General features: G+C 37.0%; 8 protein-coding genes and 1 pseudogene across 8 annotated transcripts in view; 5 read left to right on the top strand and 4 right to left on the bottom strand.

Annotated features, from left to right (window-relative positions):
• Window positions 1–19878: 19878 nt before the first annotated feature.
• Window positions 19879–22501, bottom strand: LOC125187930 (dnaJ protein homolog 2). Its single transcript, XM_048084605.2, has 6 exons — window positions 22223–22501; window positions 21321–21486; window positions 21101–21242; window positions 20721–20997; window positions 20432–20630; window positions 19879–20336 (listed from the first exon to the last, which is right to left on the bottom strand). Exons 1-6 carry the CDS (start codon window positions 22373–22375, stop codon window positions 20011–20013), a joined length of 1263 nt encoding a protein of 420 aa, XP_047940562.1. The 5' UTR covers window positions 22376–22501; the 3' UTR covers window positions 19879–20010.
• A 973-nt stretch (window positions 22502–23474) lies between these two features.
• On the top strand, window positions 23475–26736 carry LOC125190905 (uncharacterized). Its single transcript, XM_048088326.2, has 8 exons — window positions 23475–23663; window positions 24108–24198; window positions 24381–24929; window positions 25036–25119; window positions 25203–25430; window positions 25506–25637; window positions 25727–26237; window positions 26320–26736. Exons 2-8 carry the CDS (start codon window positions 24118–24120, stop codon window positions 26448–26450), a joined length of 1716 nt encoding a protein of 571 aa, XP_047944283.1. The 5' UTR covers window positions 23475–23663; window positions 24108–24117; the 3' UTR covers window positions 26451–26736.
• A 281-nt stretch (window positions 26737–27017) lies between these two features.
• Window positions 27018–29279, top strand: LOC125190202 (Core-2/I-branching beta-1,6-N-acetylglucosaminyltransferase family protein). The gene is made up of 2 exons (XM_048087427.2): window positions 27018–28332; window positions 28940–29279. The coding sequence occupies exon 1, from the start codon at window positions 27245–27247 to the stop codon at window positions 28316–28318; it is 1074 nt and encodes a 357-aa protein (XP_047943384.1). The 5' UTR covers window positions 27018–27244; the 3' UTR covers window positions 28319–28332; window positions 28940–29279.
• Window positions 29280–31172: 1893 nt separating this feature from the next.
• LOC125187699 (Protein kinase superfamily protein) lies at window positions 31173–33430 on the bottom strand. The gene is made up of 6 exons (XM_048084328.2): window positions 33180–33430; window positions 32220–32475; window positions 32019–32071; window positions 31885–31952; window positions 31653–31797; window positions 31173–31589 (listed from the first exon to the last, which is right to left on the bottom strand). Exons 1-6 carry the CDS (start codon window positions 33250–33252, stop codon window positions 31309–31311), a joined length of 876 nt encoding a protein of 291 aa, XP_047940285.1. The 5' UTR covers window positions 33253–33430; the 3' UTR covers window positions 31173–31308.
• Window positions 33431–33826: 396 nt separating this feature from the next.
• Window positions 33827–35835, bottom strand: LOC125186200 (uncharacterized). The gene is made up of 3 exons (XM_048082546.2): window positions 35685–35835; window positions 34710–34860; window positions 33827–34576 (listed from the first exon to the last, which is right to left on the bottom strand). The coding sequence occupies exons 1-3, from the start codon at window positions 35760–35762 to the stop codon at window positions 34050–34052; spliced, it is 756 nt and encodes a 251-aa protein (XP_047938503.1). The 5' UTR covers window positions 35763–35835; the 3' UTR covers window positions 33827–34049.
• Window positions 35836–38964: 3129 nt separating this feature from the next.
• On the top strand, window positions 38965–46211 carry LOC125188276 (serine/threonine-protein phosphatase BSL3-like). The gene is made up of 21 exons (XM_048085050.2): window positions 38965–39625; window positions 40122–40182; window positions 40277–40355; window positions 40445–40524; window positions 40649–40743; window positions 40823–40922; window positions 41543–41612; window positions 41744–41845; window positions 41955–42036; window positions 42132–42311; window positions 42595–42859; window positions 42945–43179; window positions 43256–43426; window positions 43553–43791; window positions 43868–43952; window positions 44088–44186; window positions 44266–44465; window positions 44715–44790; window positions 45083–45218; window positions 45311–45450; window positions 45549–46211. The coding sequence occupies exons 1-21, from the start codon at window positions 39226–39228 to the stop codon at window positions 45636–45638; spliced, it is 2985 nt and encodes a 994-aa protein (XP_047941007.1). The 5' UTR covers window positions 38965–39225; the 3' UTR covers window positions 45639–46211.
• On the top strand, window positions 45774–47274 carry LOC148924201 (zinc-finger homeodomain protein 6 pseudogene; annotated as a pseudogene).
• Window positions 47275–49511: 2237 nt separating this feature from the next.
• Window positions 49512–51130, bottom strand: LOC125186711 (FAF-like protein (DUF3049)). Its single transcript, XM_048083140.2, has one exon. The coding sequence runs from the start codon at window positions 51090–51092 to the stop codon at window positions 49719–49721; it is 1374 nt and encodes a 457-aa protein (XP_047939097.1). The 5' UTR covers window positions 51093–51130; the 3' UTR covers window positions 49512–49718.
• Window positions 51131–66713: 15583 nt separating this feature from the next.
• LOC125190993 (ubiquitin carboxyl-terminal hydrolase) overlaps window positions 66714–66860 on the top strand; it is a 3009-nt gene continuing 2862 nt past the window's right edge. Inside the window, exon 1 of the mRNA XM_048088440.2 lies at window positions 66714–66860. This exon is cut by the window's right edge and continues 254 nt beyond it. The gene's annotated coding sequence lies outside the window, so the exon portion shown is untranslated.

Below are 66860 nucleotides of genomic sequence, written 5' to 3'. Positions count from 1 at the left end.
CACATTTCTTCTCAGCCACTTTACTCTCTTACTTTATTCTCTCTACATCTCTCTACCTTGTTCATTTCCTACTTTATTCTTCATTTACTTAACTCACCTAACACAACTTTTTCTTAATCTCCGTGCCGAAAAGAAATGCCTCCACTACTTTGGAACGGAGGGAGTAATAAGGTCTCACTTTCCACTAAATCATTTCACTCACATTTCATTTAAAATTAATATATAGAAGTGAGATCTCTATTACACTAACTTTTTTCCATCCACTTTTCTTAACATTTCTTAAAATTCGCACCGTCCATAAATGGGACTTCTAATAGCGGACGGAGAGAGTACAAAGTAGTAGTATTAAATTTACCACTCTTAATTAATGACTATCCTCAACCGTGTGCTATCAAAAACTAAAGACTCAGAGAAATTTAGGAAAATGTTGCAACTTTGAGTCAAGTTCGCACGAATTTATTTTTGGATCACTCCCTAAAAGGCCTCAAACTGATTGAGGTTGTACAGGAATTATATACACTTTCCAACTTCTCACGTACTCTCGACATGGGATAGGAGTTTCTATATACGTGTTAACTTTTCACACTTGGTTATGAAGTGAATAAATTACAAAAAAATATTTAGAGAGATTTTTCAAAATAAAATAATGACTAAACTAATTTAAGTCTGTTAGATGTCACTAGCGGAGTAAAAATAGGATAAAGATTGTATCGTGCACGTGGAATAGAGATAACAAGGGGTACTTATTAGATTTGAGGATTAGATCGATCTTATCTACCAAAAAGGGTAAAAAATTAGGCATATGATATGACCATTGCGTTGTCTACGCGCATTCTTTTAAATATATTAGGTTTTATATCTTGTGCTATATTTGTGAACTTGTATATTTTAAGGAGTGGACCATTTAGAATTTATGGATAGTGATACGGATGCAATGTCCCAACAGTCGTCGGACGCGCCGGTGTTGACGGAGGAGACAGTGGAGGCCAGCAACGACGAGGAAGGCAGTATAAGGGAGGAACCCAGACGCTCCGTGAGACAAGCTCAGAAGCCGGTGTGGTTCAAAGATTATGTTTCTAGTTAATTATTGTTATGTTAGCCTTTTAATTATTTTGGATTATTGTTGCTTAATTTAATTTTGAGAACTATTGGGTCGAGCATATTATAAGCTCCTTTTCGGGTTTTCTTGTTGGTTCTTTCCCGGAATGATCGAGTTGAACCAAACCTAAGGTCCATAGTACAAAAATAGGGATATTGTGCATTGAAATCTCAAGAAATCAAAACACAAGAATTTTCCTAATTTCAGTTTTATTTTTCTGCAAGTTTTCTCTCGTCCAAACCTTACTTGGACGAAAAAACCTAGGTTGCTCGACGGGAAGATCCCGCGAACGAATCTATCTATCCTCCGGCGACCTCTCGTTGCTGGAATCAGTGCGGCAACTCCGTACCATCTGGTGCTTTCCCGAGTTCTCTTCCTCCCGAGTTCCTTCATCTGTCATGGCAAACAACACATCCAGCGCCGCCAAAACTGAGAGCAGCGGCACTTCTTTACCGCCGCCATCATCGACTGTGGCATCGGCATCGCCGATCGACGTTTTGTCGTCACAGTTGTTGCAACTCACTACGGTCATTAGCGAATTGACTGCAAGAATGGATGGCTACGATTTTCGCCGAGGCGATACGTCATTCGTGGGTCGGCCGCCTCCAGCGCCGCCTTTCTCCCTGCCCACTGCCTCGATCGGTATTCCGTCCATGGGGTCTACCAGACCGCCGTTTTCTTCAGGGATACCCCATACCCTGGGCCTCTCTCAACCGACCTCTTTTCCGAGTCATGTGTTTTCGGATGCTGGGAGTGCAGTCCCAACGTCTACACGGTGCCAACCTTGGCAGTTCAGCATGCCCGAGCAGAGACCGCTGGACAGAGTGCCACTATCTCGCCCTCCAACGGTGAGCGCCTCCTCCTGTTGGGGCCCGCCACGACCTCTCAGCCAAGGGGGAATAGGTCTCGGTGATCAAACACCGCATAGGATCAAGATGGAGTCCCCCAGGTTTGACGGAACAGAGGTTACTAATTGGATTCCCCTTCGGGGAATCCAGTTCTACTTCGATCATGTGGGCACCCCACAGGCGCATCGATTGCACTATGTGATAATGCTTTTTGAGCCGGCTGTCGCGGATTGGATTTGGAATTACTGCGGTAGCAACGAGTTTGTGACATGGCCCGAATTTCTGGATGATGTTCGTCGCCGCTTCGACCCCCAGTGTTATGTAAGCCACGTGGGGCTTCTCAAGCAACTGCAGCAAATAGGTACTGTTCTGATTATCAGTTAGCCCTTTGAAAAATTACAAACCAAGGCTGTGGGTGTTCTTGACCGTATTTTGCTTGATTTGTATGTCGTCAGGCTGAAACAACCCATCCAAGACGAGGTCCTCCTTCACCGGCCCACCACCCTGGCCGCTGCCTTTGCTCTGGCTGTCCAGATTGCGGCTTGCAGGCCTGATCTCTCCCCGCACCCGACCTCTTTCTCTCGGCGACAATGGCAGCCGCGGGACAACCGCCTGTCCTCTACATCGACGGCACCAGCCAGCCAGGCATCGCCGGCACTGGTGGGAAAACCAGTAGCGACCGCCCAGCCCTCCACCACTCCAGTTATTCGGCTCTCCGCTGCGGAGAAGGCTGAGAAGCGGCGCTTGAATCTCTGCTTCTACTGCCCAGAGAAATGGGTGACCGGCCATGTTTGTAAACATCGAATTTTGGCCTATATGGGTGTTAATGAGGACGAGGATGATCCGGTGGATTTTCAGGGGGATCCCTCTCCAGAAGAGGTGATAACTGCTGACCTGTCTCACTTGATGGCGATGGATGGCCGCCGTCGCTCTAAATCCCTCACACTTTCGGGTGTCATTGAGTCTGAGCCCGTAGCGGTCTTGGTGGATACCGGGAGTTCTCATGATTTTCTCCACCCGCGGATCGCGGAGAAACTCCACCTGCCACTCACTGCGGTACGACCATTCCTAGTCTATGTCGGCAATGGCGAGTCTTTGGTATGCTCCCACATGTGCAAAGCGACCAATCTGACGATGCAAGGGACGCCGTTTTCCATCGACCGACATGTTTTACCCGTTCACGGTCCCGATGTAATCTTGGGAATGGAATGGCTTGAGTCTCTGAGTCGGGTAACTACCGATTTTATTGCAAAGTCTATGGAGTTCGTTCGTGGTGATGAGTTGATCGTTCTCTCCAGTGTTGCGCCCTCACCCACCCAGCTTTCATTATCTTCCTTCGGCTCCCTGGTTGCACATGCCTCACTGTTCGAGTTATATGAGTTGGTCGAAGCACCGCCTCTCGCGGCGCAGGATCAGCCTGATTTGGAACCTGAATTCCCCGCGGATCTGCCAGCCGCTATCATCGCCGTGCTCACTAAACACACGGCTGCCTTCAAGCTGCCAAGCGGGCTGCCGCCAGTGCGCCAATTCGATCATCGGATTCATCTCCTCCCCAACTCCAAACCGGTGAATGTACGTCCTTACAGGTATCCTTATTTTCAGAAGAACGAAATTGAGAAGCAGGTTAAGGATATGTTGAGCCAGGGCATCATACAACACAGTCAGAGCTCTTTCTCTTCCCCGGTTCTCTTGGTACGGAAGAAGGATGGCACATTTTGGTTTTGCATCGATTACCGCACATTGAACAAGGCCACAGTTCCTGATCATTTCCCCATCCCGACGGCGGACGAGCTTTTTGATGAATTAGGAGCGGCTCGTTTTTTCACCAAGTTGGATCTCTGTTCGGGGTATCATCAGATTCGGATGCACGAGTCTGACACTTACAAGACCACGTTCCGTAAGCATGATGGTCACTTTGAGTTTTTGGTTATGCCTTTTGGCTTGACCAACGCCCCGTCGACTTTTCAGTCCGCTATGAACTGCATCTTCCAGCCCCTTTTGCGGAAGTCGGTCATTGTATTCTTCGACGACATATTGGTGTACAGCCCAACGATGGAGTCGCACAGTGTTCACATAGATCGGGTTTTATCGATTTTGGAGGCTCATCGTTTCTTTGTGAAGCTTTCCAAGTGCACGTTCTGTAGCACCACTGTGGATTATTTGGGGCACATTATTACCGAAGGCGTCCTCAAGGCCGACCCCGCCAAAATTGAAGCGATGGTCGCCTGGCCTACCCCGGCAACAGTTAAACAACTCAGAGGATTTTGGGGGCTAACCTGATACTGCCGCCGCTTTATTGCCCATTATGCGGTCATCCACTCACGGATTTGCTCAAGAAGGATTCCTTCTCTTGGACATCGTCGGCAACAGAGAGTTTTGAGGCGCTGAAACGCGCTATTACGGCTGCTCTGGTTCTCCACCTACCGGATTTTACTCGGACTTTCTTCTTGGAGACAGACGCTTCGGACTTTGGCATTGGAGTTGTTCTTATGCAAAATGGGCATCATATTGCCTTCTTCAGCAAGAAATTGGGGCCCCGTCGCAGAAGCGCCTCCACTTATCATAAAGAACTATATGCTATTGTTGAGGCCGTACAGAAGTGGCGTCAGTATCTCTTGGGTAGGGAGTTTATTATAAGAAGCGATCAGCAGAGTCTTCGGGAACTCCTGCAGCAGGTCATACAGACACTGGAACAACACTTCTATGTCCGTAAATTGATGGGTTATAAATTCTCAATCGAGTATAAATCTGGAGCGGCCAATAAGGTGGCAGATGCGCTCTCGTGCAGAGATGAGGAGGTGGATGCCGATGCAGCGCTTTTCACGCGCTAGCCCATCCCGTTCCAGATTTGGTGCAGCTACTCCGAGAGGAAACGGCGGTGGCGACTGATCTGTGTGAGTTGCGGCATCAAATTGAGGAGGAACAGCCGATCCCAAGTTCTCTGTGGTGGATGGCTCGATCTATTGCGGGCGCCGGATTATGGTGCGGTGGGATTCCCCTTTGCGTGAGGCATTGTTAATTGAGCATCACAGTACACCGCAGGCAGGTCACCCGGGATTTGATAAAACACTCCGTCGCGTGAACGCATTTTTCATTTGGCCAAATATGCGCCGTGATGTGAAAGCCTTTGTTGCGTCGTGCGTCGTTTGCCAGACCACAAAATATTCCACGCAAAAGCCAGCGGGATTGCTGCAACCTCTCTCGATCCCAACGCAGGTATGGGAGGATGTCTCGATGGATTTTATTGTGGGCTTACCGCTTTCCAAGGGTTATACGTCGATTATGGTGGTGGTAGATCGATTATCGAAATATGCTCATTTTGCCCCACTTCCAGCCTAATTCGATGCTTTGCGGGTTGCACGTTTATTCATCGAGACAGTAGTGAAACACCACGGATTTCCTAAGACATTGGTGTCTGACCGCGATCCAATTTTCTTGGGTGACGTCTGGCAGGACATGTTGCCCCTCAGCGGAACTAAGCTCCATTTTTCTACAGCGTACCACCCCCAATCCAACGGTTAAACGGAGGTCCGCAATCGTGGCTTGGAACAATATTTGCGTTCCTTTGCGGTGGATCGCCCAACTAAGTGGGCTAATTTTATTCCTTGGGCGGAGTTGGACCTTAATTGCTTTCACAACGACAGCATTGGTACATCGCCCTTCCGTCTGGTTGCGGTTCAGCCTTAGCGGGCAGGATTCGCCACAGGCCGGCGGTCGCGGAGCTGATTGAGCAGCGTGCAGCGCTGTTGGTGGATTTGAGGAAAAATTTAGAACGTGCTCAGCAACGTATGCGTGCTAGCGTGAACAAGCATCGTCGGGACGTGCAGTATCAGGTTGGTGACAGAGTCCTTCTTAAGTTGCAGCAGTATAGACAGCACTCGGTGGCTAGGCCGTTGTCTGTTAAATTAGCACATCGCTACTATGGACCGTTCACGATTACGGAAAAGATTGGCCAGGTGGCTTACCGTCTGGAGCTGCCGCAGGTTTCTCAGATCCACAATGTTTTTCATGTGAGTTTACTTCGTCCCTATATTGATGGTGCTTCGTCGGGGGCGACGGTCGATCTCCCTAAGGAGTTTGTGGGGGGCCGTTCGGTGGTGTATCCATTTAAGATTCTGGATCGTCGTGTTGCGTTGCGGGATGGGCAGGCTGTGGAACAGGTTCTCATTCAGTGGTCAGGGGAGGAGGAATCTGGAGCAACATGGGAGCCTCTCGCGGTCATCAACCATCATTTCCGGCGCTCCTTGAGGGCAAGGAGGTTCTTATCGGGGAGGGGGTTGATACGGATGCAATGTCCCAACCGTCGTCGGACGCGCCGGTGACGGAGGAGACAGCGGAGACCAGCAGCGACGAGGAAGGCAGTATAAGGGAGGAACCCAGACGCTCTGTGAGACAAGCTCAGAAGCCGGCGTGGTTCAAAGATTATGTTTCTAGTTAATTATTGTTATTTTAGCCTTTTAATTATTTTGGATTATTGTTGCTTAATTTAATTTTGAGAACTATTGGGTCGAGCATATTATAAGCTCCTTTTCGGGTTTTCTTGTTGGTTCTTTCTCGGAATGATCGAGTCGAACCAAACCTATGGTCCATAGTATAAATAGGGATATTGTGCACTGAAATCTCAAGAAATCAATTCACAAGAATTTTCCTAATTTCAGTTTTATTTTTCTGCAAGTTTTCTCTCGTCCAAACCCTACTTGGACGAAAAAACCTAGGCTGCTCGACGGGAAGATCCCGCGAACGAACCTATCTATCCTCCGGCAACCTCTCGTTGCTGGAATCGGTGCAGCAACTCCGTACCAGATAGCATGGGCTGATCTAGCATATTGCCTCCATCCAATTGCCCCACATATATATATAAATAATTTATAGAAAAGGGGTATGAGCATCCACATCGGTAAGGTTGTCCGTCCTTGCCGCTGAGTAGGCTTACGTGGCGGGCTGCGATTGGCCAACGGCATAGATTTTGTTTTTTTGTTTTTTTTTAAAAAAAATTCAAAATTAATTTAAAAAATCGGTTTTAAATAAAAAAAAGTATTTTTCCACTTTCCAATAAATTATATCCGTTTTCTACACACTTTTAATTTATTTATCAATTTTCTCAATTATACGGGGTCTCCGAAGAACATTGGGGATAGAGGACTAGTCTTCCACGGGGGTATTTTTTAGTCTTTAATTATGTAATTTTTAATTTGTAAGATTTTAATTATGTATTTTTTTATTTTCTAGGATTTTAATTATGTATTTTTATTTTTAAGGATTTTAATTATGTAATTTTTATTTTTTATAATTATGTAATTTTTATTTTTTAGGATTTAATTATGTAATTTTTATTTTTTAGGATTTAATTATGTAATTTTTATATTTTAATGTATTTTTATATTGTAGAAATGTTTTTAGTAATTGAAGAATTTAAATTGAATAATAGAATGGTGGGACCCTTGAGCTTGTCCTTGCGGAAGAGCATGGATGTGGATGTTGTGCTCTTGCCTAAGGACAATTAGTAAAAATGGGTCCGGACTCACCTCCATGCTCTTAAATAAGAGCACGGATGGAGATGCTCTAAGTCTATACTTGTTCAGCCTCTCAACAAAAATAACAATAAAGTACTACTCCCTCCGTCCCGGCTAAGATGACACATTGCTTAGCCGGCACGAGATTTTAGGAGTTATTGGTTAAAGTGTTTAATTGGAGAGAGAGAAAGTGGATGTAAGTATTAAAGTACAGAGATAAAGAAAGATGGATATTTTAATAAGAGTGGGAAAAAGTGGTTGAGTGTATTAATTGGAGAGAGAAACTTACCAAAAAAGGAAATGTGCCATCTTAGTTGGGACAAACTAAAAAGAAAAACGTGTCATCTTAAACGGGACGGAGGGAGTACTATAAAACATTAGTATATGTATTAGCCAACCCATTCGGCTACGATTTAATTTCTAACACATGTGGGTAGTGTTAAAAGAATAATCAAATTTTAATATATAATTAAATAAACAAACATAGAGATCATATTTAAATACCAATTAGGTAATTTTTTGATCTATTTAGTTAGTAGTAATACGTAAGGGCATCCACAATGAGGCGGAGGATGCGAAGCCCTAAGTCCCCCGCCTCTTTCACCTGCAATGGGGCGGCCTATAGCCCCCCTAAGCATTTTATTTATTTTTTGAATATTTAAATACTACAAAAAATGGGGGAAAAAAATCATTTCATTAAAAATTGAAATTACATTACGAAATAAAATAAAAAAACTATAAATTCTCAATGGCCATTACGCTTCCAAACTTCTTCAATCATGTCATTCATGAGCTGAGCATTGTCTTGTTGGCTGCGCATTGAGGTCTGTCACTCTAGAACCTCACTGAAGCCCATCGGTAATCCTCGAGCGACAGGCGGGATCGCCGTGCTGGAGCTAGATCCACCTTCATCATCGACCCAATCGGTGACATGTCCAACTTTTTGTTCGACTATCATGTTATGCAAGATGATGCATGCATACATGACATCAGCGGTGACTTCCTTGAACCACAAACGCGTCGGACCTTTCACTATTGCCCAACGCGATTGGAGGACACCAAAAGCCAGCTCCACATCCTTTCGCGCACCCTCCTGCTTTGCCGCAAACAACACTCTCATGTCACCAGCTGATCATCTTCACAAAAACAGACCACCTTGGGTATATGCCATCAGCCAAGTAGTACCCCATATGATATTGCGTCCGTTGGCAGTGAACCCGATGGCCGGGCCGCGACCCCTGCATTGATCGGCGAAGAGGGTGGACGAGTTGAGGACATTGATGTCTTTGTTTGACCCGGCTACACCAAAGTATGCATGCCAGATCCAGAGCCGGTAGTCAGCGACGGCTTCGAGGATCATCGTCGGGTGGCTGCCCTTGTAGCCACTAGTAAATTGGCCTCTCCACGCCGTCGAGCAATTCTTCCACTGCCAGTGCATACAATCGATGCTCCCTAGCATTCCAGGGAAGCCGTGCACCGCCTCGTGCATCCTCATCAGGCTCTGGCAATCCTCAGCAGTCGGTCGTCGCAAATATGTGACCCCAAAAGCCTCCACAACTCCCCTACAAAAATTCTTCAGACAATCGCAGCTAGTTGTCTCCCCGACGTCAAGGTACTCACATATCCGTTGTGGGGCCGTTGGCCAACTGCCGGATCACAACCGTGCACTTCTGCAACGGCGTAAGTCCGGGTCTGTCGATGGCGTCTTCCCAATACTGGAAGTATCCATCACGTTCCTCCAACGTCCGGACAATGCGGAGAAAAAGATCTCGCCGCATTCTAAAACGGCGGTGAAAAACCCTCGGGCCCCACCGTGGTTGCTCAGCAAAATAGTCTGCGAATAGACGTTGGTGAGCTACGCCGTGCTCGCGGGGGACAAATGTCCGACGTCGAATCGGCCGACGGATCCGCGCCGCCGCTGCACGCTCGCGCTCCATTTGTGTCAAGCATTCCGTCGTGGCATCATTAACGCTATCGAACAAGACCCGAGTCAAGGCCCGTGTAATGCCTTCTGATGTACTCCATTTGTTACCGTCGGGATTCATTTTTGTAGTGAGGGATGAGAGAGATGAGAGAGAAAAATTGGGAGATGGGAAATGGTATGGGAATTGGGGTGTTTAAATAAAAAAAAATTGAAAAAAAAAACGAAAATGTGTTCTATCATCCGTCGCATCGTCCGAGTCGCCCACAGTGGCGGACGATGCGACGGACAAAGGGAAGGAGGACGCGTAGATCTGGCATCGTCCGCGATGCCACAGTGGCGGACGATGCGACGGATGATCTATATTAGGTCATCCATATGGGGCGGACGATGTAAGCAAAAGTTTGAGGTCCAAACGTCAACTTTTTGATTATTTATTGATCACTATCTTTTTATTATTATTATTTATTCTAGAACTGATATTTTCCCTTAAGCATTCGTGTGGCCCAGCAATGCTTACGCCCGAATGAGCATAAGTTTGAGGTCCAAATAGCAAATTGTCATTTTGTACTGCTAAGCCCAAATAAAATTTGGAGCTAATTAAGTATGGTGATCTTATTCTACTATATTTAAGTTACTAGATATTTTAGTAAGCCTGAGCTAAACACGTGATAAATCTCAATCCATTTCTAAGTATAATGGTGCACTAATAATCACTAGTGTCTGTGAGACTGTGACACGCCAATCAGTTTTAGGCCCGAGAAATCTAATAAATAACGATTTTTTGTAGTGTAAGTTATTAATCATATGGTACTATATAATAACACTATCACTAAATAAAACATATAATTTTCGATGTATCGATATCTTATTTTTGGAAATGGAGGTATATTTTTATGACAAGTAATTTGTTAGTACCGGGCATGGAGCTAGACCCAAAATTGGTCTCTGCCGAACCCTTGGTCCACAACCCCGAAACCAACGTTGGTGCTCCCGTCATTGAGAGAGATGAAGACAGACACGCGCGTGCACGTAGAAGAAAGAGATACATAGAGAGAGCGGGAGAGTTTTCCCATATATGCATGAAAACTCCTTATATAGTCCACCTAAGAATTCCTACACCAAATTCTATACTGCCGGGTTTAAATCAAACCTTTTTCAGAACTAATTAGGAGTTTCTAAAGTGAAAATTGTGAGTTGGCACATATATATGTGTAGTATTTTACAAGTATTGGAGCACCTTAATTTCTCTATTTACATGATCATATAAAGTAGCAAGCTTTGATTATAAGTGTAAGAAGATTAGTCATAGCATAACATAACACAACACACACGTATGTATATATCTGTATGTGGTCAATTAATATAACAAATTAATAGTACTATACAATATAAATAATTATTTAATCAATTAATTCTTACTCGTGGTTGATTTTGGGAAGTAGTAGAGTAGTTGTTGAGGAGGTGGTATACTGGTATTCCTCCATGATCCAATCACTATCATGAACTCCATCCACACAAAAAACAAGATAATTCTTGATGCCAACTTCATCTCCTTTGCTAGTGAAGATAGGTTCACTCAATCCCCTCCTTCCAAAACCCTTTTTCCGTAGCTCGTTGTTTCAACCCACTAAAGAAATACCACCCATTTTTACTCCAAAAAGCCTTCCCTAAAATCAAGTCCAAATTCCAAACAAATAAGGTAAAAAAAAGAGAGAGAGAACATATATAAATAAAAGAGAAAAGAGTATGATTTTACCATGAAGCCCCCAAGGGTGAGCTGAGTAGATATCAAGATCAGGGATGATATTAGGGTAGCATGGTAAATTCCCAGCCCTTCGATATAGGAAGCTAACGATCAACTCTTCATCGGTTGGATCGAACTGAAACCCCGGTGGTAGAACTATTTTCTCTTCCCCAATAACACTCCAAACCAATTAATCACACAATTTTTTTCTTTTTTTCCACAAATTAAAAAAAGTTCAAGAAGAAGAAATAGAAGTGTTTGTTTTATGCGTGAAAAAAAAGAGGGAAAGAGAGGGAGTGGGATACTTATAATTAAGGAGAAATAAAGGGATGAATAAAGGAGGGATAAGCATGATTGAAATAGGGCAACATAGGTTATAATCTGAGAATTCAAAAAATACTGCTATAAAGAAAGATTGCCTTCAACTATTGTGCTTTTTTGGTTATATTTGGGATTAGTGGACATGTTCGGGGAGTGTTATATTGCTAACTCAACACTTAATTGCTAACTATAACTAAATAATAGGAGTAGCTATTAGATGTTCAAATTAAGGGTCTAGATCAGCAACCCCGAAATGTCAATACGATCAACAAAAAGCGTCAATAAGGTCATAGGATTAATTCCAAAAAATATCAATAGGGGTATTAATGTCAATTAACTACAAAATTAGTTATAACTAACTTTTAAAAGAAATTCCAAAACTTAAATTCATATAACATATATCAATTAAAGTTAATTTTATAAGGATTCCAACGATATCCTACATGCATATATTCTGACATGAAAATTTGAAAAAAAATTCGAAAATTTTTAATTTTTTCGTATAGCAGAAAATGTCAACATACTATATAAAATATGTCAATATAATACATGTAGAATGTCAATATAAGCCATGAGTTAACATTCTTAAAGCATTATGTTGACATTCTCAAAACATTGTGTTGATATTTTCGAAACATTATATTGACATTTTCATCCAAAACCCTAATTTGGAGTTTTTCTTTTATCTTTTTTGATTTAATTAATAAAAACGAAAATTACACGTGGTAAATTGTAGACCACACGTTTTCTAAAATCCTATGCCCTTAAATTAGTTGTAGTTAATAATTAAATGATTAGTTAGCAATTGATCACTCCCCATGTTTTATCTCCAAAGCGACATCTCTAACATACACCTATTGCAAGAAAAAGTAAAAACAAATATGATAATTAAACAACTTATCTGAATTAGAACAGTAAAATTGATAATGCATAGAGTTTAAATTAGATGGATAGAAGCTGAATTATAGGTGAAGGGATTTGATGGTGAAGTAAATGAAGTAACAGGTGAAAAGCGAAATTGCTTAAATGGTTATATTTTTTTGATTGAGACTTAATTTTATCACAGGTCAATACCATCTTCCACACATCATTCCTTCATCCCTAGGCCTGATCTCAAGCCTCATGGGCGTCGACGGAAACTTTGAATTAGGCCTGATGCGAAGAAAAAGGTTTCTTCGATCGATGACGAGAAGACATGTTTCCTAGATAATTAATGGATTCTTACATCTCATGATTTGATTTATGTAAACTAGAGTTGAATGACACTTATATATTCATTATATTTAATATTATTGTTAATAATATTGATCCAGAAATTACTCCCTCCGTTCCAAGGAAGATGACCCCTTTCTTGGGCGGCACGAGATTTTATGCGACTTTATTTTGTGTGTTGAGAAGAGAGAGTAAAGTAAGAAAGATGGAAAGTAGAGATAAAAGTATTTCCATTTTAAATAATGGGTCATCTTGGTTGGGACAAACTAAAAAGGAAAGTCGGTCATATTCAATGGGACAGGGAGTATTTAGCAAGATTGGATGGAACTGAAAATTGTGACATACAGTACGTGATTTGGAATCAACTAAATTTATTTAGGTGTTTGGTGACACTGAGACATTTTCTTATACGATATTTGCTTTAATCTCAACCCGTTACACAATTCTCTACATGCTAATCTTTTCTTATAAGACGTGGGTTACTCCTTCTGTCCCAGATAATTCATTCCAATTTTCCATTTCGGTCCGTTCCACATAATTTGTCTCAATTAACTTTTATTATTTTTGGTAGTGGACCTCATATTCCACTAACTCATTCCTACTCACATTTTATTATAAAACTAATATATAAAGATAGGACCCACGTTTCACTAACTTTTTCAATCCACTTTTTACTATAATTCTTAAAATTCGTGTCCGGTCAAAGTGACCCGAATTATCCGGGACGGAGAGAGTAATTAGTTAATGAGTACTTGTATATATGCTCTGCTTTTAAAATTTACAGAATGATTTAAATACATAATACTTACTTTTTTTAACTTTTTGTATGCTCTGCTTTTAATTTACGGAACAATTTAAATACATATAGTACTTTTTAAAGATGTTTATCAAAAAACGTAGATAGGGAGGAGTAGTATATTTACTAGTAGTAGCTAGTTGCAACATTTTTTTTCCATTTCAGTACACGTTGCATAGGAAAGGGTAGAGAGGCACAATGAAATTTATTGCAGATCAATTTTCAAATATAAAAACAGTAAAAACCACTGCCACAAGCAAAGTTTCCCTATCAAACACAAAAAGGCTAACCTTTTCCATGAGTTTATGGTCAATAGATTCCTGCAAAGAGATCTTTTTAGAGCAACTTGGCATTTAAATTAATTTATTGTTTTGGTACGAAAGTTCTATTGAATTCTTTTCATGACTAGTACTCCCTCCATTTCATAATAATAGAGTTACTTTATAATTTTGGTACATTCTATAGTAATAAAGCTATTTCTCTTTTTAGTAAAAGTCAACGCATTTTTTCACACCTATTTTACTCTCTTTTAATTCTTTCTCTCTTTATCTCTCTATCTTTTTCATTTTCCACTTTATTCTCCATTTACTTAACCCACATAACACAATTTTTCTTAATCTCCGTGTCAAAAAGAAACGCATCCATTACTGTGGAACGGAGGAAGTATAATATTTTTAGTTATACTTTATTCTATGAATTTCAATTTGTCACACATAATTCAATTTTAAGCTAAACAATGTAGTATCAATTAACTAAAACAATTCAAAACTAATTCTAAAATTGTGTATTTTATTTTATATTTAAGTTTTTATTACTACTCCTGTAATTTAGAAAAACTGAAATTGAGAGTCAATTTATATACTAAAGCAATTAATTACTCCGTTCGTCCTTCATTAAGAGTCACACTTCATTTTTTACCATAAATAGTGAGTAGATTCGGCCTCACATTCCACTAACTCAATTCACTCTCATTTTATTATAAAACCAATATAAAAAATGAGTCTCACATTCCACTAACTTTTCCAATCAATTTTTCTTTACATTTTTTAAAACTCGTGCCCGGTCAAAGTGTGACTCATAATCGGGGACGGAGGCATATTGCTGCCCGTCTTTTTTGGGGTTTTTTTTTTGCCACGTGTCAGCTTATTATTCGTCCACGTGTACAAATGATTGGCTAGGAATGGTGGTATGGTGTTATTTTAAGGGGTGGTGGCACCCTAACATGCCCCTATATATATATATATATATATATATATATATATATATATATATATATATATATAGGTTTGTGTTAAAATGACAACCCCTCTTAAAATGACAACGTAACAACGCTTATACAGCAATATTATAAACGTTACACAGCAATATCCAACACGTTAGACAGCAATCTAGATTGTTGTCTAACGTGTTGGATATTGCTGTTCAAGAAAAATTGCTGTTTAAGGCCAGCATATTGCTGCCCGTCTTTTTTGGGGGTTTTTTTTTTTTTTTGCCACGTGTCAGCTTATTATTCGTCCACGTGTACAAATGATTGGCTATGAATGGTGGTATGGTGTTATTCTAAGGGGTGGTGGCATGCCCATATATATATATATATATATATATATATATATATATATATATATATATATATATTTGATATTGCCATTTTCTGCATGCATTTCTCTCTGAGCTCTATTCACTTGCAGTTCCATTTTCATACAACATATTTCCTTTCTCTGTATGCATTTCTGTTTATGCTTTGAGCATTCATTTATGATGTACAGTATGTGTTTATACACACAACTTGAGCATTTCCATATCCTTATTTCCTTCCTCACCGTCGCTACCCTTCCTCTTCCTCTCTCTTCACCGTTTTCTCCTTTCTCCCTCTCCCTCTCTCTTCACCGTTTTCTCCTTCCCAAAACATGGCCGGCGACAACGAAGAACAGGCCCTCCTGTTAACCCCCGTCTGGGCCGTTGCCACAACCTGTCTGATCTTCATCTTCTTCGGCACCTCGGCGAAACAACTGATTCAACGCGTGAGCAGGGTAAGTTAAGTTTTCACACTTGCACTTTAATTTCTTGACAAAGATAGATTTCAATCTTAACACATACTACTACTTTGGAATATTAGCTTCTCAAGGAGCACAACAAAAACGCTCTCTACGACGCTATGGAAGAGCTCAAGACTGGTAAATCATCTGTCTCTTTCTCTATATAAATAAGAATATAGAGTTGGATTTTGGTGATGTATTAATTTAGGGGTTAAAATGTGAGTCTAGCTGTATTAATTTAGGGGTTAACATTGCGACAGATGTATCAATTAACTAGCTGTATTAATTGAGTTAGACTTTTGTAGTAATATGATGTTTGATGCCATAGAAAAGCCAAGAAAAGGGCTTTTTTCAAGTTTTTTTTTTTTTTCCTTTGTTTGATAACATAGAAATATTTCTTGAGGCCCTGAAGAAAGTGGATGACCGCTTTCTAGAATTGTTGCCCTCCTTGTTCTTCAATTTTTTTTTTTTATTTACTTTTTTGAGACTTGTTCTTAGGTTTTAAATTAAGGCACTGATGAAAAAAAATATTTAGATGTGGGCATCTCGTTGGTTTTTATAGGTCGAATTTTGTTCTTGTTAAAATGTCATTCAATCCTCTATGTTCTTGATAATATGCATGGATATATTTCCTAAATCCCCAATCCTCTGTTCAAACTTTCCACTCATGTTTTTTGGATAATCTTTAATTAATTAGATAATAATTAGTAGTTGCAAATATATTAGTAGTAATTTTGATAATTTAAAGTAGTGCTAAACTATAAAACAAAAGTAGTGCTAAACTATAAAACAAACATCTAGTGAGGGATAAAAGTGAAAGTTTACTATCTATCATGGTGCAAAATTGAGCTTATCAAACGCAGAGAAAAGAAAAGCTTTTCCGAAGAATTAAGAATATATTCTAAAATCTTTTCTTGAGAAACAGTTTCCAGAGAAAATATCAAACATGTCTATTGGTCAATTTCGTAATTAGTTTCCTGCAAAGGGTATACTAGACTACTAGTATTTGGGAAGAATGTTCTTTTTACACATTTGGCAGGGCAATTAGCATGAACTACTTCTTTAAATTCATTTATTGTTATGGTAATAAATTCTAATGAATTATTTTCATGATTAGTAGTATAATATTTTTAGTTATATTTTATTTTATGAATTTCAATTTATCACACGTAATTCAGTTTTAAGCTATATGGAAAACATATCTGGAAAACAACATTTGTCCATAAGGGGAGTAGTATTCTTTATAAGAAAAAGGCAAAAAATGCAAACATGAGAACAGAAACTCAATAACTAAGGAACTGAACTAACTTGCCTTCACCCATCTTGCTGTGAATCATATCTGAAAACAACATTCGTCTATAACACATCATGCTATGTTGATAAACTATCCAAAATATGCCTCTGATATTCAAATTTGGTGCAGTGCTGATGGAGTTAGGATTTATGTCACTGGTATTATCAGTGGCACAAAATCCTATATCCAAAATATGCATAACCAATGCAGCTGCACATGGTATGCATACATGCACAGCCACTGAAGAACTACCACCTTCATCTGATTATTGCAGTTCAAAGGTTTAATTATTAATTCCTTAAAGTCATTGTTTTCTTGAATTTTTTTTTGAGTAATGGCTAAATGTGGTACCAAATATATGACGTTTTTATGATTTTGGTGTTGAGGATTATGTTTTGAATTATTCCGTCCCACACACCGTCCAAAATGGACTGACTCCGGTCCATTTTCAAATGTGTGGGACGAAATAATTCAAAACGTAATGTTCATGATCAAAATCGTAAAAATGTCATATGTTTAGGATCACATTTGGCCCTTTACTCTTTTTTTTTTTTCCTAATAGTTATATTTTTGATGGAATAATAGGGGAAGACTTCCTTTATATCTGTGGAGGCTATGCATGAGCTGCATATATTCATATTTGTGCTAGCTGTCATGCAAATTGTCCTTAGTCTGACCCACATGGGCTTAGGAATGCTTAAGGTAACTAATTTAACCTAGCTTTTTTAATTACTTAATTAAACATTAAATAACTTATTTTTTGCCTAACATGTAAAGATGAAGAGATGGGCTAGTTGGGAAAGGGAAGCTCGGAATGTAGATCCAGAGAGACTTACGAGCAGATATGCTACGGAGAATACTTTCCTATGGATTGTAAGTATATTCAAGATTTTGAATTTCAATCTATGTAGAGTTTTAATTAATTATGATCCACATTTTCTTTTGTTGTGGCAGAGATGTTTTTTCCGTCAATTCTTCCCTTCTATGACAAGAGATCACTACCTCGCTCTGCGCCAGGTTAGTTTTTTACATATTTGCTCCTTTTCATGATTATATAACAATCAATAAATGCATATAGTTTACTTAAATATGATTGTGGCAGGCAACAGATGACTCGGCTAATTATCGAAAGCATGTTCAACAAGCACTTGAAAATGATTTCAAAGCTCTCATCGGTATAAAGTAAGTCTAAGTAAATCTAATTACTCACCATTAAAAAATACATAATCAATTTTCAATTGAATTTTTCACTAATAATATTTTATTCATTCGTAAACAGCCCAATCATGTATATGCTGGTGGTCATGTTCATGTTTGGTAATCTACTTGGTAAGTTTAATGATGATTTATGACTTAATTGAGTAGTACTATATCATTAGCTAATCTAGTTACTAATTGTTATAGGAGGGCGTTTCTTCATATGGCCGAGTTTCCCATTTCTACCTCTAATTGTGAGTATCTTATTAATTTTCTCAAAAACAATTTTCTATTTTAGGAATAGAAATGATGACAAGTACTAATATTAGTATTATGTTTATAATAATGTAGGGAATGCTGATCGTGGGAGCAAAAGTAGAAACCATAGTGGCAAAAATGGCTCCAGGCCATCTTGACTCTTCTACAATCAACCATCTCTTCTGGTTCAATCGTCCCCAGCTCAGTGCTGAGATTTCTCCATTTAATCCTGTTTACGGTAAATATAGCTTCAAGTTTCTTAATTAATACATAATTATTAGAGGTTGATTAACACTTAATTGAATTAGTTATCTATAATTAACTTTAATTTCTTGTTTCCATGACAGAACACCTTTAATATATCCTTCTCTGTATGGGTCCTAGTAAGTAATCTTCTCATAATTAATTATATTTTTTAATTTTCTCACAGCAAATTATTTAATTGAAATAATAACATTTCATATTTTTGTAGTGGCAATATGGAATCCATAACTGTGCTCTTGTACCGTATGACACTTGTTTATAATCAGGCTTGTAGTAGCGTAAGTGTACACTGGTTATTAGAATTTACCCATTATCCAAAATATTATTAACACTCTTCCCTGCTATGAATTTAAATAACATGTTCAATGAATTTGATGCAGGGTGATAGTACAAGTCCTAGGCAGTTACAACACTCTGCCCTTGTTACTCAGGTTTTGTGATCACCTTTCTTTTTGTAACTAATGCTACTACTGCATATCTTTAACTAATGGGGTTGTTAATTAATCTGCAGGTGGGATCAAAATACAAGACAACAGTGGGATCAAAATACAAGACAACAATGCCTGAAGAGCCTCCAGTGGACATCCCCACGGCCATGGCAGAGAGGTCAACGGGCGCCTCCACGTCCCAAGGGTCACCCACACCGCCCACTTGTACCGAGGTTGTACATAGTGATGAGATAGTTGAAATACGGTGTGAGGGGCCTGCGGATGCCTCCACGTCCCATCAGTCGGTCTCTATGCCTCCACATCTCATCAGTGACACGCCACCAGAGGATGTGGAGGTAGAGATTACGATTGAAGAAGATGTGGAGGTAGAGATCACACTTGAAGAGGAAGATGTGGAGGTGCCGCCGGTTCTAGAAGAGACCGGCGAAGATGCTAACTCAGGGACGAAGCCGGACGCCCAAAGCGTCAGTCCAGGAGACCAGCCGGACGCTATGCCTCCACATCTCATCAGTGACACGCCACCAGAGGATGCGGAGGTAGAGATCGCTGTTGAAGAAGAAGATGTGGAGGTGCCGCCGGTTCCAGAAGAGACCGGCGAAGATGCTAGCTCAAGGACGAGGCCGGACGCCCAAAGCGTCAGTCCAGGAGACCAGCCGAACGCCCAAAGCGTCGATCCAGTGGACTCGGCATTGAGCGAAGTTTAGTTTTGTTGCTTGAGCGTGTCTAGTTTTGTTGTTAGATTCTGCACATTTGATGGATTTGATTTGTCGTTGTGACTTTTGGTTTGATGGATTCTGCACATTTGATGAATATATATGATGGATTCTGCACATTTGATGAATATATATCTAAAAATAGAATATCTGACAACTTAACAGATTAATAGAGTAGAAGAAAACGGTTTAAACAAACAATAGATGAAATACAAACAAAACTAGCAGCAAAGTCTTCATTGAAGGAATAATTTGTTGCATTATGACAGAAAGTATGGTTCAACAAAAAAAAGGCAGTAACTTTCACAACCCAAACAACTTCTCATGTTTCAGGCCCTCCCATCACTGCTGGGCGCATTGAACCCTCTGGCCCCCACCGTGCATGTCCTCATCATCCTCATCATACGCCTCCTGGTGCTGGGCTGCAGCCCTCCTCCGGGCTTCCTCCTCAATGTTGACATCGTGGAGAGTTGTCTCCTCGCACTCATCAATCTCCATGTCAGTCAGCTGGGACTGCGGCCTTGCAGGGAGGATCTTCTCCAAGGCAGCTACCTGGTCTGGCGCGAGGGATTCTGGGAAATCGACGTTGAAATGGATGTAGAGCTTGCCCTTCATGAAGGGCCTCTGGTACATTGGCATTCCTTCGTCGTTGATCGCCTTGTATGAATCTGTAACAAGTCAGTGTATTAGTAAATCCTGACACGTTGGATATAATCATCGCGAAACTAAACTATAAACCGAGAAAACGGATGTAAACACTTACTAGGCTTCACAACTTCTCCTGGGTGGGACTTGATGAGGAGCTGTCTGCCATCTAGGTGAGACAGGATAAACTGAAACCCACAGAGGGCCTCAGTAAGGGATAGTGAGTGCTCGGTGAAGAGGTCATCACTCTTTCTCTTGAACTTGGGATGCTCCTTCTGTTGGAGCACGAAGACTATATCTCCGGTCACAGTATCAGGCTGCATAAGTAAACACATCATATCATGTCAGGAACGTCTCAATGCCAACACAACACGAGATCACAATCAAGATATAACCATCATACATACCGCCTCATCAGCTTCTCCTGGGAAAGTGATCTTCTGTCCGTTCTGCATTCCCTTCTCAACATGGACTTCCAAGACTTTCTTCTCCTGGACAACCTTCTCACCCTTGCACTGGCTGCACCGATCTTTATCACTGATGGTTTCTCCCGTACCTTTGCAGTCGTTGCACGGGTGCTGCATCTGCTGAATCATGCCAGGGCCAAGTTGCCTGATGGAGACCTTCATACCACTTCCTTGACAGCCTGAGCATTTCATGGAAGCTCCTGATTTCGATCCCTTACTGTCATACAAGGTCCCATCAAACCATGTTAGCCACAATATTCATGTATAAAGCAAAGCAGGTCACCCTGAAATTAACACCATCAAAGCACGCAAAAACATACCCACTACACTTGGAACAAATAACATTGCGTGACAGAGAGAGCTTCTTCGTTGTCCCGAGATAGAGCTCCTCAAGAGACACCTTCAATGGATGCACTACATCTTCTCCCCTTCTTTGCCTTCTTCCTCTACTGCTACCACCACCTGGTTAAAGAGACATAACAAATCAGTCAAGAATACAATAGGAAGCTTGAAAACAAGCACTCGGCCCACATTGCTCACCTCCAAATGGGCTCCCGCCAAAGAATGAGGAGAATATATCAAATGGATCGTGCATGCCGCCTCCTCCACCCATTCCTTCTTTGAGTGCATCCTCACCGTACTGGTCATAGATTTCACGTTTCTCGGGATCACTTAACACCTCATAAGCATGAGCAAGCTCCTTGAACTGCATCACATACCATAATTTCAGTCCTCCAATCAAACTAAGCATCAACAAGGCTAGAAAACTTCCCATTCTTAAAATTTATCATCCTATTAATGCAGCAATTTCATACTCACAACAATTAACAATTAACATACACATCAATGAACGGGTAATTAGAGCAATTAATGATGTTATCTCATACATGATCACTCAAGCAATGCACACAATTCAGCAAATAGCTTGTTTCACTACATTTAGCTATCAATAAGTCGATCAAACTTCTAAAAACCGAATATTTGTCATCAAAATACCTAATTCACGTTCAACATTTTAGTCAAAGAAGGAGAAACTTCTGAATGATTTCATAAAATCCAGAAACCATTGCAACAAAAGGCCAAAACATCAGCCTTCAATTCAATTCACCAGAAAAATCCAACAACATATTCAATTATCCATCGATTATAATCCAAAAACCCTAAATTGATGCCCAACAACATAAAAACCAATTAATAAACCAATTAACGAAAGAATTAACCACAGATCGAGCTAAAAAAACCACTCGGTGAACTCACCGCCCACTCCAAAACACACAAAATAAATCAACAATACTTTCTCATGATCACCAATAAACCATATCAATCAATAATTGCCAATAACATAAATCACTCAGACAAAGGAATCAGCACAGATCGAGCTAAACAACACTGGGTGTAAATCCTCGCACACTCCAAAAACACAAACAATCAATCAACAATACCTTCTCAGGATCACCGCCCTTATCAGGATGGTTCTTAATCGCAGCTTTCTTATACGCCTTCTTCAAATCCTCCGGCGACACCGTCTTAGGCACCCCGAGAACCTCATAATACCTCGAATTGTCGCTCTTTTTCGGCGCGCCTCTCCCAAACATATTCAATTACTCGGAATTAACTCCTCAATCGAGAGTCGATCACTAATTTACAAACTTTCACAAGCGATCGAGAGCTTTGAGAGAGAGAGGAAGCGAGAGAAACAGCAGTCTTGCGATTGTGGGGGAAACAATGGCCGAATTTAATAGGGAATTCACTGACGGTGGCGATGGAGCGATCGAGCGATCCTGGCCGTTGGACTAGGCAAAGTTAGTTTCCTTCGATGGGTGAAGAATCTCGAATTCTCTACCTTGTTCTTTTCTTTTTTCAATTTTTGTTGGATTAATTATTGGCCGTTGATTATGGAAGGAGGGTCCAGATTTCTCTTCTAGATTGTTCTCTGCATATTGATGAAAACGCGCTTTTTATATTAACTTCTAACAATAAAAACGTGTTCGTGTAATATAAAATTCGAAACATATGTAAAGATTTAAAAGATGACTATCTTTCGATGATATATACTATATGACGGTATTTTAATTTTTGATTTGTGAATATTAATTCAATTGATGTATCTTAGACGCCGTCGTTTAGATTAGTCGAATTTTAAATATATAAAACTCAAAAAAAATTTTAAAAAAAAAATATTGTCTAATATTTGTTTTAGCTCCTCCTTCATCGGTTTCGACTTCTATGTATTGTAAGAGAGTTTCAACCACGAATCCTCATCCTCAAATGAGTTTTTTCGTTAGTGGAAAGGTCCTCCACGTCCAAATCAAAAAACGTCTTGAACTTCTAGAATAATCGTCTTCACCCTTTACCTCATCGTTGTCAATACTTAGTAAACCTTTGCAGTACAAACAGGTGGAGTCCGTAGATAGCATAATCTGTTATGGTGGTTAAAGTTCATGATCTTTATTGTTTAGTTCATGTTTTTTTTTTATTTACACATTTAACTATTAAAAACAGTTTTTATATCTTAATAACATAAAATAGATGAACTAAAAAAGAAACCAAGCCTCAATTTTTAAGTAATTTAATGCAATAAATCTGAATTAATATATTGAAAATACAAGGCAATTTTCAACCTAATTTAAATTGGTGGTATTTATAAAGTACAAACACCTACACATGCTCTTGACCACATTTTTATATTGGATTTTTTTACTGCTGAATTATGCTTTTACACTCTTCATATCGCAGACGCATGCAATCTTTCCCCTTTTTCACATTGTTTCTGGGAAATTAACGTGTGCGTTTGTCATCAAATTCATAAAATTTTCAATATCTCCAGAAATTCTTCTGACGAAGTTGATGTTGCATGGATTAAATCACGTATTTTCACTGCAGGTAATTTTATTATTTAATCGTGTAATATTTCATTGTTTTTACGCGTATGAAGGAAATTTAAAAATAAAATATGTCATCAGTAATTTCAATTTGAACTTGAGCTGAAATCCACACTCGAATCGCCAGTAATTTTTGTTATTGGTTGCGGAATTGCATGCTGCATTGGTAAAAATAGGTATTTAATGTAGTGTGTTCATAACTATTGCATAAATCGTCTCGTTGATCGAGTATTTGAGCTGAAATTCACTGCGACGATCACATTATGCGGTTGAATTCTGCGAATTTGATGGTGATTATGCACGAATAAACCTTCATTTCGTGTTGAGGCATATGCTTAATCGATAGAATGCTTTCAATTTAATCTGCTACAATGATATGTGAAGAGGAATTGTTGAAATATTGTGCCAAATTATGATTTATTTTTTTCTAATTTTTCTGCTGCAGCTCTGGCAAGATGGGTGCTCCGAGGAGATGGATCAATAAATTGCTTGGTTTGAAGAAATCAGAGAAAATAGCATCTTCCGAGGAGGAAAATGTTGGTGACATTTTCTGATTTCTAATCTCCTTGTGTTGTATCGTGTATTGTGTATTGCAATTCTTATTTTTCTTTGGAAGTTTGATACTCAGATCAGGTTTCCTTATGAACTGTCTTCGATTTGTTGTTGATCCAAATATAGATGAAGATCACAGATCTTATAATCATTTCAATGTGTGTAGATTTCTGGAAATGCTAGCAAGATCAACAAACGCAAGCCCTCTGTTGAGCCTGAGAAAGGCAGATTTGGGAGTGAGTTGAAAGAGAATGTGGAAACAGATTTTGAAGATGCAAACTGGCAGTGGGAGATGGAGCATTCCGGTCGGCCTTCCACTTCACATCAGGAGAAAAATGCAGCTCGACTCTCAGAGGATCGGCGCGTGCAGCAAGATGCAGCTCAGCAGCAACCTCGGGAGGATTGGAGAGAGGAATGGATGGGTGCATATGCCAAGGAAGGAAACTTCACATCAGCTCCGGATTCACCAAACTCACCCGAGGACCAAACTGCAGCTGATCAGCTTGAAGATGATGGAACAGAAGGATGGGCAACACCGGATGTGAGAGACATGTTCGAGCCAGATACTGATCCAGTTAGTCCACATTCCAGCTCATCAGAAGTGGAAGATGCAAACTTCATGTCAGATCTCGATGCATCTAATTTCGAGGAGGACCAGAATATGCAGGAGGACTGGGCAAACATATGTTTCCAAAACGCCGTTAGAGGTTATGTGGTATATAGTTTTCATTGAATTTGTTAAACTGTTTTGTACATTGCAGCATAAGGCCTTTGGAGAGATATCCTTAGTTATACATGTTCTGCTTTCTTCTTCGTTTCAGGGGCAAAACGAAACTAAAACTCGACTGCGTATGAAAGAAGAATGGGCTGCCGTATGCATCCAAGCTGTTTATAGAGGATTCAGGGTATACAACTGATGCATTTTCTGATGTTTGTTTACTAAGAATGGGCAAAATAAACTATGCTTTCATGCCATGTCATACATCAGACTAGGCGAGCCTTTCGTGCTGTAAAAGGACTGACGAGGCTTCAAGCTCTAGTGAATGGTCATACTCTGAAAAGGCAAACTTCCATTGCCCTACGCTGTATTCAAGCTTTAGTAAAGGTTCAGGCCCATTCCCGAGCAAAGCATGCCGGCTCTACATTAGAGAATCAATCAGTACAAAAGAAGCTAATGCAACAGCTTGAAGTCGAGGCTCCAGCTAAAAAACCTGGAGTAAGCCTTACTACTTCGTTGTTGTATCTTCTGAGTTACACAATATCTTACATGATGTGCTTTCGCCTGCTCTAGTCTTTACCGTGCACCCAGAATGGGTGGTGTGACAAGGCTGGCTCTCCTGCTGAAATCCGAGCAAGGTGGCGGAAAAGGCAGGAGGCTGCTGCTAAGCGCGAAAAAGCAAGAGCATATGCTTTGGCTCGTCAGGTAAACGCCTATTTACCTCGAATGAGAAACAGCTTAACAATTTTGTGATGATGAATATGTTTCACATGGAAAAAATCTTTATTGTGCAGTGGCAGGCCGGGATAAGGCAGCAGCCGCAGCCGCAGCAACAGCAACAACAGCAGCACAAGGAGGAGCAAGAGGCAACACCTACTGGTGTCCCCACAGTGAAAACTGAGTGGGTCTGGAAATGGTTGGAGAGGTGGATGTCTGTTCGCCCATGGGAAACAAACTTCTTAGATGACACTAGTCTTAGAAATGGAATGAAGAGTCCTACAAGCGAACGGTTTGCTCTAGTGGATGCACCAACATCTCCATTGACAGAGAGAAAGCCATTGTCAAGTACTGGCAACGGAAAATCCATGCCTCGTTTCAACATCACCATTGCGAAAAGTCCTTCAGCGAGGAGGTTAGCTGCTGGGCTGGACACTCCCATCTCACTTGTTTCAAGTAGGAGTCCCAGAACACCTGTAAAAAACTCAGCTCCCTCGAGACCAGGTCTTGGTTCTAGATCTTTCAGTACTCCTAGAGAGCGTTCCAGCCTTTCGGATTTTCAAGACAAGAAGCGATTGTCTCTGCCTGGTAAAGGTCTTCTTCATATTGGTTTCCCAATTTGAGATAGGAACTTGTCACACACTTGCTTATCCACAATCTACTGAAACAGGGCCAGTGCATGGAGCTAGGCTTCTCGCGCAAACTGCTGTCAACAGCCCCCGGATTCAAAGTCCTCGTACTCCTCAGAAACCCGGGGGCTCCAGAAGCAACGATGTCAAGTCCTCAAAGCTCAGCCACTAGCCCGTGTCGACTAACCAGCCTAACTCCTACATCCACTTTCATCAGGCACAAAAACACACATTATTGGAACGCAAGCCGCCACGAAAAAGGTTCGTTCGTAGCTAAACTGCTAAAGCCTCCAATGGTTGAAGTTGCGAGGGCTAAGAATGAAATGCCTGAACTCAACACCTATTTTGTACAGTACATGATTTGTAACCAATGCTTCATTTCAACACTATTTGTATTGTACAATATATAAAGTGATTTTACTTGATCCTAAATTATTAATATAAAGTGATTTTATGCATGTCACTTGTATTGAATATTGTTCGATAAAAAAATATGTTTAGGTAAATAAATGTAAATATGTATATAAATTGTTGAGATGCAACAATGGAATGTTGACACTTGAAAGTTGTGAAAAAAAACAAAAGATTATTCAATCTACACCACTACATTTCTGAATCCACTTCAATTAGTCAAATATAAACAAAGGAATAAATTAAGTGAAAGTGATCGATAAAGAAAAAGAAAATCGTAAAAGAAAAAGCGATATCTACATAACGGCGTTAACTCTCTCCGTCATATCCGACTTCCGCAGCCCTTCACACTCTCTCTCTTTCTCTCTCTCTCTAAAACTTTGAGTTCGCTTCACAAATCTCAAAACCACCCAAAACCACCGCATCGGAACCCTAGCGCGCCACCTCCATCGCCATGAAATCTCACTTATCTCTCCGATAAACCTCATAAATCTCAAATCAAACCTCCAAAACACACACTCAAACTGAAGAGGAGAGGAAATTCATCGGCAGCAAATGGCGATTTCCACAACTTCATCGCCGCTGGTCCCCGCCCTAATCCTCCTCCTCTCTCTACCAGTCCTCTTCTTCTTCCTCGCTCCTCGAATCCTGCCGCCGCGCCAAATCTCCATCTCCGCCCCGGACGAGCTCGACGACCTCTCCCTCTTCCACAAGGCCATCGCCATGGACTCCGCCAATTTCTCCCGCCGCCTCCCCGCCGCCAGATCGCACCTCTCCGCCGGCCTCCGCCGCCCTAAAATCGCCTTCCTCTTCCTCACCAACTCCGACCTCCATTTCGCCCTACTCTGGGAGCGATTCTTCTCCAATGCCACTCGCAAGCACTACAACATCTACATCCACGCCGACCCCTTGGTCAAAATCGCCCCCTTCGAAGGCGTATTCAAGGACAGGCTCATCCCCTCCAAGCGAACCCAGCGATCCTCGCCGACTCTCATCTCCGCCGCGCGCCGCCTCCTCGCCACGGCGATGCTCGACGATCCGTCCAACGCCTACTTCGCCCTGATCTCGCAGCACTGCGTCCCGCTCCACTCGTTCAACTACCTCTACAATTTCCTCTTCGATTTGGGCAGGTTGTCGCGGAACTTGGAGTTCTCGAGCTACATTGAGATTCTCGACAACGAATCGAATCTATGGGATCGGTACAACGCTAGGGGACGGAGTGTGATGCTCCCCGAGGTCAATTTCGATCAATTCCGCGTCGGATCGCAGTTTTTCGTGCTCACGCGAAAGCACGCGCTGATGGTGATCAAGGACAGGGAGCTGTGGCGGAAGTTCAAGCTCCCTTGCTTGAATGTGGAGTGTTGTTATCCAGAAGAGCATTATTTTCCCACGCTTTTGTCAATGCAGGATCCAAATGGCTGCAGCCACTATACACTGACGAGGGTTAATTGGACGGATAGCCACAATGGCCATCCCCACACTTATCACCCTCCCGAGTTGTCGGCTGATCTAATTCACACTCTCAGGGAGTCGAATTTGAGCTATTCACATATGTTCGCGAGGAAATTCTCGCCGGATTGCTTGGAGCCTCTGATGGATATGGCGGATGAGGTTCTCTTCAAGGACTAATCACTTTGCCTTCGGTGAGTTAGATGCTTTCTCTATTTGCTGAAATCGTTTTCTGCTTTGAGTTAGTATCTCAACATGTTTGATTTGGCTAGTTCTTGGATGGTTTAACTCTGTATTTTGATAATATGGTCTGATGTATATAGCTGTCTCTGATTGTCGTTTTTGGTGTTGATTGTTGAGAATTGTGATAGTTTATCGGCCTTATTTAGTCGATCGTTGTTGGTTTTTGATGTAATGTGGTGATAGTTCAGATTGAAGTAGTCTGAATTAGGTGATATTGATCTTGTTTTAAGTAGGATGCAATGTAAGTATGTGTTTGGTTTCATTCCAAAGTTTAGAACTGAACTGAACTGAATGGAATTTAGATTCTTTTCGTGGAACGGTTCCATGTAGAGGAGGTTTATAGAAACTTTAGTTGATAGTATTTCGGAGAACTTTATATGATTCCTTCATCCATTTTGATATGCTCTATCAAGCTTTTTGAACTATACTTAACTTGGAGCTGTCAAAAGATACCCCATTGTTGAAACAGTTAGATGTGTTCTCTTAAGCTTGGTCTTGATAGAAATGTGAATCCACAATCTGATCAGACCTCTTTTGTTTGTTGTTGGCTTGTTGCAGAAGAAGGAACATCGAAGGAAGTCTTTTCGAAGGAAGGACGTTGAAACCGGAGTGGGATTAGGTTCTTTAAGTGGCTGATAAAATAAATGCCCTAAACCTAAGTAACCCCATGGTTTCCATCTCAAGCAGATTTAAGTGTCATTTTAATGTCTAGGAAAGCAAACTATGTTTATTGTGGTGTAATTTGGTGGTGTGATGCTTTTATCAATGGTGGTTGAATATGGCTTTGTAAACATCCAGCAAAAGATGGAGTGGGTGGAATTGTGATTTTTGGCCCCTTTTGTTTATATTGTAAATATGTACTACTATGAATTACTTATATGAATGCCTATTTCTTTTCCCTCTCTGATTACAAAAAAAGTGATCTTGCACTGTTTTTCTTTGACATCTCATCTACCAAATTCTTGATTTGAAATGTGGATTTGAATGAACACTCATAAAGATTGTAAAAAAGCAGGTATGAAAGTGCAACTACTTGGAAATTGGGATGCATATGTTTAACATATGCATTCTTGAAGCTTACATCATTTCCTATTTCTTGATTTGCAATTAATATAAAAAATAAGAAAAAGATGGAAAATGAATAACTATGTAGGTGATTGAAAGGGATGGTGTTTGGTCTTATTTTTCATCCTTCATTCTTGAGAATTTAATTTCAAGGATATCTTTGAAAGTGAATTTAATAGAGAAATATTGATAATCAATGGGAGTTACTCGAATATTTATCTCTTGATAGATAATATTGATAATTTTATAGAATGAAATGAAGACCAATAGCCTAACATATTCGTAGAGTAGACTGTCGGTGAGGGTTTGGTTTCTTGTTAAGTTTCATTTGCTTTTGGTCAAACTTTAGCAGTTGAAATAAAATACTCCAATAAAATATTGCTAGATATGGAAGTAACATTTCACATTTTTCATTTTTTTTTATCGAAGATAACGATTCTCAATTTATATCATTCTGATAAGGAGAAGATGACAAATTTAAATGTCACGAGCATCTTTGTAATCAAGATTATGGGTTGCAAGTATTTATTTATTCGAAAAAATATAATCCACTAATTCGTCCTTTTTCATTACTATTTCGTATAAACCAAGAAAAAGAAAATGCCAAAATTACGAATACATCACCATGAAATCACAAAAATAAATTATTTAATTTTGGGTGGGAAGTTGGGGCAACCAATTTAAAGACAACAAGCAAAGTATATGAATTAAATGGATAACGAACCGAAAACGATGACGTATTTATAATTTAATACTAGAAGGATGAACTAAATTTGGTGGTCAATCACCTCAGCAATTATGCTAATCTTTAAATATTCTTAAATTTGTGAGGTAACGACTATTATATTTAATGATTTAACTAATACGCCAAAAAATGAGTCAAATTGCATCAATTTTGGTAGACCAATTCTTGAAGTTATATGAATGTGAGCTAATGCCCAATTGAATACTAATTAACACCTAATCCTTTTCCGTTTATGTTTGATTTAATTACAAAACTATCCTTCAACATTTTTATATTGCGTTTTGGTTGATCAGCTTTGTGCTACAGTATAGATTCTGATTTAATATAATTGTTTTTATGTTTATTTGTTTTTCTACCAAATTGTCCCTTAAATATACTTTTCTTCTATATACATTTATTTATTCGGAGATAATCAATAAGGTTTCCTATTTGTATAAGACAGCACTATGAATCAAATCTCATCCCTCAAATAAAAAACACATTTCGTGAGTATACTACACATATATATATATATATAGAACAAGTTATTTTTAAAAAGTCCATATTTTTAAAAAGTCCATACTCACAACAATCATTTAAATACTAGTAGTATTAAAATGATGATCACAAGATACAAAACATGTGTCCATTTGATTGATGATCAACCTAGTAGAGTCTTTGATTAGATCAAGATGTGATTCACATGTGCAAAATCTAAGTCAAAATTAGAGTATCAAAGAGGAATGTGTAGAGATAGATGGCAGTTGGATTTTGACCACAAACTCTACTAGATGAAACAACTTTGACGATGAAACACAACTTAATTGGTAAGACGTTTCTCCTTCAACAAGTATTCAAGTGACATATCAACTTGTGAAAAATGAGAAGATTTGCACAAGTTATACATTTCGTCACGACTGTGTGAAAAATTATCATATGTTAAAACATGTGATTTTATCAAAGAAACAGTATCTCTTCCCTCTAAAGCACGTTGCGAATGAATAACATAAAACCGATGTTCTTAAGACCAAAGAGTCGGGCAGAAAGGGGATTCTCCATAACTACAATAATCAAAGACGAAAAGAAAAATTTAACAATTTTAAAAAATATATATATATTATTCTAAAATCACTTTGTTTCATTTTCTTGTGATCCCTATTTTTTTCTGCAAATACCACAAAATTTGAGGTGTGTATACTCTAGTCTTATCTACAGATCTTATGCACAACCTTGCAACATTGAGAAGGCCATTGAGCTCTCTTGGATCATAGCTATTGCCAAGATCAGGATCTATCATCTTGTGTATCGATCTCAAGAAACGCGGCTCTTGAACCCACTGCGCCAAGTCGACACCACCCTTGTCCGAAGACTGCCCTGTGATCAGCTCCAAGATCACCAGTCCCAGCTGGAAGATGCACTCTGCAGTCGAAAGGATGTCAAGAAACGATGATTTTGAACGTGTAGGGCGACTAGGTTTCGTACCTTCTTGACAATGGGCCGAGGTTGGATTTTCAGCAGAGAGGCTAATGTCCGAGATCTTTGGGGTGAAGTTTTCATCCAACATTATCGTGCTTGAGCTTATAGAGACGTGATAAACTGGTGGATCGCAGAAAAACTGCAGATATTCCTGCATTGCGACGACATAATTTTGAACGAGTTTCTTGATGATATTAACCATGGTTAAAGAGGTGTGTGATTTTGAGAGCTGACTAACCAGTGCAGCAGCGATGCCAACGGCTATCTTGAGCCTCGTTCGCCAGTTCAAGGGAGTCTTCAATGGATCTGAAGAGTTGACATAATGAAATAGAAGAGTTGTTCAATTAATACAATTTGCTGCAAAATAATTACCAGAAAGATGCTCCTTTAAGCTTCCTCTTTCCATGTTTTCGAACACTAGGAACCTGAAACGACACGAGACAATGCTAAAAGACTCGGAATTTTGTTTAAACCAGCGTTTAGCTATACAGACCTTCACAATCTAGACCTCATTCCATCCACACACAGATAAGAGCTTAAGATGCAAGGCAATTATGTAACGGAGATCAATACCGCTTAGGTCCAGTCGAGAAGCCATAAAGCGCCACAATGTGGCGGTGGTGCAGACGCCCCAAGAGGCGGACTTCCTTTGAGAAAGAATCGTCGTCTTCATCCAACAACTTGACCTCTCTCACTACCCCGACACGGCCATTCTGAAACTTGGCCTTGTAAGACGCCTCATGAGGCGAGTTACCGAAAACTCTCCTAAATCCATCTGTGGCCTTCTTTATATCTCTATACGAGTAGCGTTTCAGCAGGAAAGGCGGACCTTAGACAAAATTACATGAATTCATCACTCATTGCTCAAATCAGTGATAAAAAAATCATATCTTGCTACACGTTTCTTTACTATAATGAAGCATTCTTAAAAAACCACCTTAAAATCACCATTTTTGCACCTAAACTAACAAATAATAACTAAAACTTTGATTCTAGCTCTTCTTCATTCTTAGCTCAATAAACTTTTCAAGATTGAATTTTTATTAGCTCAATTCCAAAGTGCTACTGATTTGGACTGGTTGAACTCGTAACTAATCATCAACATCCATTTCTTAAAAGTTGTCTGTAAAGAACACAACATTAAGCAACAAAAAAAAGGAGTAAATTCAAGAATCAAGCTGAATACACTTTTCAAGATTGAATTTTTATTAGCTCAAATCCAAATATCCATCCTAAACTAGCTAAATTGCTGCTGATCCGGACAGATTGAACTCATAACTAATCATCAACATCAATTTCTTCGAAAATGTTGTGTAAAGAACACAAAGTGGAGTGAATTCAAGAATTAAGCTCAATACACTTTTCAAGATTGAATTTTTATAAGCCCAATTCCTAATTCCGACCCTAAACTAGCTAAATTCCAAATTTTTTATAAGCTCAATTCCAAATTCCGTCGAAAACGGTATGAAAAGAACACAAATGAAGCAACACAAGAAATTCCCAAGAATTGAAATGCAGTAAACGTGGACTCACTGGGTTGGGATCGGAGGTGAAACAGAGCAAGAAGCAGCAGCTTGATCTTGAGAATCATATTGTCGGTGCCCATTTTGTTTCTCAATTTCGTGTAATTGGAGAACGATGGAGTGAGAGAGGTGGGAAGAATCAAGAATAGTAATTAAGTGCTGCGACAGTGGATCATTGGATCCAGAGCTTTGAGAATTGGAGCTGCGGTGAAATAAGTGATGGAAGTTTCCACTTTGTCGTTAGTAGCCATCTTTTCCGTTTCTTCGGTTAAAAAAGAGGGAATTTCACGTTGTTACTATTGTGTCCCTTCACCCTATTTTTGTGTATAAAGTGGGATAAAATGTGGAAAAGTTATTTACTACTACCAAATTTTAAATAGAAATCGAAAAGGGAAAAAAAATTAATATTAAACCACTTCATAGAGCCAGTTCACTGTCCACTCCCCCACAATGGACAATCCAAGTCAGTGCCTCATAAATCTTAGCATAAAAATTTAATTAAAATGTGTGTAATCAATCGACTTTTCAGTATGGAAAAAGACAAATGTGATTTTTAATAGCCGGGATAAATATTTTGTCCAAACACTAAAATTTAGGACACAATTTTCATTCACCAAACAATTTCATTTTTGTGTTCAAAACAATTAAGATAAAATCTGAACCTGAATTAAGAATCTCATAATCATTAATACCCACACAGTCACAGACCATCATCCAAAGGTATATGAAGATGATGTTACAAAAGCATTCATAATAGTCATTTGGTACAAGAATTCCTAAGAGTTATTTCCTAGAGCAGGTCTACACCGGTTAGCATTCTCTAGCTCAGGCACAGAATCAACACCTCTAAACCCCAAAAAAAGTATTTCAACCCCATGCCTCAGCTACCTGTTGTGGGCTCTTTCAACACCACCTCCTCCTTCTCGTCTGCTTCTTTCTCCTTCGTATCCGAAAGACCCACCTCCGTATCCACCTTTGCCACTTCAGCATCAGGCGCTGTATCCAGAACGGCATCCAGAGTGTCCTTTCCACCACTTGCTGCGTCTTCAGCTCCGTTGTTCTTAGCATCGGGCGCCTCCTTAGATTCGTCTGCCTTTGGCTCCTGCACGACGGTATTAGATGTGTTGTTGGGATCCTCAACACCGGCTGGAGATTCCTCCGTGTCTGGTTTCTTCTGTGCATCTTCGCTTCCTGGAATGGTGTCTTCCTCTAGAGGGTCTTTAGCTTCTTCAGCAGTAGCATCTTTCTCGCCAGTGGCTTCGTCCTCTTCTGCGTCAGCATTGCTCTTCTCCACGGCCGCCTTTGTGGCGGATCTCTTTTGCTTTTTCTTGGGAGATTGACTTGTTGGGGCGGCAGCGACTTCCTTAGATTTCTCACTCAATCTCGCAGAACGCCTAGGAGTATCACCTGTGCAACACATAACAAAGATGGTTCATCACATTTGTCACCAAATAGACATACAGGAGATTATGTATCGGTTCTAGCACAACCATCAACGTCAGACATTTCCAATCGATTGTTTGAGAGAGAGAAAGTATACCTTTACTCCAGACGAATTCAGAGGCAGACGGTCCTCCTGGATGAGACTTGAGGTACTGCTCCAGCTGTCTCTTACTCTTGATCTCCTCACCAGTCGGGGATACAAAAACAACGTCATTCCTTTGAGGGGTGCCGCTTTTCTTTGGAGCAAACTGATAATTTTCCATAACAATAATGAGAACAGTAGAAAATCAAAGTTCATAACCAACAAAGAAAACACAGAAAACACAAAAAACAGCCAGCACTGAATAGGTAAATGACAAACCAAAACACGGAATAAACACAACGAAATGGTAATCAAGGTTCATAACCAACAAAGAGGGATGGGAAATTGACACACCAAAACACTGAAAACACACACAAAAAAACAGCAAGCCCTGAATGAAGGCCATTAACGTAGATTTATTTTATTTTTTATGATTGTTGAAACATTAGCTAAATGTATAGATAACTCATACCAATCAGCTAATTAAGATCGAATCTCAGTCTAACGAATTGAATTGCAAAAGGAATATTCAGCCCAACACCAAAACCAGATGGAAAAGAACAATAGCAGAAAATGAATACGCATAATAATTCACCTTAAAATGCTCACAATAATGCAGAAGCTCTGAAATCCAAGCAATAAGAAGTCAATTAATTACTCACTCATCTAAAGATTACTAATTTCAAACAATCGAAAACCTAATCCGCCGTAAATTCGCAAATCAGCACTTAATTACAGAAAACTCGAAACGGCATTCCGAAATTCAATCAAAACAAATTACTATTAACAAACAAAAACCTAGAAACCTTCCATAAATAAATTCAACGCAAATTCAACGAGAAAAACCGAAGAATCCGTTTCTCGAACTAATCACGGAAACAAACCCTCGACAGCTCCACAAATTCACACAAATTAGAAACGCAGCTAAGAAATTTACAGACGAAACAAAATAAATAAATAAATGGATAACGAAATTGAGCAAGAGAGGACCTTCTTTGACCAGCCGGAGGGAGCGGGGAGGTCGGCAGGAACGACGTCGTTGTGGTGATTAGCTTCTTCAGTCGCCATTTCTCCTTGGTCGTCGAAAATAAAATTCGGCAAAATTGGGGCAAGAAATTCAATTTGGGCATTTAAAAGATTAATTGATAGGTGAGGTGAAGAGCGTGACAGGTGTGGGTCTGGACTTCACGCCCGCTATTAACTGCCATTAACTAACCCCTTTCGCATCCGCCTTCTTTCGCGCCATGTTCCATTTTTTATTTTCATTTTTCTTATTTCTTCCAAGTTCATGCATAAATCAACACTCAAAAAAACTCTTAAAAAAACTTCAGCGGAATTTATTAATAATATATAAAAGTTTAATATATATTTTAATAGAAAAATAATACTTTCTGTTCTCGTGAAAAATGAAACGTCATTTCTTTTACTTTACTCTCTATTCATTAACTAAAAAAGCACTACATAAAATCACGAAATTCAAATATTTCATATTTATTGGATGGAGAGAGTATATTAATATTCAAGTATCACTCCACTAAATTAATTTCTACGAGTACCCATATCTTAAAAATATTTTAAAATTCTTTTATTATAAATATTTGAAGAATAAACTTTTCTTGATGTCACAAAATTATACTATGAATATCAAAGGCCAAAGTATATTTAAAAAATTAATAAAAAAAATATATAGTTAAGATATTAATAAAAGATATGAGTAAGTAATATGTTCAGTACAATTGGATTGAAGATATAATCTGAGGTAGGGGTGCGCTAACTATTTAAATTGCTAACTATGTTAACTCATCAATATAGTGTATTAAAAATGTCAACACATAATATCAACACATTATATTGAAGTTCAACAAAATAATATGTTGACATTTTAATGTCATTGTGGTGATATTTTTAATATACTGCGTTGATGAGTTAGTAAGTTAACAACTTTAAAAAGTTAGCAATTGATCACACCCCATCTGAGCATTACTATTCATTTTTAATAAATCTATGTATAATTGAGTATACTTTTCTAAATATAGTATATCCAATTAAAATATAATTAGAAAAAAAATGTACATTCCATATTCTTTATTAACATAATATATGTTAGAAAAGTGTCTCCAATTTAATAAATTACTTATACTTTCTATTTAGTAAGTAAGTAAACTATTTGGGCCCTTCCATAGATTTATTAGCCCAACAAATGATCAATTTATTAAACCCAATCTATCTTTCCCCACATAAGCCCAATATGGTTTCAGTTTATACAGCTCCTCCCTGCAAGACTGCAGTCCCAGCTGACCGACATGGAGGTTGATGAGTGCGAGGAGACGACTCTCCACGATGTCAACATCGAGGACGAAGCCCGGAGGAGGGCCGTGGCCCAGCACCAGGAGGCGTACGACGAGTATGAAGAGGACATGCACGGCGGGCCTCAAACAAGAGATGTTGTTTGGGTTATGAAGGTCACTTACTGCCTTTTTTTTTTGTTGTGAAACCATACTTTCAATCATAAATGCAACACATTATTCCTTCAATGAAGACTGCTGCTGTTGCTAGTTTTGTCTGTATGTGATCTATTATTAGGTGATGTTTGTTTGGACCGTTTTCTTTTACTCTATTAAACTGTTCAGTTGTTGGATACTCTATTTTTAGAAGTATTAATTTTTGGAAAATTGTTTATTTATAAAGTATAGCCTTGTTAGGGAATGATACAGTACTCCTACTTAAACGTTCATAAGCACGCCAAGATACCTTTTTTCCTTTCTGTGATAAGTTAACTTTTTAATCTGTGTAGCATTCTTCACCTAAGATTTTTCAAAACTTCCTACTCCATTTCAAACGCGAATGAGCTCATACTATCTTAATAGGCTTAATACGAATGATGATTTGAGTAACAAAAGTACTTGTTCCCCTAATTGGAGATCACACTCTTAGAACCTGTTTAATAAGAAATGTGTGATATGAGAAGATATATAAAACAAGATAAAAAATATGAGGTTCATGTCAAGATATGTAGAGATAATTTTTTTTTTTGTAATTGTTTAATAGAAACGAAATTATCTAAATTTGTATAGTACTATTAAATAATAGTGGCTTAACTTGACAAAAATTGGTGGGTTACATAAACATGGTTAAAGTTATAGGACCCTTGTCTTATATTGGGCTTAGAGTTAAGCCTAAATATGATATTAAACAATTAAAAATGTCTACATATAATTCTCTATCTTGGTATTACCATCTTATCAAACATGTCCTTACTATCTTAATAGGCGAATATGAATGAAAATTGGAGTAACAAAAGTTCTTGTTCTCCTGATTGGAGATCACATGACTTCTCAGTAAACCAAACAGAGTTTATTCGCCTTCTATTTCACCAAAGTCTCAAACACAACTCTAATCCCCCAAAAAAACAAAATCCAACAACAATAAAATCAAACATGCTTGAGCATCGGCCATCGAAGGTAGAGAGATGGGAGGACAAGAGAGTGGGTCGGAGCAGGCGGTCGGGATACTAAGGTGGTGAAGGGTGCTAATGGCTTTGTTGCAGCTCGTTGGCCGAAAGGGGGAGAGGGAGTTCTATTGTTGTTTGCTAAGAAGAGCACCAATAATAGACATATCTTGTGAGATTAATAAGCACAACGTAACAATAAATATGACTACTATAGACACACGTCAAACCTGAACGAGCAAGTAAACGCAAATCACCATATACCAATCTAATCTAGTACCCATCCTACACTTCCTTCGTCAGTTCGTCTATAAAAAGTATGAATAATTAGTTTAATATGAATTTTAATGCATAATTGATAAAGTAAGAGAAAGATAGCAAATAATAATCACATGTCATCGGAAAGATAAGGGTTTTCATTCTTTTAAGAGACTGAAAGAGTATAATTGAGTCAAGATTAATCTAATATTCATGGCAATCACACCCCATATATTATTTGAGGAATTGGTGGAGAGTATAGTATACTTGTATTTGAATGTTTTAGTTTCATAATATAATTAGAAAGTTGGTAATAATATTAAGAGAGAGACAATAAAAGGTGAAGCCAGCTCCCTCCCTTGTGGCTATGTCAGGCCACGTCAGTTCGCTCGTCCGCACGCGCCTCACTGTCACGTCCCTGTCACGCAATCCCCAACATTTCACCTCCGTTAAAATGGGAACAGCCGTCACCTTTCCAAAATTCGAAGATTTCCTTTTCCCAAATATTTACTGCGGTAATTAACGGAATCTTAAAAAGCGTTAATTCTTCAATCTCTCTGTTTATTTGTAGAGAGAGAAAGAGAGAGAGAGAGAGCGTGTTTGGATTAGCCGTCCCGTTTGTATTCCTCGTCACCTCTTCAAAGATAAAGCGACGAAAATAAAGCGAAGCTTTGAACAAAAAGGGGAATTCGTTGCTGTTTGTGTTTGTCAAAAGGTATCTCAATCGATCGGAGCTAGGGCTTTCTCCAAAATGAAGATGCGAAATGCCCATTTTTGAGGATTCCAGCTCCGGTGCTATTGCGAAATTAGGGCTTTTTCGAATTAATGGACGTTGATTCCGCTATGGCCGCCGAGACCGATCGAGATCCGTCCCCGGACTCCGCCGCGGCCGCGAATTCGGTCGCGCTGCTGTCCGGCGAATCTCAATCCTCGTCGCCGCAGCTGCAGCAGGAGCAGAGCAATATCAATAATAGTAATAGCGGAGGGGCGGTGGGCGGGCCACGCTGCGCGCCGATGTATACTGTGGTGAACGCGATAATTGAGAAGAAGGAGGATGGTCCTGGTCCGCGATGTGGCCACACGCTGACTGCGGTGCCGGCGGTTGGGGAGGAGGGGAGTCCTGGATACATTGGGCCGAGATTGATTCTGTTTGGAGGGGCGACGGCGCTCGAGGGCAATTCCGCTGCATCGGGAACTCCTTCTTCTGCGGGAAGCGCAGGAATCCGTATGTTCTCATACATCTCTAGATGCTTGTAATGCGTCAAAAGTTGATTTCTCCTCTCTTGATGATTTAGTCACCTTAAGTTGATTACAATAATGATTTGAAGCATGGGAACTATGTCTTGATTTTCTTGAGTAAATTTGTGGTATAGATTGAAATGAGAATGATTTTTGGTGCTATTAATATTGGAATCTGAAATACTCAAAAGATGAGGTTACACTAACCTGCTTGGTGATTAAGAGGGTTCTGTGGAGACTGATTTATCTTGTGCAGCTGTGATGAATTTTGTTAGAGATTCTAGAAGAATTTGGTAATTAAGATTTAAAACAAGTGTTCGATAGTATAAGGTGACATGGAGTCGTTCAAGGAAATTTATAACGTTTGTATTCAGTGCTTAACTGCTTGTTTCTGTTAATGATAGATAGTCATACTGAAAATGGGATTTATATCACTAGCTGATCATATCAAAGATTCTAATTTCGGAAACATGTTATTGCAGGGTTGGCTGGGGCTACTGCAGATGTGCATTGCTATGATGTATTGGCAAATAAGTGGTCATGGTAAGCTAAGATGATCTCTTTGTTCTGGTCTGGTTGTTGGTTCATTCAGTTTGTACTTTTGTTAATCAAGCTGGGGACTTTTATATATTTTCAGTGTAACCCCGATTGGGGAACCACCCACACCTAGGGCGGCTCATGTTGCAACTGCTGTAGGCACCATGGTTGTTATTCAGGTTTGTTGACAGATGGAATTATCGCTATAGAAGTTACATATCTATCCTTTTAAGTTTGGATAACAAGTTGTGGCTCTTATCTGTCATAGGGTGGGATTGGTCCGGCTGGTTTATCGGCTGAAGATCTTCATGTTCTGGACCTTACACAGCAACGGCCAAGATGGCATAGGTAAGTTTTTATGTTAAATGCATCTTTGTATTGTTTGCTCCATAACATCTGTAGTGATCATGCTCTATACAACCCATTTACTTCATTGTATATAATCACTGAGCTAGCATCTGAATTTCATTAGGGTTGTGGTGCATGGTCCTGGCCCCGGCCCACGGTATGGGCATGTAATGGCTTTGGTGGGACAGCGGTATTTGATGGCAATTGGAGGAAATGATGGTTTGTTTCTTAAATTATGCATCCCTCTTTATATTATGTGATGGCTGTTGGTAAACAAATTGATCATTCTTTTTTCTAGGGAAACGGCCTTTAGCTGATGTATGGGCATTGGACACTGCTGCAAAGCCATATGAATGGAGGAAACTAGAGCCGGAGGGTGAAGGTCCCCCTCCATGCATGTGAGTTTGTGAAACTTTCTTCATAATCTTATTATTTTTGGATGACTCACTTTGGCCAAAAATATTTACTTTGTTCTCTTCAACTGAGAAACCATAATTTATTTTGGAGTTTACTTTCGTATTCAATATTTGCAGAAATATTGGAACTCAGTTATTATGTAAATAACTTAGCAATAATGTAAAATGCTCAGCAATGAACATAAATTAGAGAAAGTATGAGTACCATAATTGAAAATAAATTTTATTTAATTGAATTATTGTATTTCTTATTTATGTAGTTAAATAATTAATAAGTACATAATTAAATTTATTTAAGAAAATAATATTGCTTCAAGTGTTTAAATCCTACCACCTCATTTTATAATTGGAGTACCTTATATTTTCTATCAAATTTTGGAATATTTTGTATTGATCTTAAATAACTCTCAAAAGTATTTAATATTATTAATAAATAGATAAAACATAAAGGACTGTATTTTCTTGTCTTTGTGAAGCAAGGTATTAACAAGAAGAAATGGAAAGTATGAAAAGATTAGAGATGGTGGGAAATTTGATGCTTTCATTTTGTTTATCAAATAAAGTTAAGATCTTTGGCTGTGCTAACATGGCCACGTGCCCAGGTATGCAACTGCAAGTGCACGATCCGATGGTCTTCTTCTGCTTTGTGGTGGAAGGGATGCAAATAGTGTTGTAAGTCTTTGTCAAACTATAATGTTGATGTTTCTTTAATCCTCTGCGGGCATTCTCTTCAATAGTCATGGGTGCAACTTCCATCTACTCTCTCTGTTTGACTGATTTTCTTCAAATGACATAATACACAGCCACTAGCTAGTGCATACGGGCTTGCTAAGCACAGAGATGGTAGGTGGGAATGGGCCATTGCACCTGGTGTCTCACCGTCACCAAGGTATCAACATGCAGCGGTAAGTTATTTCTTCAGTATCCTCTCATTAATTGTTGTCATAATTATTCGTTTAGTTGCAAAAATAAAGACAGCTATGTGAAACATAATGGTTTATGCCACTTTTCCAGGTTTTTGTTAATGCGCGTCTTCATGTCTCCGGAGGGGCACTTGGTGGTGGACGCATGGTGGAGGACTCCTCAAGTGTTGCCGGTAATCATTTGGTTATCTATTACACTACTATATATGTTTCCATATGTAACTGCATGTATATGATTTGTGATTATCTTGAATTTGTATTTGTGCAGTTTTGGATACAGCAGCTGGAGTTTGGTGTGATACAAAGTCTGTTGTCACAACTCCGAGAACAGGTCGATACAGTGCTGATGCTGCTGGAGGAGATGCAGCTGTTGAATTAACAAGGCGATGTAGGCATGCTGCCGCTGCTGTTGGTGACTTGATATTCATTTATGGTGGTCTACGTGGTGGTGAGACATGATACATTTAACTGATAATAATCTATTAGATTATTGGTCCTAGGTTTAAATTTACAGTGGTAATTTAAGATCTTAATCCATTTCTCTGGTGACGTCACATATCCTGGTTTTTGAATTCTATATTGAGGCATATGGCTCATACTTCTTAAAAGAATAGGTTTTATCACTTGCCCTTATATTTTGATGATTTGTTGCATTGGAACCAATCTCTGCTATTACCAGAGATATACCCAGTCACAGAGGTTGTATTAACTATTGAAAAACAATGCTGTAGGGGTTCTTCTTGATGATTTGCTTGTCGCTGAAGATCTGGCTGCTGCTGAAACGACTAGTGCAGCTTCTCATGCTGCAGCTGCGGCTGCAGCATCCAATTTGCAGCAAGGGAGGCCACAAGGAAGATATGGATTTAATGATGATAGACCAAGGGTACCTCTTACTGATTCTGCCGCTGATGGTTCTGTTGTTGTTGGAAGTCCTGTTGCCCCTCCTGCAAATGGTGATATCTATACAGATATAAGCACAGAGAATGCGATTTCTCGGTATATTTCTATTACCTTTAATCATGCTGTCTCACTGATTGGTTTGCTATGCCAGTTGACTCAAATTTTGTTTTTTTGTGCACAGACAATCAAGTAAAGGTGTCGACTATTTAGTTGAAGCTGCTGCAGCTGAAGCTGAGGCGATTAGTGCCACATTAAAAGCTGCTAAAGCTCGACAAGTAAATGGAGAAATTGAGCTGCCAGACAGAGATCGTGGGGCTGAGGCAACGCCAAGTGGAAAACAATCTACATTGATCAAACCCGACTCTGCAATGTCAATGAATTCTATCCCAGCTGGAGTTCGACTTCATCATCGTGCTGTCAGTATCAAGACAAGATATACAGTACATAACCACTCCGAGTTAAATGCTCTATTGACACTGAGTACATGTGCAGGTGGTTGTAGCTGCAGAGACCGGTGGTGCCTTAGGTGGTATGGTTAGACAGTTGTCAATCGATCAGTTTGAAAATGAAGGCAGACGGGTCAGCTATGGAACTCCAGAAAGTGCAACAGCAGCTAGGAAACTCTTAGATCGACAAATGTCAATTAACAGTGTACCTAAGAAGGTAATTCAGTAATTGAATCATACAATCAATTTTTTTGGTTTAGCAAGTAGCTGACATGGGAAATACCTTGTTACGAGGCTCCCCCCAATTTTCCGAAATTTTCATCACAGCCTGTCATTGTCTCAGGTTATTAGTCATCTTTTGAAACCTCGCGGGTGGAAGCCTCCAGTCCGAAGACAATTTTTCTTGGACTGTAATGAGATTGCTGATCTTTGTGATAGTGCTGAGAGAATATTTTCGAGTGAACCAAGTGTGCTACAGCTTAAGGCTCCTATTAAGATATTTGGTGATTTGCACGGTCAATTTGGAGATCTTATGAGGCTTTTTGATGAATATGGATCTCCTTCTACTGCAGGAGACATTGCGTGAGTTTTTGAATCAACTCTTTGCCATTAAAGTTTGTTGCTATGACATTAAACTGATATATGGAATGTTTGTCAGATATATTGATTATCTTTTCTTGGGAGACTATGTTGACCGTGGCCAGCATAGCTTGGAAACCATTACTCTTCTCCTTGCTTTGAAGGTATTTGTTTATCTTTAGTAATGTCTACTTTTTCTCCTATTCGTTTGTAAAAACCATAATTTGCTGCCTCGTTCTGAAATTATCTGGCCATGATTGATTATTAACTATCTCAATGTTTCCCTAATGAATTTGCAGATTGAGTATCAACATCAAGTACATCTAATCCGGGGCAATCATGAGGCTGCTGATATCAATGCTCTTTTTGGCTTTCGGATTGAGTGCATTGAGCGTATGGTAAATACATAAATTTTCTAAATAACTTCATTGACCTGTTATTCGGATGAAGCATACGACTTATACAGCTTCTGTATAGGGTGAGAGAGACGGAATATGGACATGGCATCGGATAAATAGATTGTTCAATTGGCTTCCTCTAGCTGCATTAATTGAGAAAAAGATTATCTGTATGCATGGTGGTATTGGGAGATCTATAAACCATGTCGAACAGATTGAGAATATCCAACGGCCAATTCCTATGGAAGCAGGATCAATTGTTCTTATGGACTTACTGTGGTCAGTTCAAGTTGGTTTTTTTCCCATCTCTTTGGGGGCATTTACTTTAATGATAGGATAGATTGATAAAACATAGGAGTATAAGTATTAGAAGGATATGATGATCAAACATGCTCAAACTTATTCAATCCATCCAAGTAAATCTTGGATCAGCTCAGATTATTTTTATCAATCAATCCTATCTCACAAAGTAAACTCCCCCTTGTAGTTTCAATTGTTGTGATATTGATTTGAATCTTTTCCTTGTAGGTCCGATCCCACTGAAAATGACAGTGTAGAAGGGCTGCGGCCAAATGCAAGAGGTCCTGGATTAGTAACCTTCGGGGTTGGTTTCCTCTCATATTCTTCTTAATACATAACTTTATATGATGCAAAACCTCACGAGGCAACTTACGTTCATACTTTGCGGGATATAGAAATCGGTCATGGATTATGAAACACCAACTATAGCTATAGAGCCATGCTTCTTTCACCTTGAATTGTCATGATTCAGGCTATCATTTTATTCACAAACATTGCTATGTGGGATTTTAGCTCCGTAAATCATTATACTCACAGAAGGAGAATAATTTTTGCCTTCTATGTTTGTGCTTGATAATTTATATTATCTGATGCAGCCTGATCGTGTCATGGAATTCTGTAACAACAATGACCTTCAGTTGATAGTCCGAGCACATGAATGTGTAATGGACGGCTTTGAAAGATTTGCTCAGGGACACTTAATTACTCTTTTTTCTGCCACAAACTACTGTGGTATGTCCTAAATTTTTAGATTAACGATCCTTAGTTTATATTTTGGGCGTCATTCGAAGGTTGACTGTAGTATGTTAATCTAATTTCTGCAGGTACGGCAAATAATGCTGGTGCTATCTTGGTTTTGGGTAGAGATTTAGTAGTTGTGCCTAAACTCATTCATCCGTTGCCCCCTGCAATTTCATCTCCTGAAACATCTCCAGATCACCATACCGAAGACACGTGGATGCAGGTGCTAGATTTGTCTCCAACCATACAATCAATCTCTTAATTATCTTATCATGTGGTCGTGTTTCTTATCTTATGTCATTCATTTTGGATTCAATCCAGGAGCTCAATGCTAACCGGCCACCCACGCCTACTAGAGGCCGACCTCAAGTCAATAATAGTAACGATCGAGGCTCTCTTGCTTGGATTTAGATTATGGTCACAGATGATTTTCTACCACATCTTCCGGGCTTATGCTGACATCCGGGGCATTCCAGCCATTTGTACATAGCACGATACCACCTGGAGAATTACCTCTTGGTGGCTTCAAGGCCTTGAGATCCCGATATGTTTCATACGGTTGAGGAGCTCTCCGAGGAAGAGGCGACAAGTTCAAACGAGAAATGTGTGTACTTTTGTGTTTCTGTACATGAGAAATCAGGTAGTCAGCATTGTCATTTCTTCGTTGGGTGGGCAGGCGCCGGTATTCATCGTTAGTTCTTACATTCCTCTCTTCTTTTGTTTCTTAGTTTAGGTGTATCATTTTAATCTTCTTCCATTTTAAGAGGTTTGTATACGAGGTTGGTGAGATATTTTCATGTATAATAGAGAGAGAGAGAGAGAGAGAGAGAGAGAGAGAGAGAGGGTGTTGCCTTGTGTAATTTGTGTCTACTTTAGCTACAATTGTGTGATGATAATAGGTTTTTCTTTGCAATTGTTGTTTGGAATAACGATACAATTATGTCCTTTTCACAGATGCAGTTCAATTTATTTGATTTTCGTGTATTGATAGGCATTCAAAAATACAAGATGAAATATTCTTTTTTTATTGTGATATTCAATTTCTCTCTTTTATTTTACAAATTCTATTTACCAATTACTATTTCAGTGCTTGATTTATTACTATTTGATGTTTATTTTAAGGTTTGCAATCTTGGATCAGTAGTAGCATATGGCTTTCTTTAATTTAGTAGTAGAGTCATAATTTGAAATTTTGGGTGATACTACTAAATTAAGCTTAGCTAAGTGGCTACTAACTCTTTCTCATGAATTTAGTCTTTTTATTTAGAGTTAAGGCCAAAATTGGTCTTAAACATATAGCCAATTTATTTATTTTTTCATAAACTTTATCTTTTGGATATTTTGGTCCTTCACGTATGGAAAATTGATCATTTTGGTCCTCTGTCAATAGTTCTGTTAATCTTTTAACAGTCAACACGTTTTGCCTGATTTTGACCAGATTAGAATCTTAATTATGATTTTTAAGTCACAAATTATTCCCTAATTATTTTAACAAATATATTCATTAAAAACAGAAATAAATAAATAAACCCGACCTATTTTCCGGATCCAAGCCCAAACCTGGTCGCCAGACCTATCGCGAGTGCCTAAAAAACGACGCCGCGAACGTGGGCGGCAACGTCACCGACGGCTGCGGCAAGTTCATGCCCAGCGGCGGCGACGGCACGCTCGAGGCCCTCAAGTGCGCCGCCTGCTCCTGCCACCGCAATTTCCACCGCAAAGACTCCTCCGCCGCCGCAATCGTGCAGCCGGTGGAGATGGCGTTCGGCGGGGGAGAGGAGTCGTCGAGCGAGGAGCTGAATTTCAACGAGGTGGCGCCGCCGCCGCCGCAGTTCGTGGCGAGGAAGAGGTTTAGGACGAAGTTCACGGCGGAGTAGAAGGGGACAGGGACGGAACTAGAAATTGAAATAAGCCGGTGCTGAAATTTCACTATAAATACACCAAAGTGCGCGATGCCTCGTATTGTCCATTTACAATTACTTTGACTCGTTTATAATAATATTAAAAATATAGTAAAAAAGAAAAAATATTAGACGAATGTGAATGAATATGTATAGGCATATAGACCAAAAACAAAATATGAGATGAATAATTGCTTAAAAAATACTAATCAATAATGTTATTATACAAATAAAAATAATAAAATTACAAAATATTAATAAATAAATTGATTCATATAATACTGTTCTGATATAAATAAAAATTATAAAATTTTAAATTGTACAGATTGATATTAAAACATTTTTCAAAAAGAACAAATATTAGTAATATATTCCTAAACACACAAAACAAGAAATAGGATTTAAATGCTCTCTGTTACCGAGATCATAATTTATATGACTCGTCTACTCCTATTTATTCAACACCCTGTTTCTCTTTCCTCTCTTCTTTATTTCTTCATTATCTTCTCTCTCAAGTTATTCTATATCTGTAAACACTACATCCGATTCTAAGAGGACGGCACCGGCCAAGCCCCCGCTGCAGCGGTGGCGTGGCCTATTCTATCTCCGTCCCTGGAAGGGGAGGATGCTGGAGCTAGCGGAGATTCGTTCGCTGCTGACCTCATTTTATTTATTTATTCATTTATTTATTTCTGATTTTTAATGGATATATTTGTTAAAATAATTAGGGAATAATTATTGACTTAAAAATCATAATTAAGATTCTAATCTGGTCAAAATTGGGCAAAACGTGTTGACTGTTAAAAAATTAACGGAACTATTGACGGAGGATCAAAATAATCAAATTTCCATATGTGCAGGACCAAAAAATCCAAAAAGATAAAGTTTAGGACCAAAAAGGTAAAATTGCTATATGTTTAGGACCAATTTTGGCATAACTCTTATTTATTCTCTAAAATTGTTGTCCATATTCCTAATTGGAAGTATATTAAAACATTCATCAACTACGGGTTGCGTTAGTGTGCTAACTAATTTACAGTAATAAGTAATAACTTTTAATTCTGTGTATTAAATTTATCAACACAAAGACATAATTATATCAATACAACATGTAAATTTAAATACCAACACAAAAACATAAGTTTATCAAAACAAGAATATTGATAAATTTATATCCTTGTGTTGATATTTTTAACATACAAAATTGATATTAGTTATTAGTTATTACTATAAATTAGTTAGTATTTGATCAAACACCCATCAACGGTAATATAATTTTATAAATCAGATCATTTCTTATTATGTGTTGGAGAAATCATGAACTTAATTTGATAGCACTTACGTAACAATAGAATTGTAGCTTAAGTTTTATCTTCTTTTTTTTCTTCTCTCATATTAGTCGACCTAAAAATAACAAGGAAATTATCTACTCACCACCTTGGTGGTTTGCTCTCTCATTTACTAAAATAATGGAATCTTGGATTATTAAATGGGGAATATGGCAAACTTCTGTCACACTCACTTCCACTCACTAAAGGCTACTTCAACGTACAAAGCATATTTCATGTAATAATTCGTTTGTGCTAGAGCTGAATGTCCATCTATAGCTGCCTCACTAGTGTTGTACTCCTTCTGTCCCATAAGAAATGTAACGTTTTTCTTTTTAGATTGTCCCATTAAAAATGAAACGTTTCCTAAAATGAAAACATCACTCTCTCTACTTTTCCCTCTCTCTTCATTAACTCAGAAAACAACACTGTATAAAATCCCGTGCCGAAAACCAAATGTTTTATATTTATTGGGACGGAGGGAGTAATAAAACACAATCCAAAAGGACAAGAACAAATCTAGAATATTGATCACATTGTCTCAAACTTCAAAGATCTTCAAACCACCACATTCTGACATACCGAAAAGTTTACTCCCATAATTGAAATCGAAATTTAAAATTATGAAATTTTAATTTTTTTTTTCCAATTGTCAATGTATATACGCTTGTTTTGTGATAGTTAAAAACGCCTTGATGTTATTTTATTCAAATAAGAAAAGGAATGAAAAATATGCATATATTTTAATGTAACAGGTAGATTTTAACATAGACATTTGCACATGAATGAGACAATTACGAAAAAGTGAAACTTCATAATTTAATATCCTGATTTCAAACGTTATAGAATTAACCATAATTTAATCAATTTTTTTATTTAAACGAGCTCATACTAACTAACTTCATAATTTAATACCCCGATTTCAACGTTATAGAAATTACCATAATTTAATCAAATTTTGTGATTTCAAACTAACGAAGTGAATTTTGTTTTATTGTTTTGATCAAACATGATAACTAACTAAATGACTCAAACCAAAATTGAAACTCATGTGATGGAAAAAAAGAGCAAGTGTTTTTTTGCTCAATCTCATTAATGCTTATTTCTGGCTACACAAATCTCTTGGGAACAACAGGGGCAATGGTAAGAGGAAGATCAACAATATTAAACAGTTAAAAATTAAAATCAACATTTTTCTTCATTTTTTTTGCAATTCTTGAGGTGAATTAAAAATCATTATTATCCTTGAACAATTATAATAATCAAGAAGTGGCTATGCAATATGGCTGCCAAAAAAGAGACCTCCTCCCCTCTTTGCATCCCCTCATGTATAGCACCAAATCTTGATCCATCTTTTTGCTGCTCTTGCTGCTCGTCATGAACGGCTTGCTCCGCCAGAAATACTCGTACGCGTTGAGCGACGACGCCGACACCGCGGCCGGCGGGGTAGGCGGCCGAGGCGGGAGCGACTGCCGCGCCTCGGTCGTCGGAAAAACGTCGCCGACTTTTCCGACGTCGGCAAATCGCCGGTAAGCGACGACCGTCTCCGTTCCGTCGCTAAATCCGTCGATAAATCCCGGGTTTTTCGCAGTGGCCCCACATTTACTAGGGGTAATATTGTAATTTCCTACCGTCATAAGCTTTCTCATTGATTTATGCACACTTATCATTCCAGTTGGCACGGATAGATTCTGTTCCACCACCAAAGATTCCTCTTTTCCAACACCCTTTTCCCCGGTTTCCTCCTCCGGCGGCGGCGCCGCCGCTTCCTCCGCCGGAGCATGATTCTTTAAGGTGAGGAGGAGGCGGCCGTCTTCGCGGTTGGCGTGGAAGTAGTTTCGTGGGGCGACCGAGACAGCTTCGAGGACCAGCCTCCCGTTCTCGCGGCGAGAGTGCATTTGCACGGAGGCGCCACCGTCGATGGAGGGCAGCGGAGGAGGGAAATTCCGCGGCGGGGGAGACTTCTTGAACTTGACAACTACATTCAAATTTTCATCTTGATCAACTCCTTGTTGTTGTTCTCTTCTCTTGATCAACTCCTCTTCATCTCCGAGCTCGGGGTCGGAGAAGCAATCCGACCCCGTCTCGGACCCGAGGCTCTCGGTGCAGACCTCGAGGCTCTTCTCGCTCATGCTGCTCCTGCTCCGCTTCACCATGGGATGAACATACGGCGGCTGCACCACGGAATCATCGCTCTTCTGAGTGAGAATTTGCCCCCAAACCCCGGTTTTTCGGGGCGGATTCTTGGCGTTCTCAGCTTGGATTGATCGCCACACTTCATCCTGATTTGGGGATTGGTTGAATTCTTCATCCTTCTTGATGGGGAAGAAGCCGTTTTGATTGAGCCATTTCTTGGAGGACATGTCGGCGGAGAGGGTGCGGCGGATTGAGGCGGCTTTGGCGTGGGAATCGGCGGCGAGGATGGTGACGATGCCCTGCTCGAGGTCGTCGGAGGGAATGTGGTTGGAGGTTCTTCTCAGAGGCATTTCGTCGAACACTATCAACGCAGACTGATTAAAATCTGCTGGAGATGTGTGGGAAGTGAGGATTAATGGTGATGGGTTGAATGCAAATGGAAGGGGAGAGAGTGGAGCGGTATTTGTAGGAGCGCAAAATGCAGAATCGAATGGATTCATTGGGCCCCACAGCCTACGCCACCATCGCCACCATCTCTCTCTCTCTCACTTACTCTGTTACAAAATTAAGTCTTTCAATTTCGTTAATAATTTAGGAAAATATGGCTTTCTTGTTTTGGAATTTGCTTATAAAGATTAGCATTATTTATTTATTATTATAATTTAAATATCACAAACAATGTAATTGATGTCATGAATAAATTAAGATTTGATTTGTATATAATTTATAAAATTGATGGGTTCAATTCAATGACAATTTTAAATTTTGAAATTTTAACGTTTTTTTTTTTGTTCCAAGGTGTATTTATTTTCGAATTTATTTTTTCACTTTTTCCTTCTTGGGTTATGTTTAATTTTTAATTTGTAATGGTGGGTATGCTTTTGTTTAATTTCTTGTTTTGTTAAAGTTATAAAATTGAGATAGCGATAAATTATAGAAAGAAGGAAACAATGATTGAATCTCATACTCATTGGGATATAATAGGTGGACGGTGTGATATGGCTTCATGCTAAAATGGAGCTTTTAACCTTTTTAATGCGAAGAAGATTCTTTATTTTATTAAAATTACAAGACAAATTTTGTTGTTTCCTCACATATTTTAAGCAAGAATCTTCATCCCAACTGGTGTGGCATATGCATAGCATGATTTTGAAGAAGCTTGGAAATGGTTTGTAGAATGTAGTGAACGAACAACTAAGAGGACTTTTTAATGAAAGGTAAAATTATAACGTACTCCTTCCGTTCCATAAAAGTTGAGTCGTATTCCTTTTTAGTCCGTCCCAATAAAGTTGAGTCATTTCCATTTTTAACAAAAGACAAAACATCTAATCACTCTTTATTTTATTCCATTATTTACTTTACTCTCTCTTATCTTTCCTACTTTTTTTATCTCTCTTATTTATTTAATATAAATTCTTAATCTCCGTGCCCAAAAGTTTTGTCTCAACTTTTATGGGACGGAGGGAGATATTTAAATGCTTGAAAATTGTTGACTAGGCTATTCACTATTCAGAGTTATGGTGTGTTGTTGTCGTCATTGTTATCCTTGTTCTTGCTTATGTCGTTATCGGAGCCTTCTTCAATGGCTTGTTTGAGGAGATTATGATTTATGTTGTGTGTGCGCTATTTAGATATGTTATGTGCTACAAAATCAATAAGTACATTTGTTAAAGGAGACATGCGAGCCTGATATTGTTGTGTGTTTTTTGTTGTTTGTTAGTTGGTTATTGTCTTTTGTTAGCTTATGTGTCGTTCTTTTTTGGTATAAAATGTTGATTTTATCCTAGAGTAAAGGTCAAATGTGGTCTCTAACATATGACCGTTTTATCAATTTGGTCCTTAACATTATCTTTTTGATTATTTGGTCCCTCACAAATAAACTCGGATTCGAATCGGTCCTCACTTAACAGAACCGTCAAAAAATAGATGATGACCGCAATTTGACTATATTAAGTTACTAATGGTAATTAATTATACCTAATTATAATTCTTTTCCTATTAGCAAAATTGGAAAAAAGATAGTATCAGTTGCAAAATGAAATGAATAATTTGTAATTTAATAGGAATTAAGAATTATAATTAGGTATAATTAATTACCATTCGTAATTTAATATATTCAAATTGCAATCACCGTTTATTTTTTGACGGTTCTGTTAAGTGAGGACCGATTCGGGTCCGAGTTTATTTGTGAGGGACCAAATAATCAAAATGATAATGTTAAGGACCAAATTGATAAAAACGGCTATATGTTAGGGACCACATTTGGCCTTTACTCTTTATCCTATCTAAATTATCGTAAGTCTTGATAGACTGTCGACCAAATTTTCGACTGAGCATTTTTACAGTCCTTGAAAAATGGGAATGAGTTTTGGTACATTTCAATGGATGATTAAGACCGGTAATGAAAAGGTGGGAGTTGATAACTCGTGAATGATAGATTATGAGTTCGAATTCCACCAATAAATAGCAAAGTGAACAGACATAAAAGACTACGATTCACAAGAAAACTAAAGTCTATTTGATTGATCGGCTATTGTCCTATGAAAGGTCTGTTTGGCATGAATCGATGAACTCTTGAACTATACATTATGAGTTCGAATTCCATCTACACATTTCTAGGTTAAGGAATTTAGGGATTTCAAGTAGATATTTATGAAAAAAAGATGAGACAAGATAAGATTAACATGGGAAGAATATTATGAGGTAGAGCAATTTACAATTAGGTAAAGCATAAAAGAGTGGATGATTGGATGAAAATGGCTTAAGAAGGAAGCAAAGGAATAACTTTGAAAGAGCCACCACCATTGGGCGGCCATAAATTCGTTAATTGAAATTTTTAAATAAAAAAGAATCACCATACATTTGTAACTATTTTATTCATTTATATATATATACTATGGGAATCACATATGTACATATGTATACTAGTAATAATGCCTATGATTTTCTGCGAAATATTAATATTTTATTGTGATCAAAACAAAATTTTCAATCTCCAATCAGATCAAAGATCTGCGTCTTTTTGTGTAGGTTCAAAATTCTATTTCTTGTATTTTAATTTGATCTATGTATAGGGATCTCGATTTGTCTGAGATTGAGATAATTAATTCATGAAACGCTAATCCATCATTGAGTAAATTATAAGTTTAATTATGAACTAAATTTAGGATTAAATTAATTAATTGACATACATATCATTGATCAATCGAATTTATATTATTGCAGCAAGAAAGACGATTCTGTCGCTACGGCGGCCTCCACACTCCGCCCCGACATCAAATTTATATTGTTAGACTCAAAAGGCTGTGAGTCAAATGGAATAGTGAAGGGGCTTAAGCTCCGACTAAGCCTATTTTTTGGTCCCTTTTATACAGTTTTAAAAAAAATTTGAACTCTTTTATAAATTGTTACCCAAAACCTCCAATTAATTATTCAAATTACTTAAAAAAATATTTTTGAATAAATTTTAAAAAATTCAGCTTCTATCAATCTTTTTTTCTGCGTCAATATTGATGTTTTTCATTATCGAACAGTTGTATAATTGTTCCATCATATCTCAACCAAGATTCTATTGCTATATATAACTTTTATGTGTTTAACTATTCATAGATAAATAAAAAACAAAATACTAAAGGGAATAATATATGTGGAAACCATGCTTTGAGTCATGTTCCATATAGGGACCCAAGATTTTGATGGTATTTTTGTTTGTGTATATAAATAAAATATTATATATGTGCATAATGCATATATTGTGTATAGTACATGTTAATACGTGTGAGGTGTACTATATATCTATAAAAAGTTTGTGATGTTGATCATTTTCAATAACTTTTTTTGGTATATTGGTTAACTTTAGCATTTTGGGTGGGTTAACTATTTCATGTATTATAATTCATTATTATTGTTATATATATACATACATGCAAAATGACATAAACATGTGTGTGTTCATGTGTACATGTTGTGGTAGGCTAAAGTCATTCTTGTCATTTGTCAATGACTCATAATTTAAAATTCATTATTCACTAATTCAAGTCATCACTTAAATATCATAACCATGTCACTAACTACTCATTTATTTTGCATTATTCATAAGATGGTATTTTAATTATTTTCAAATCGTTTAAATTATTTACTAGTAGTATAATTTATTTTTATTAATTAATTTATATTCTTCTAATTTCCAAGAGAATGGAATTTTTTAAAAATAAAATACCGTTAAATTGTGAAAAATTATAAGTGTGATTTAAATAAAGGAAATTAGACCTCAATTGAATGTTCATCAAAATTCAAAGAAAATGGATAATTTTAAAATTAAAATTTTAAAAATTAATTATTTAATATCCATAATCTCACATCACTAATCGTGTGCATAAAAAACACACAAAATTTTGTATGCAACAAAGTATTCCCCATATTTATCCTAATTTGACATGTAAGATAGCTTTCTTCAAATATTAGCTAGTTTAAATCCACTACGTGCGACATCAATTTAGCAAAATCGAATATAATCTACAGTATTTGACAGAATAAATATTGATAATGGGTGACAAAAAAAATTAAATTTTTTTGAAAGGTTTTGCCACAGACCATGGAAGGCTAAGAAAAGGCTGGATGCTCTTTGTCTCCCTATAAAGCAATGCCACAAAATTCCTCACCTTATCTATTTAATTTTCACATTTATTTTATTTATTTATTTTCTAATTTGCATGGATGGTCACATTCTAGAGTCGTAGGACTAGGCCGACCTAAAGTGGGAGCCTATGAAGAACAATATGGCTTTTCCCAAAAATGACTAATGTCATGCTTAATTGGAAATTAATTATTTAATTAATTAATATAGAGAATAAATTTACTTTTTAAGTATATTATATAATAAAGAATCGAAATTATGATCCCACCATAGGTTAATTGAACCGATCGCTTTCCTTTTTCTTTATTTTGATTTGTATTAATGAAATTGATCAAGAAATTAAAGTGATAAAATTTTAAGTAAATTAAAATACTAATTGACTTTTGATGAAATACTACTAATAATGATTGATTAGCATTTATTAATAATTAACACATGAGTATTGTGAAGTAAGTTTCACTAATAGGTTAACAATTAGTATTACTATATATAATTGCTGTTTTTTTCTCTTTCTTTACAACGTCACCATCTTTATTAATTTATATATTTAGAGAAATATTTTGTCTCTATATAGGAGCATTAAATATTAATATTTTTACGAATCCTTTAGTGATGAAAAACTTTTCGAAAATTCGAATTCGACCATCGCCATCAAAACTAACAAAAAACTCATCTTAATAAGCTATGGTGACCATTAATCAAGGTTTAATTGGTTCATTAATCTCAAGTTTAAACGCCGATTATTACGTAGCTAGATGCTGCACTACCTTGATTTCGTACATTATTTTACTCTTTTAATTAATTTAAGTCAACCCAAGAAATGATTGGATACATAAGAATTAATGATAATTACTTACTAATAATACAATAATTAACTAATTAATTATGTTAAAGAACCGAAAGTATTAACGCATTTATACGAAACCGATGGATAGATTCATAGTTTGACTAAATTAATTTCTTTTAATCTGCGGAATCTGACTGCTATACTTAATTAATCGTACGTTAAAGACTAATTAACGATAATTAATCGTGTCATGACCTAGTGCCTTGACTATGTTTTTCTAATTTAATTAATTAAATGATAATTATACTAATTTAACAAGTGTTGTTAAGTCAAAAGAGTACGGCCAATTAGGGAGAACATTGAAGTTCATTAGTTCATAAAATAAAGTAAACTAAAGTGGGATTACTTTCTTAATTATGATACTTGATTAATATAATATCCAGAAATGATACCTAAAGAGATATTCGCCACCTCATCAACTATGTATACATTTATTCAGTTTTAAGTATTTTATTCTTGTGGGAGCAGTAAAATGCCCTCTCATATGACTGAATATTTTAATTTCTATCATTTATGAAAAAAAATAAATTCTCATTTTAGGCCATATTTTATATCTCATCACTTGCCTATTTGATTTTTTAGTAAAATCTCAAATTTAATATATTTATTTAATTTTCAATAGTGTTAAAATTACAAATAAACATTAAAATATACTAAGAAATTATACTCCATAATTTAAAATAAAAACATGGATTATTAAAATTAAAATTTACATGATTATAATTGGTTTAGTTGTAATTTATAATTTTTTTATGCTAATTATAATTATGAAATAACAATATGATTTTTTTAATGAAAAATAAATTTGTGATAAGAGCGTTAAGTCTCAACCAAAACTTCGATGTGTTGTGAGTGTCTTACTTGAAACTGAAAATTTCAGTACCGTCATCCTCTCTGACTAACGAAAAAGGCAAATGGGAAATGAAGCATGACCAAATGACAAATTATAGTGCAAAATCATATAAACACAAGAAATTTGTTATTTTTTTCACTTATAACAAAGAAAAAGCCTTATGAATTTTGATGGAATTATACTTGTATTTTAAATGTGGTTCATCTGAAAAATCATGTATAGGCAATCCAATGGAATAAATTCATTGGAATTACATCATGGTTAGTAAATTAAACGGATAATGGTCGCACATCGTATGCAAAGAGAGTGACTCATAGAATAAGAATAAATCTTTTATTTTTTTTAATCTAAAAAGACTTTCATTTTATCACATGAAATTAAATGAATAGAATCCTTCAATATCGAACCGGACGAACAATATCCGAAAAGAGCTGCACTGTATATAATGGGACAAGAGCTAGAAATTAGCATCAATAAATATTGAGATGTGGTGGAGAGAAAAAAACAAAATCACTTTTTTTTTAATTCCACTAAGAATAAATAAATTTTATTCAAAATAAAATAATAAATACGGATTAAAAAGATGTAGGTTGAGATGAAAATATAACAAAATAAAATAAGACTAAAGGGAAAATATTATTGAAAAAAAGCATATGGTTCTACCGGCTATGGAGCTCGATTTATTCATTTTCTCTATAATTTCAAATAAATGAATAAAAGAATAAATCAAACTTAAATTTTTATGTGACTCAAAATTAATAGTGTCAATAATATTTTTGAAATACCAAATCTAAAAAAAATATAATGTGAATTGAACAAGAGTGGTGTTCACGGACGATGTTCGCGTAAGGAATGTAGCATAACATCATCAATATTTTAGATATATATTCCCACTTGCAATTGAGAGTGACACCCATTTATCCATGACTACTAATTTGAATATAAACCCTATACAATTAACTGTATATTAAATTCCATTTAAAGATTTATACTCGTATATGAGAGAACTTCATCTTCACGGCGGCGTAATGTAAATTCCTTCTTTAAAATTGTTTTTATTTTTTGATAATTTAATGTGATTGGACGAACAAAAATGTGCATGTGTGTGCGTGTATATGTGTGTTATATTAAGTGAAATTATTTGAATATATGCAAAATTAAAAAAGGTAACATGCACATGAAATCAGCTGGAGATGTTACTTCATTCCTTTTTCTTTTATTTTTCAAGTAGGACCAAGGATGATGTATGTCTCTTTTCAACTTGGTTTAGTTGGCTCAATTTCACTCCTTTTTTCTTTTATGGTATGATTAGTTTTAGATTGCTTTGGAGGGAAGTTAATTGTTTGTACCTTTTTCAAATGACGTACAAGCAATCGAGCCATAGAAATGACGAGCAATATATAGAGTCTCACTATGGCGGATCCAAGATTCATAAATGGAGGGGGCAAAATATATATTAGTAGGTTGGTTTAGGGCGAAAATGACAATTTTTTTCAATTTTCGGGGCGACGTCGAGGCAAACGGAGGGAGCGGATATGGTAATTTTACATCCCGATAAGAGAAAATTAGTCGCACGGAGGGGGCGACCGCCCCCTCTTGCCCCCCAAGATCCGCCACTGAGTCTCAGTATGGATATAATTCAGAACAAAAACAACAACAAAAAAACAACAAATTATTTTATAAATTTAAGCAAATGTTTTATTGAGAAATATTACATAAAACATACTCACAAAACAATAGGCGAACACCAAACATAAATAAAAAAAATAACGAATATTATAACAATATTTGTCAATTTCCATTAGAAAAGAGTGATCTTATAGAAGTTCCAAGCCGAATGAGATTTCTACATACTAATAGTATATTGAAAAATTATTTTAGAAAATAAGATTCAAAATTCACGTCTTTATACTCATAGTCATAACACACGTTACAAATTAGTGATAAAGTTTCAACAATTATAGGAAAATATTTAAAGAAAAGATCTTGGTTGAAATCCCGAGGAATGAGGGAGGCACACGTGTATGTTGCTCATAAATGTAAATAAAGGGTTTCCAATAATTCATCTATTTTAATTATGTCTTACATGAAAATATTTTAACCATTTCAATATTAAGTCGAAAGTTTAATCTCTCTACATATAATTTGATAGATTTGAGTATTATTAATTATGGCTACAAACTATTGGTCAAAAGTAATTAAGTCGAACTACCATATTAATTAAAAAGAATGCAATCTTTGATTGTACTAAAAAGAACAAAACAATTTTTTTTTTAAAAAAAAAGAGGTCAAATTGTGGGCAATAGAGCTCCACTTATATAAAGTAGAACAAATTAGAAAAGCATGAAATCGTTGGCCCAATTTGTTATAAATCATCTATTTTTGTATGGAAAAGAAACAATTTATATTACCACTCATCAAAAGTTCTTCAATCGTAGGGCTAGTTTTTGACTGACAATTGATAATGCAACACATGCATATGTCAATATAAATATCTTAATTACTATCCAGGTCATTGTTAACATAAATTTTATTGTTTTATTCCTTCATTTTGATTCTAACATATTAAATATTGCTATAAACATTACTTATAACTTGATAAATTACATAAAAATAAAATCTCAATTACTCTGGAATAAAGATTGGGTGATCCATATTTTGGGCTTGATAGTAAATTTAGAATTAATATAGTACTCTATTTTATTGTGTGTAGTGTCCGAGTCATTGAATTAATGGATCATGTTGTTTTCGATAATTATGTAGCAACCAAATGTAATGAGAAGTGATGCACAATCAACTAAAATGCTGCACAAATATTTAATAAAAAATTAATATTCCCTTTATTCCATTTTAATTGACACATTTTCTTTTTTGGGATGTCCAACTCTAAATAACCGTACTACATTTCTAAATATAGAAATATCACTTTTTCAATCATTCTCTGCTATTTTATTTTCCCGACGTTACTCACCAACAACCTTACATAAAATATCATGCTGAATTAGAAATGATCAACTTAAAGTGGAACAAGAGAGTAATAATAATAATAATAATAATAATAATAATAATAATAATAATAATAATAATAATAATAATAATAATAATAATAATAATAATAATAATAATAATAATAATCAATAATAAACAATAAATTTGTTGGGTCATACTAGCCTTTACATAAAGTTTTGACTAGTCAAAATTGAATAAATTGTACAAGCACCATATATGTTTTAAAAATATTTTAGGACAACATGTATCAAACAGCTTTTATCAGGCTATCATACCTTTTGCTTTGCTAAAAGTTTTCTTTTAGACTCTTTGCACAATTTTATTAGTATCAATCTTTCCAACAAAGGCTAGCCTATACTGGATTTTAGATTATAGGTTCGAAGTATGGTGATGAATTTCATTTACATTTTACTATTACATCATTAATAGATGACAAAATTATTTGAATTAATATAGCTTGAATATTTACGATTAGTAATCAACATATAACTTCCGAATCCCAATTGTATAAGATTGAGATTGATAACCAATTGAGATTTTATATCGTGGTATTTGTTTCGAAGAATAAAAAGTACTCCCATTTAAACATAAAGATGATATGATATTGCATAACATTGAACTAATTAATGCTGAATTTTATAGCCAGTTCATAAAATTCTCATATCCTTATAAATTGGGGAATCAATTTGAGTTGTAGCTAGCTTACATCAATTTCACTAGTTTTGTCTAGTGGAAGATTCAGAAATCTTTTAGTTGGCCCAAAATCACTAATCATAAGTTCAAATAGATATAATCTTTAATAATGGATAATAGATGAAACACTAAAGTGAACCATAACTCCAAAAATTAGAGATAGTTGTAGCATTATAGGATCAACATCTTCAAATTTAATTGAGTTCTCGCTATCACGGACCGACGGTGAGGTCGGTCAATCAACTCCCAACCCCACACGTACACACTATTATCCGGGCTCTAGGCCGCAACTCGCACTGCTGCGGAGGTTCCAATCAATGCACATGGAGAGATATGTAGCTTCTAGACCGTACATTTCGCCGCGCTGGACCACATCGATAAATGGGATGGGGGTGGGTTTAGGGGAGTGATGGGGATAGGGTTCAATTTCCATTTCTTAAGAAGGTCAGCGATGCACGAGAGGTCACATTTTTTATATTTGAGAAAGCCGACAATGCACGACTATCAAGTCAGGTGCGCCGCCTCAATTTTGAAAAGTCGTAGACATGCTTCTCTACACAAAAAAAAACAAACTCATGACTACCTTTTACAAGATCTTATTGAAGAAATTCGGTTACACACCAATAAAAGTATTTAGGAATTACTATGTGTTTGATGCATTTAACTACTCCCTGAACCGTCCCGCTTATGATGACATGTTTCCTTTTTAGTTTGTCTCAACTAAAATGATATATTTCATTTCTTGGTAACTTTCTCTCTCCAATTAATACACTCAACTACTTTTTCTCACTTCTATTAACATATTCATATTTCTTTCTCTCTCTATTTTAATATTTACACCCACCTCTCCAATTAAACACTTCAACCAATGACTCCTAAAATTTTGTGCCGACCAAGAAATGCGTCATCTTAGCCGGGATGGAAGGAGTAAGTTATTATGCAGCTACATGTACGTCATGGTATATAACACAATGGACACTTGTGATTATAGAAATTAAAAAAAAAAAGGCAAAACTTTAGGGATTGTGGATCTTTTTTTATGAAGCTTTTGAGGAAAGCTCCTTTGTCATTCACTCAAATCCCATTTCCATTAATGGACATTCGCATTTCTCTCTCCACTTTCTCTCTCTTCATTGGCTATAAAGAAAGACAGCGAAAGTGAAAGCACGATTTCAGTGTCAGAATATGTGAGGGAGAATTCCCTTCTCCTTTTCCACAAAATCGTTGCCCAATCACAGCCATCCAGGCCGCGAATGAGGTTCCGCCACGTGGTCCAATCGCATTGCAGCAGACGCGTCTCTGTTTTTGTCCTTATGTCCTCTAATTATTTCATATGCACATGTAATAACTTTACAACAATATAAATAACCAGATTTTGTTTGTTTATTAGCTATGGTTTAGTGTGATAATGACGAAAATGGAAGACACGTGGAATGTTATGAATAAGAGTATTTGTCGATTCTTTTGTCCATAATGTTGACATGTTTTTTGGAATTCTCTTTTAATATTAGTCTCTATTATTCACACATTTTTCTCGACACGATCATTGTGAAGAGTAAAATTATAATATATCAAATCAATTCAGGCAATTTGAAAAGGAATTCAGACCAAGCTAATCAGTATGAAGTGAGCGTTATATTTGGACGTTAATTTATATTGGAGTGTACACAGAAAATTAACAATGGAGATGCCGTCGTCTTCTTCCAATTACGTTATATTCTCTTCTTTATCAACTTAAAACTATTTAACTTTTCAGTGCAATTCACTACTTGTATTTGAATCGCAATAACACAAGGGACGGATTTTCAGACTAAGACAAATATCGATTCTTTAAATCATTATGGTCTAGATAGAACTGAAATCTCGTTTCACTCATGAAATCAATATTATGAATTTTTTTTATAATAATTTGTATAATTAACATTAGAAATTTAAGGTCATAGCTATGACTTAAGTTCGTAACTTTAAAATCCCGATCGGACATTCACGATTCAGACTTTCTCTTATCATAACCGTGAATCAAAGTAAAATTATGATCTAATTCAAAGAGATAGGAAACTTATGAGATTGAGACGAATACAATCAAATATAATGCTTTAGATAATAAATTATCCTATTAATTATTGTCCAAACAAACATTGTAGGTCAAGACTAAGAAGTATCCAAACAACTTTATGGTCAATGGTCTGGTTTTAAGCTGGACCCATTTGTTGATGGTCCAAACCGTGATGGGTCGGACTCGGAGCGACCCACCCACCCACTTTCCTTTTTCTTAATCTATTGAACCAAGTGTTCATCTTCTACCCGTTAAATCCTACCAAATTAATTTACTTACAATTCTTAATAGGAGTATAAATTTAAATAAATATCTATCCAATCAATCAATTTTTTTTATATTAAAAAAATTTAAATTAATATTTACGAACGTGGATATTTGTAGACTTATCTTTATTTAAATGATTGTTTGATTCTTGCAAATTGGCAACCAGCCCAATGGAATCTAAATAGAGGATATTCCTAATCTAAGCCTCTAATAGGCCACGTACGTGCCTTGATTTCATGCATTTTGAATTTATTCCAACTTTTTCTTTTTAATTTTTTTTATACTTTTGTCTACAGTTTCATGAGCATTATCTTGTCTCAATATTTTTGGAATTTTGTCGTTGCTCTAAAATTATTTCTTTATTTTTATATAAATTTCCCAGCCTCTCTTTTTCCCATTTCCATGTTCGATTCGACTTCTGGAAAATTGTTCTTCCCATCCAGAATATTTATTTTGATATATAAAACAATTGGTGAATATTGTAAAGTTTTAAATTGAATTCTTGAATCCGTACGTTATCATCTTGATTCATTTGTCATAGTCATTAAATGTCCGCCGCTAGCTCTTTAACTAAAATGAGTTTTATATAATTTATTTTAGTGTAAATTGATGGTAAAATTATGACAAATGGATCATTTCTGGTTTGTCGAATATATTTCATAATTTAAATAATAAATAAGGTTTTAAAAGTTCTGAATAGTTCTATCTGACTCTTTATTTAGTTTGCAGGCTTAAAAAGATATTGATTTAGTCGTCTATGTTGTCATTTAATACATGTATGCATAACTATTCATCGATAGTATCGTACCAAAGCTTACACATGCACTGCATTAGTTCGAAAAAAAAAAGTTGAGGTAATTGCGAATATTTGAATTTTTGTGATTTGTCGTTTAAATTTTGAAGTGCGAGATAAACTATAATTTGATGAACTTCGTGATTTATGGTAATTATTGGCGCCTCTATTTCACGAAATCATAAGTACTATAGAAATTAATTACTACCACATTTGAAAAAAAAATCATTTTTACCTTTTCTAGCTATTTAATTAGTAAATAATTGCATAGTTGATTCCAACAAAACTACAGTAATTAATTTGTTATTCTGTAGCAAACCTAGCTGGCCATACCACTAATCCCAGAAAGGGAATGACATATTCGAAAAGTATACAAAATTGAGTATAAACAGAATATTTTTTTGTGAAAAATGGGGTAAAAAAGATACTTACTATTACTAGTGATGGGCATATTTGAAAAGGGAATACATGATAAAATATCAATTATTTTACCATAATTAAAATTATCTAGAGCAGCAGAAGCTCCAGTTAATACGAAATACAGGCTCCACCATAAAGTTAAATACTTCAATAAAATTCCAGACAAAAGTTAGCATAAAGAATTAGTATATATGTCTACTTCGCTATAACTAAATAATAAATTTTAATCAAGGGGGTTCGGGTTGTCATTTCGTGTAATCAATTTTATTTACGAACGTCACAATTGTAGCTTAACAGGAAAACTGAACTATGTCGCGCTAATCACTCTTAGTTATAACACAAAAATTACGAGCATAATCATCAAATTTTCAAAATTAATAAATTGAGCTTTGATTTTTATGTAACTATGTTTGACGGTCATGATCGTAGTTTCTAACTTATATGACGTGCGACATATAAATTCTGTTATTTTTATTATAAACTATGAATGCACTCACAGACATATTACTAATGCTTTATAATAGCATTAAACATTTTTTGTTATGTTAAGTCGTAAATTGATACCTTATTGTTTGGTTCCCTAATCCAATGGAGAAAAAATAGAATTTCCAAATTGAGTGCTAAACATCTGCAAAAGAAAAAGTGGCAACTAGTATATGAGTGCTATTTTTGGAACAACATTTGTGTGCCAAGGAAAAGGCATAAAGCTAGCAAGGGTTTGAGTTGTGAGATGCTCTCTTTGATGGGACTTAGAAAGGATAAGAGGAACTAAATTTGTGACCAATATTCACATTAAGAAAATTATTAATTTATTGGGTGTCCGTACAAATTTTTAACTTGATTTAGGTTTGATTATCCTTTTTGATATAACATAATTGCTTAGAGCTCGAATTGGTGAATATCGTAGTAGCAGACTAACTAGCAATAGATAAGTAGTTCGAAAAAGAAACAACAGTAACGTTATCAGTATATTGACAAAAAACATTACGTAAAAAACTACTACAGAATACAACACGTAATTAATAGGCCCACAAAACAACCACGAGGTAGCCACAAATTATCATCACAAATACTATTAGTAAGTTTTAATTTGAAAATAGTTGTTTTAGTTGTTTAATTAAACATCGTTAAAGCTTGTTTTTTTTCAAGTATTTAGTGTTTATTTATAGAAATAGAGTGCACTTTATTTTTCCACGTTCAATATTTATTTAGTGTTACATGTGATATATGTCGAATGATAATTTTTTTATTTTAAGCAATTATTATAAAATTGTCTTCCCATGAACACCCACAAAATTAAAATCATGGGTACACAAGGCTTTCCACTTACCCTAATTTGCGTAGCAAATCTTCATCTCTTTATTATGGCCATCATTGCCAAGTATAGCAAGACAAGATTATTTGTTACCTACGAGATTTTGTTCTCAACCTATAGTATATTGTTCCGATTGCAATCTAATCACAGCATTTTTGAAAAGTAATGTACACGGTACGGATCCAAGTGGAATCAGGGTAGTCGATCGAGTCCACAATGAGGGCTGGTAGACGCCATTAAATTCGGTCTTTAGATTTCAGAGCTGTCACCGACCCCACTATATATGTTGTATTTTCATCCTAATCCTTCGACTTTGAGGATGAGGTTCACTTCTAGTCTTTGTCTACCATCACATGTCGGTGATGACATTTTTTCTACTAAATTGACGCTGTTACATTCGAATTTTAAAAATATGTACATCGTAAAATAATTTAGTTTTGAGCATGCAAAAATTGTGATAGTGAACAAAATTCTTTGTTTTAATCTAATAGGATTGACTAAAATTCAATACAAACTTTTTTTAATTATAAAATGTACCATGAGACAAAGCACATATTTGGGATGTGGTACAAAAAATTGTTCAAGAATTGGGATTTGATTAATTAGCTAATAGGTTTATATGTCCACATAGGATGAGACACCACTTGAAGATTTAGTTGTCGGGTTTGTGGATGAAAATTTGAAGCTAAATTGATTTTTTGTTGGCTACATATTTTCCTTTTTCCATTTTCCAATATTTGATATAAGTATGCCAACATTTGCTTTATGATTGTATATTTTTTTGAAATGTCACTAGCTTGAAGTTTTCTTGTTTTCTTAAAAATATTCTTAAAGATTTATCTATTTTTAAATAATACCCATTTTGAAATATTTTTGTATTGGATAACGAAATTTAATTACTCTATATATATTTATAAAAATACCATCGCGTATTATATAAAATTAACTCATAAATAGCATATTATATTTTTATATTCATTTTTATTAGGGGTGAGCAAAATATCCATAATCAAATCAAAAAGATGCTCTAAAATTTTGTTCCCATCAAAATGACATTATACTAGTAGTATTTCCTAGAGTCAAATCAATGGGCTTCTAGTAATATTTTTTTCAGCCCAAATTTAAATCTCATATAACTTGGGTTGGGCCTAAATAGTAAGTCCATATTAAAACCCGAGCCCAAATTCTTTTTTTTTTCTCAAATAAATAAAAATAAAACAAAATTATCTGCAAAATCAAACATGTTGAATGAGACGAAATGGATATGAAATAGCCCCAAATCACGATTGATTTGAGCGAAAGGGCATCGAATCGAGCTGGAACCAGACAAATTCCGCAATAATTAGTGTAGAATTGCTCATAATTTAACAATCGGAGAC

The sequence above is a fragment of the Salvia hispanica genome, chromosome 5, assembly GCF_029641045.1.
Source record: "Salvia hispanica isolate PSC_SH4W2 chromosome 5, Shi_PSC_v1, whole genome shotgun sequence".
Classification (NCBI taxonomy): Eukaryota; Viridiplantae; Streptophyta; class Magnoliopsida; order Lamiales; family Lamiaceae; genus Salvia; species Salvia hispanica.
This window is presented reverse-complemented; position numbering and strand designations above follow the sequence as displayed.

Excerpts from the sequence above, each read along its gene's own strand:
- LOC125187699 (XM_048084328.2), bottom strand. The coding sequence starts at position 33,252 with ATGGGCACCGACAATATGATTCTCAAGATCAAGCTGCTGCTTCTTGCT. Across the intron at positions 32,072-32,219 it reads TTCTCGACTGGACCTAAGCG|GTTCCTAGTGTTCGAAAACA; the intron begins GTATTGATCTCC and ends GTGTCGTTTCAG. Across the intron at positions 31,590-31,652 it reads CTCGGCCCATTGTCAAGAAG|AGTGCATCTTCCAGCTGGGA; the intron begins GTACGAAACCTA and ends TTTCGACTGCAG.
- LOC125190905 (XM_048088326.2), top strand. The coding sequence starts at position 24,118 with ATGGGTGCTCCGAGGAGATGGATCAATAAATTGCTTGGTTTGAAGAAA. Across the intron at positions 24,199-24,380 it reads CATCTTCCGAGGAGGAAAAT|ATTTCTGGAAATGCTAGCAA; the intron begins GTTGGTGACATT and ends CAATGTGTGTAG. Across the intron at positions 24,930-25,035 it reads ACGCCGTTAGAGGTTATGTG|GGGCAAAACGAAACTAAAAC; the intron begins GTATATAGTTTT and ends TCTTCGTTTCAG.
- LOC125190202 (XM_048087427.2), top strand. The coding sequence starts at position 27,245 with ATGGCGATTTCCACAACTTCATCGCCGCTGGTCCCCGCCCTAATCCTC.
- LOC125186200 (XM_048082546.2), bottom strand. The coding sequence starts at position 35,762 with ATGGCGACTGAAGAAGCTAATCACCACAACGACGTCGTTCCTGCCGAC. Across the intron at positions 34,861-35,684 it reads CCTCCGGCTGGTCAAAGAAG|TTTGCTCCAAAGAAAAGCGG; the intron begins GTCCTCTCTTGC and ends GAAAATTATCAG. Across the intron at positions 34,577-34,709 it reads TGAATTCGTCTGGAGTAAAG|GTGATACTCCTAGGCGTTCT; the intron begins GTATACTTTCTC and ends TGTGTTGCACAG.
- LOC125187930 (XM_048084605.2), bottom strand. The coding sequence starts at position 22,375 with ATGTTTGGGAGAGGCGCGCCGAAAAAGAGCGACAATTCGAGGTATTAT. Across the intron at positions 20,998-21,100 it reads ATTTGTTCCAAGTGTAGTGG|TAAGGGATCGAAATCAGGAG; the intron begins GTATGTTTTTGC and ends CTTGTATGACAG. Across the intron at positions 20,631-20,720 it reads CAGGAGAAGCTGATGAGGCG|CCTGATACTGTGACCGGAGA; the intron begins GTATGTATGATG and ends TTACTTATGCAG.
- LOC125186711 (XM_048083140.2), bottom strand. The coding sequence starts at position 51,092 with ATGAATCCATTCGATTCTGCATTTTGCGCTCCTACAAATACCGCTCCA.
- LOC125188276 (XM_048085050.2), top strand. The coding sequence starts at position 39,226 with ATGGACGTTGATTCCGCTATGGCCGCCGAGACCGATCGAGATCCGTCC. Across the intron at positions 44,791-45,082 it reads CTGGATTAGTAACCTTCGGG|CCTGATCGTGTCATGGAATT; the intron begins GTTGGTTTCCTC and ends TATCTGATGCAG. Across the intron at positions 45,219-45,310 it reads TTCTGCCACAAACTACTGTG|GTACGGCAAATAATGCTGGT; the intron begins GTATGTCCTAAA and ends TAATTTCTGCAG.